The sequence below is a fragment of the Scleropages formosus genome, chromosome 14 (assembly GCF_900964775.1).
Source record: "Scleropages formosus chromosome 14, fSclFor1.1, whole genome shotgun sequence".
NCBI lineage: Eukaryota > Metazoa > Chordata > Actinopteri > Osteoglossiformes > Osteoglossidae > Scleropages > Scleropages formosus.
In genome coordinates this window covers 10034417-10106059 of record NC_041819.1, presented here as the reverse complement: position 1 = coordinate 10106059, position 71643 = coordinate 10034417, and the positions used below count along the sequence as shown (strand labels likewise).

General features: G+C 45.6%; 3 protein-coding genes across 11 annotated transcripts; 1 reads left to right on the top strand and 2 right to left on the bottom strand.

The window, feature by feature from the left end:
- Positions 1–14260: 14260 nt before the first annotated feature.
- Positions 14261–17212, bottom strand: LOC108920428 (mid1-interacting protein 1-B-like). Of its 2 annotated transcripts, none has more exons than XM_018729172.2 (2): positions 17029–17212; positions 14261–16686 (listed from the first exon to the last, which is right to left on the bottom strand). In XM_018729172.2, exon 2 carries the CDS (start codon positions 16137–16139, stop codon positions 15672–15674), a length of 468 nt encoding a protein of 155 aa, XP_018584688.1. In that variant the 5' UTR covers positions 16140–16686; positions 17029–17212; the 3' UTR covers positions 14261–15671. The 2 variants fall into 2 exon arrangements, with proteins under 2 accessions (XP_018584688.1, XP_018584690.1); XM_018729174.2 differs by having other exon boundaries at positions 14261–16673.
- Positions 17213–27180: 9968 nt separating this feature from the next.
- Positions 27181–59145, bottom strand: tspan7 (tetraspanin 7). The gene is made up of 8 exons (XM_018729466.2): positions 58995–59145; positions 35589–35777; positions 32858–32932; positions 32542–32637; positions 32266–32421; positions 31905–31988; positions 30798–30880; positions 27181–29238 (listed from the first exon to the last, which is right to left on the bottom strand). The coding sequence occupies exons 1-7, from the start codon at positions 59073–59075 to the stop codon at positions 30812–30814; spliced, it is 750 nt and encodes a 249-aa protein (XP_018584982.1). The 5' UTR covers positions 59076–59145; the 3' UTR covers positions 27181–29238; positions 30798–30811.
- A 2399-nt stretch (positions 59146–61544) lies between these two features.
- On the top strand, positions 61545–70720 carry LOC108920406 (X-linked retinitis pigmentosa GTPase regulator-like). Of its 8 annotated transcripts, none has more exons than XM_029258196.1 (14): positions 61545–61710; positions 62039–62164; positions 62612–62704; positions 63877–63939; positions 64194–64352; positions 64593–64742; positions 64859–65017; positions 65190–65345; positions 65520–65644; positions 65861–66052; positions 66302–66488; positions 66650–66735; positions 67298–67348; positions 67958–70720. In XM_029258196.1, exons 1-14 carry the CDS (start codon positions 61680–61682, stop codon positions 70667–70669), a joined length of 4290 nt encoding a protein of 1429 aa, XP_029114029.1. In that variant the 5' UTR covers positions 61545–61679; the 3' UTR covers positions 70670–70720. The 8 variants fall into 8 exon arrangements, with proteins under 8 accessions (XP_029114029.1, XP_018584658.2, XP_029114025.1 ...); XM_018729142.2 differs by having other exon boundaries at positions 67267–67348; positions 67863–70720; XM_029258192.1 differs by lacking the exon at positions 61545–61710 and having other exon boundaries at positions 61725–62164.
- The last annotated feature ends 923 nt before the right edge of the window (positions 70721–71643 follow it).

Genomic DNA, 71643 nt, shown 5'->3' with positions numbered 1-71643 from the left:
GTTGCGAGCGCGCTCGTCCCAGGGCCCTGTAAGGTGCTCCCGTTTGCCGACCGCCAGCTGGGAGAGATGCGTGCTGGTGCCGGTGACCCGCAACGCGGAGACAGCCTTCACTCCAGCAGCACAGAGAATCAGAGGTCATTGTCTTCAAGTGGCGCGAGGCAATGCTTCACGAGTGGTAAAATAGTACAAAATGCTCAGCTGCAACTCCACGGCTGACATGCTTGCGCCTCCTGGTTCACGCCATCCAATGACGGACTACAGCGTTGCTGAAACTGTTCCTGTTCCATTCTGAATATTTTATTCTAAACAAAATCAGTATTAAAAACATTCACTGCAGTGTGACTCATTCGTTCTTTATTGTTAACCATTGCAAACACAAGGGAACATACAGAGACTGCAGACTGAGGTGGATTCGAACCTACAGCCATACGCAGCATCCAGGTGCTCTGAGGCCCCTTCCTACATTCACTCAAATAGGTGTAATAAGAACAATTTAAGAGATTGTGTTGAAATTTTATGGTAGAAAGCTGCGTCCATTTAAATTCACTCACTGAGTGAAGCATGACTAAAACACACACACAGTCTGAAACCACTTGTCCCCAGTGGGGTCGTGGCAAGCCAGAGCCTAACCTGGCAACGCAGGGCGGAAGGCTGGAGGGGGAGGGGACACACCCAGGATGGGATGCCAGTCTGTCAAAAGGCACCCCAAGCAGGACTCGAACCCCAGACCCACCAGAGAGCAGGCACAGTCCAAACCTGCTGTGCCGCTGTGCCCCCGACTAAAATAAAAGCTTAATGAAGAAACATTACACAAATCCGCTTACTGCTTTTTGGGTTACAATCTGTTCCTTTTATTTATTTGTTTTAACTTTCAGGGGCAAATAAGGAGCACCTAATCCGACACCTGTGCTGGCCAAGCCAGCAGACAGGATCCCATGAGCACATGGAAAGGCATGCGTGTTTATCACAGTGACTGGACACCCCAGAGCACAGCCTGGTGGACTAGGTGCCTCCGTCTATGTCACCCCATAAAAGAATGTGGAGCACCCCCCCCAAGTGACGGGTAACCAACGGCCCCTACTGAGACCTCCACAATCCGCGGCACATCACCCTGAAGTGGACTGCGCAGATTTGCGGCCCGTGCCCACGGGGTGGCCTGGCCAACAGCGGGAAGGTGATGTTGTTAAGAGCGCGCTGCAGCCACTCTGACAGATTGGCCGACGCTCGTCCTTGATTGTCTGCCCACTGGCGCACGTATCCGTCTCAAAGGCCGAAAGCAATTTCATCAGCGGTTATGTGCACAAAGTCGTGCATCTTACCGATTCAGCAAGGGGGAAGCAGTCACAGGCGCCTTGCCAACTATCACAAAAACGCAGGGCTATGCTGCATTTTCAGGGTTACGGCAAAAAAAAAAAAAAAAAAGAAAAAAAAAAAACCAAACGGATCCAGAGGCCAGAGCTGCGGGACGCGTTTGTTTCAGCGGAGGCAACAGCGCGGACGGCAGGCACTTGGACCTCGACACCAGTAAACAGATGTTTGAGCACGACCGCGAGCGCTGCCCGACTCTGGCGGCTATTTGCTTCTAGGTCACTTGTTCTTTTATGTGCCGCACAGCAGGAAATAAGAGAACCACATAATCTCCCTCTAAGCCCGCGCCACATAAATATGAGATAAAAACAAAATAGTCCAAGAACGTGGGATATAATACCCTGAACGCATTTTGATCGCACGTACTTTATTATCCTGCCGGAAAAACACGTAGAGGGCAGCACTTATGCAAGAAATAGCACGGGCGCCGCCGTCATCCGCGAGACTCAAAGCCGCTGCGTCGGAGGGGCAGCGGTCTCGCTCGTGCGTGCCGCTCCTCCGTCGCGCTCCAGCCCCTCTCCCGCGTCTCACAGTCGAGGATGTGACTTGGCAGCTCGGTCTACAATCAGCCGGAGGACACAGCGCGGCCCGGCAGGAGGCCAGACGATCATCTTTCCTCTCCGTGCTCATTAGCGCCTCGGCTCCGCGGCGTCTCCCTTCGGTCTGCGCGTGTGGGGAGCGACAGAATTAACCCCGCATGTTCCGACTCTCCCCCGCAGGCCTGTGAGCCCGGAGCGACCGGAGGAGCCCCCCCCGAGGTCAAACGTTGCTCCACAACTACGGCGCGACGCATGACAAACTCGGACGACATTTTCGCTCCACGCCGCACCGGAACTTCTCAAACGGGCTGCCGAGCTGCGGATATTTCATATCAAACGTCACCGTACGCACGGCGTGCGTTGCTCATGTCGATCCGCCTTTGGCCCTGGGACTTGTAAACGCGCCGAGCCCGGGCGTTAGGCACGCCGCCTTTTTTGACCGCACGCTCCGAAACTGCACATACAGCAAACTACAAGCGCTATGATGTGCCTTTCCTGTGCAGTTCTTCTCGTTGTGTGAAGTTAGTGCGAAAGAAAGCATACCACACAGCCACACGTGACAGCTCAAGCTGAGCGGGGGGGGCAGCATGTGAAACAATCGGTAGTGCCGGAGCAAAGCTCATCCCGACGAATTCTCAGCGCCTGTGAACCATGTGAAGACATTTACATATATTCATTTAGCTGATGCTTTTCTCCAAAGCAGTACGGTGTAGTGGCACAGTGGGTTTGACCGGATCCTGCTCTCCAACGGGTCTGGGGTTCGAGTCCCGCTTGGGGTGCCTTGGGACGGACTGGCGTCCCGCCCTGGATGTGTCCCCTCCCCCTCCGGCCTTGTGCCCTGTGTTGCCGGGTTAGACTCCAGCTCCCCGCAACCCCGTGTGGGACAAGCGGTTCAGAAAGTGTGTGTGTGATGTTTTCTCCAAAGCCACTCACAGTGTTAATGTACTTGCAATTATTTACCCATTTATACAGTTAGGACCCCCCCGGAACAATGCAGGGGCAGTACCTTGCCGAAGGGTACTACAGCTGGAGGTGGGATTCGCACTTACAACCTTTGAGTCCGAAGACAACAGCTCTAGGTACGACACGCACATCCGAATACTGTCCCATCCGCAGCCCTCGCTGCCAACGAAGAGACTCGGGGGAGGGGGGTATGCGGACCAGAAGCGCACGGAGATCGAAGGGCGGACAGGTTTCTCCGTGCATCGTGTGCATCTTGAGCCCAGCTGCTCTGGACAAATAGGCAGAAACACAAGAAGCCCCAGGTGTCCTGAACGGACGTTCTCGGGGGCAGGCTGAGCCGAGCGCAGAGGCGCTGGCAACGAGCGAAACGCCATCAGCTTTTAAGTGGCGGAGCGCCGAGTGATCACTGGAGATTATTGAACACAAGGCAACGAAGGGCGCGTTACTAAACTTTACCCGTGATACTTTGAGTGACCGGCCATCCGTCTCCAGCCCTTCCGCTACGTCCCTTTGCGCCTCTCCTCTCCCGCAGCCGCCACTCGGGGTTCGTCGGGTTCGAGCGGTCACCTCAGCGCCCGAGGCTCTCGACAGCGGCAGACAGGGTCCATCTTGCGGAGCAGCTTGGCTCAGACCAACCGCTCTGGCCGAAGCCCCGAGCGCGTGCCAGCACCTCTCCGATGGACGCTGCGCTCCACACAGAGCTGCGTACGAAACGAGTGCCCACCATGTGCCGTTTCTGGCTCTGCGGCTAGCAGAGCCATCATGCCACGGGCACGATCACTACGGGAGACTGGAGCTGAAACAGGCCATTATTTTCTGGGGCGATTCACGCAGCTCTGGAACCCGCTGTATTCGGGGCTCGCCTCTCGCCCTGAGATGGGCTCTTATTTGTGTGTTTAAATGCTGATAGGAGCGCTACAGGAGGACACGTCACGAAAAGCAGCAACTACTACCTGATGCAAGTTAAAGTTCATTTACACCTTCATATCACCATTAAAACCATAAATCCAGAAAACAAACATTTGTGCTTACCAATGCAATGCCAAAACAAAAAAGTTTCTCACACACACACACACACACACACACACACACACACACACACACACACACACACACACTCTACAACTGCTTACCCCGAGTGGGGTCACGGCAAACCAGAGCCTAACCCGGCAACACAAGGCACAAGGCTGGAGGGGGAGGGGACACACCCAGGATGGGACGCCAGTCCATTGCAAGGTACCCCAAGCAGGACTCGAACCCAGACCTGCTAGAGAGCAGGACCCAGGCAAACCCCCCCCGAAAACAAGGTATAATAAAGGCTATATTGAAAGAATAATAACCAAAGGCCATTTAAGTCAAACCTCAAAGTATCCAAAGTGTGCCGTCAGAAGACCGGGGGACGTAAATGAACGCGAGATGAACGCAGGGTTGCAGGAGGCATCTGGGAAAGGGGACAGATAGCAACGGTGGTCAGAGTGGGGTGGCCCACCTAGTAAACCACAACAGGACGCTAGGCGAGCGTGGTACTGGACACCAACCCAACACATCCAACCCTCATGAGCCTTTACCTGGCCTTCTGGAAAACACACACATGCGTATTCCTTCTGATTTTAAGCAAGACAAACTGTGTTCATTAGGACGGTATGACTGATTCTGTTCTGCATTCTACAGACGTAGGCTTTCCCGAATAGCCAGCCAGAGCTCTGCGTGTGTGTGTGTGTGCGAGAGAGAGAGAGACATTCCCAGGAGGGTAGCTCTTGTTCCCTGGGGAGAGGAGAGGCAGTGAGCGACATCCTGCCATCTGTGCTGTTCTCTCTCTCTCTCTCTCTCTCTCTCTCTCTCTCTCTCACACACACACACACACACACACCCCACTTCCAGCATCACCACACTCCCACTACGGTACACCTGCGTTCACAACTAACACGACGCGACACGACAACACAGCAGAGGTTTCACAGCAGCTCGAGGGGAGACGTTGGCCACGGCCGGCTAGAAAAACCACACAACTCTTAAAATTGTTAAAATAGACACGTGCAAAATAAGCCCGTCCATTTTTAACCTTTTACCCTTCCGAACAGGGAATTTGAAACAAACTGTACTCTAATGATCTCTTGTGAAAATTCAGCTCGAGTCCAAACGAGTCACTTACAGTAGACGCATCCAGGGTACATTTCCTTCACGTTAACCTTCACAAACCATAAATAGTGCTGCAAGGTGACTGCGTCTATTAATCCATTTATCATGTGGGGCCGGACAGGGTTTACGGGAGGACCGCGCGACACGGCAGCAGCGCGTGACCGCTGGTGCGGCTCAGCGGGGGGTTCGGTTGCGAGGAGGTGGGCGGGCACGTCGCTGCACGGGGGGGGGGGGGGGTCTGATCAGACGCACGGGAACGGGAAGAGACATACATACGGGCCTAAAGTGCAGAGCAGCTGAGCAGCATCTCCATAATGAGAGCTCAGGGAAGGCCTGCTGGTGTTTGACTCAGCAATTATAAATAATAAAGCAATTATAGGCCCATAAAAGGGGCCCCTGCTGAGCGCGGGAGCACTTTGCGGAAGTGGGGTCGACGCTGGGTGAGAGGTGGAAGGGTCGGCGGAGAGCTGGGCCACGCAGCCGGGCCGGAGCAGGTGGGCAACCGTCCTCGGCAGCCAGAAGCCGGAGGTTGCGGGATCGTCCAGACGGTCCCCGGAGAGGCGGGCGCAGAAGGGCAGGCGGCGCAGCATCCGAGCGGCACGAGAGCCACGGTTGCCTGGCGAGGCAGATGAGTGGCCGCGCGGTAACCCTCCAACGGAGCCCCGATTCACAGGCAAAGCATGACTCCAACCACGGCTTCAAGTGTAAACAAAACAGAACAGAACTGAAGTCATTCCAAAAACCATCACACACAAAACAGATCTGAAGGATCACGCTCTTAAACACCTTCATGGGGGGGGAGTCTTCTTCCAGCATTGTATAAAGGTTGATGTAGCATTTGCTGCTTTTTAGCCATCAACATTTGTTTTACTCTCAAATCATCAGTTATCTACGGTGTAGCATTGCAGCTGGGTCGCAAAAGTGAGGTCGGCCGGCCGTCACAAACCCTGAAGAAGGTCGCAAGACAAAACCTTAGCTGCTTTCTCCGGGGGTTAAAGCCCAGGATCCTTTCCCTCCGTGAAAGTCCCGGACTTCGTAAGCGCTCATCTGCGAGCTGGGACTCGGCCCGATAGCTGTACGCGAGGAAGGCGACGGCGTGACTTCGGCGGCGTCTCAAGGGCGCTCTCTTTATCGCGGCAATCCTTCATCTCCGCGGACGAGGCGCGCCGGCGGCCCGCGGGGGACGGGCACACCTGGGCCTCGCCGAGCACTGACAAAAGGTGCCGTCCGCAGGCTCGCCGTTGCAGACAGGGCAAGGACGCGCGTGTCGGCTCGTCCGCCGCGTAGGATGGCGGAGCGCTCACACGGAGAGCACCTCCCCGCTGCACTTCAGCAATTAACGCAGCCCAAGAAAGGAACATTCATATTTTGAAAAGCTCACAGAATGCCTTTTTTTTTCTTAAAAAAGCGTCTGCATTTTGCAGAAAAACAGATTGTGCGCTCTTTAGGAGAGAAGCGTGAGCCAACCGCTCTCTCATTTCAAATTTGAGGATTAAAATAACAAAACAGACACAGCTCAAGCCAACACAGTCTAAGGAAACAAATGTGTATTTTTTCTGGATGCGCCCAGTCGACGGGAACAAAAGGATGCCACCGACACAGAGCTACGTGGAGCTCCGTCCCCGAAGCGCTGGGTGCGCGCAGAGACGGAGAGCTGCGCACGCGGGCACCGGTCCTGGCCGAGGAAGCGGCGGATTCCGCGCGGCTCCGAGACGGTCGCCGTCAGTCCTGCACTCTTACGGCAGGAGGCGAGAGCGTCGCAGGTGGGCCTCAGCGGAGCCGGTCCGACCCACCGAGGACGAGACCCTGCCCGTCTCGCTCTGTAAGGGGACACGTGAAACACACGAGAGGAACGCTACCGAGCTGTCAACGGCCCTCGACCCAGAGCCCCCTCTAGGGCGCACGCTTCTCTTCGCGCCCCATTCTACACGCGTGCTCTTCGATTTCACCGCCTTCTGCCAAAAGGAGCATAATGACTCCGCCGCGCCTTTAACAGGAAATTTGAACCGCTCGCAATTTTATTTCAATGTTTCGAACAAAACAATTTTCTGCTTAATTAGGTACAGTTAATTCCACGGGGCTGGAACAAAAGGCCTCGCATCCAGCGGACCGTCAGGGCGAGGGCCATGCCGAGCGCCACAGCTGAGGCCATGTGCGGTAAAGATCGCCGTCACGGTACAGTGTCCTCTTGCGGCGGTAATTTAGCCCGACTGGTGCGGCTTGTCTGCTATCCGTGGGGAACAGAGCAGTCTCCGGCGAGCAGAAGGTGTGACGAAGGACAAAGAAAAGAGCACGTTGGCAGGAGGAGAGGCTCCCTTTCCGCCGGGCATGGCGGCGGCAGCATGGACCGCGGAAGCCTTGGCAAACAGCGGGAGCGCGTCACCGAGTGTCGGCGCACTTGGTACGGCTCTGCACCTCACGATAAATTAATTATCGCAGTGCTCCTCATCTGCGTTGCCGTCCTTTCTCACGCACAGGCTACGTTAGCTGTTTGCATAAGGCTGGATCCACTAGCATACTGTACATTTCAAAAGAAAGTGAGAAAGTAAAGGCAACGGGGGGGGGGGGTCCTACAGGTTTGGTGTTTTTGTGTGTACTAAATGTGGCAACCCTACTGCTTGGTATTTATAATAAATTGGTGGGCTTTTTTTTTTTTTCCCCCCCCCAGGAGTCCAGCCAGTCATTTCTAAAAGAACCACTTGGGACTTTCCTTTATTTCCGCAAAGGGTACGAAAGTGCAACCCATCTCTGCACTCGGGTGCGAGTGATGCGTTGCTTACATTGAAATAAAAAGCACCAAGGTGATACTGCAGGATACGAAGCCACTGCAGCCAAAGGAAGCGGGTGTGTGTCTGGAAAGGAGACCTGGTGTGGCGGAGCGACAGTGTGCGCTTTGTGCCGAATAGGTGGTGTTACAGCGGATAGATGGAGGGACGGACAGACAGCAAGAGCACAGCCATTAAAAGGGAGCACTCACTATTTTGGCCCTGGCTGCCTGGAGCAGACATTAACATTTGTGTGTGTGTGTGTGTGTGTGTGTGTGAGTGAGTGAGAGAGAGAGATGCACTGCTGAGTGTTGAAATGGGAGCTGCTGCTTCAGGGAGCCTTTGGGAGAATTCCCACAGATCCAAGCTAAAGGGTTAATTAAAAGCTAATTAGGCAGAAAACGAGGGCTGGGGAGCGGCGGTTCCAGCTGCGCGAGTGATCCGCAGCGCCGGGTACGGACGCCGAGGAGAGCGGGCGAATCCGGCAGGAATTACAGCTGCGTTTCACACGCGGAACAATCGTACACTCTTACTCCCAGACATCCGAACTATTTCGTATGCGTCGCCTTCCTGCGGCTCAGGGTTACAAACACGCTGCACGCAGGGTATTCGCGTCTCTGCACACGGGCCATACCTGTGCAGCTCCACAGACTCCCCCGAGGTGGGGGGGGGGTCTGGAAGAAGTAGCTGAGAGCACTTTTTTAACAGGTGTAATTAACAGGGAGAGGTGCGACAGCACACATGGGGCAGCTGGGTTTAAGAGATGTGCTGCAAATGTGTAGAGGTGTTGCGGGTGGATTCTGTGGAAAATTACAGCTTTGAGTCTCAGTAAGCGTGTGTGCCTGCGCGAGAGAGAGAAGTTGCTCCGGTCCCTGTACGGCAGTGATGATTTGGGAACTGGTGGGCAGGCCAGCCCCTCCGCTGACCCAGCAAGTCCATCTTGCGAGCAAAGGTGAGAGTCTGAGGCCCCCCCGATCCAGCACCGAGGTGTCTCAGGTAACATGCTTGTGTAATCTGCTTTAGCACAGGGGTGTGAGCTTGATGTGTCCCGGGCTGCTAGGGTTGGCTGGGGATGAGATGTCACAGCACTGCCTCATGCGTCTGCAGAGGCAAGAATAAGCCCCCCCACCACCACCACCACCACCACCACCACACCCCACCGCTCCCCTCCCTTCATCTGTTCTCTGGCTCCCAGGCTTTCTGAAGCCGCCTAGTTAAACAGCGGGGATCACGGAGAAAGCACAACACGGCAGTTTTGCACGTTTCAGATCACCGGGAGGGAGGAGGCCGAGAGAAAAGGGGAGCCGTTTTAACAAGCTGAACACAATGAGCACGCAGCGTTCAACAGTGACACATGAAAGAGCTGCCTGGAACCCCTTAATGCCATCTCGCCGCACCGGAGCTGCCGGTTTTCAGCTCACACCTGGGATCTGCGTCCACACCACACCTCACTAATCACCAAAGGCACAGACCAGCAAGACAGACACACACACACACTTTGAATTTTATAGGTTTCTGCAAAAGAAAATCCTGCCTGATCAATTGAAGGGGGGGGGGGGGGGGGGGGGGGGAATCACAAATAATACAAACAGGTCACAAACATGACTTTGGCCTGCAGATGTACAGCAACAATGATTCCTTGGCATTAGAAGCTGAGCTGAATTGAGAGCTCTCATGACACACTGACCAGCCACAGCACTGTCCACGAAGTCACCTGTAACACCCCACAGGAAGAAGGTTGCACGGATTCGCAATGTCATCAGAACAACTCAAGCAAGGCTTTCAAACGGCAAAAGCCTAAATCCTCACAGAGCTCTGGGGTCTGGCGGCAGCGGTCTGTCGGCGGCACAAATCCTTGCAGATCCCTCTGTGCTTCCATCTCCTCGTGACCCTGTCCCAAAGACCTGGAAACGGTTGCCTAAGAAAGACTGGATGGATTTCACATGGACAGCCCCGCACGCCGCTAACAATCACTGAGTCACGAAGGTGCCATTCGTGGGGAATTCAGATCACAGGTAACAGAGAGTCCAAGGCGGCAAAGGCTGGGTTCTGGGGAAGAAGGGCCCAGCTCAGAGCAGGTGCAACAAACAGACAAGACAAGCAGCTCCCAATACTCCAGACGCCATAGCAGAGTCCTTCAGACTGACAATCCGTTCCATTATCCTCCTCAGTGAACCGTGCCCCAAGCACTCACCCCACATTTTCATACAAGTCCACTCTGCCCACGGAAACACAGCGTGACATGAACCTACACAACTCTCAAATGCTTTGAGACATGTACTTTAACCATCCAGCATTAAAGCTTTTCTCCGAATGCGAAATCTTCGACGAAATGCTGAAAATGGCCAAGTCCAGCCTGCGCACGCAGTTCAATTTTCCTGCATTAGCTTTTTGTGCGTCACTTATTGATCCAATCAGAAATGACCTGAAGTAAACCAGGGCCTTGCAAAGACATGGCAAACTTTTAAGGGGAGGGGGAGTTTACAATTTGCCACCTCTGCAGTCATTCTCTTGTCATCTTTTTGTAATCCTCGCAATTATTCACAGGAGATTACATGGTTGTAATCCATGCAATTTATTCAGCAAAAATATCTTGTGAAATAGCTAAATTCTCAGCCTGAACACAAATATTGTAAGGCTGCATTTCTGAGTGAGAATGCTCTAAGTATTAGCAAACCATCTACCCGTTTTCAACATGATCAATCTTGACGACTACAGGGGCAACAGGCCAAGCACGACAGACCATACTTCTTTTCCCCTGCAAGACTCTCTAGCTCCTCCTGGGATTCCCCGAACATTCCCAGGCAAGACCAGAGATGTAATCTCTTCAGCATGTTCTCGTTCTGCCCTACATGGGGAACTCCATCAAGAAGACTCATAACAAAAAGCCTCACTGTGTAAGGAGGTAAGACGCTGTATATAGGCTGCATTTTTAAAAAAAAAAAAAAAACCTCCCACAGAAGCTGCAGCTCCTTTCCTGCCAAAGTGACGACAGTCAATGTTCCAACAGCCAGTTTTCATTGCCAAGATCTAAGCCATGTAGATCTGCCTCATCATTGCCCAACAGGCATTGCACCCAACACCTACCCATCACCTTGCAGCCACTGAGTCCACCTGGCAGCTCCATGTAGTCTTTTCAGGCTGTATTGAGCTACACGAGTCAGTCAGCTGCAAGGCACTTACCTGGTCCATTCTACGACACTAATAAGGACAGAAAAAGTCTTGCTTATCAAAAAATAATGTATAGCGAGACCATTTTCACAAAAGAAACTGTGAAAAACGTCATTAACATGGGGCAATGTCACAATTAAAAAGCATGCAGAGTTATTCAGGTTTAGATCTCTGCTCTGTTAGGGTTTATGGTCTTTTTGATCAACTTTTAAAGACACCTGGGATGACAAAAGAGGAAATATCAAAAAAAGAACTATAAAACTGACAGGCTACATGAAACACAGTACGAAGAATACTGTCGGAACACTTCAAATAAATTTCATTCTTATATAACGTAATCCTTCCTGCATACTCATGGCTACCTGGTAACTTCTCACCCTCAGTTATTTTATTGATTTAGAAATAAGTAAAACCTGTTGCTTTTGGACAAATTTTTGAGGATTCGGTAAGTCTACCATGGTAGCACAGTTAATCAAGATGTAGCAGTAACAAGATACAAAAAAATGCGCCTTCCCATTGCTGTAGAAAACATGTACGGCACTGTAATGTGAAAGATATGCATCGGTGCCCTGATTCCCTGCATCCCAAAGTCTCAAATCAGGACTTTTTGTGAGGACAAACATTTTTAACTGAACTTTAATTATTCAAATTCTAATAACACAAGAGGCAAGATGTTGACAATACACAACTTTGTGGAGATAGCCCATTTTCAGTTCAAGGAATTTCACATTAATTTTGATGTATCTGAACATTAAAACTAATCCATAAACCTAACCTGCAGACAAATTGAGCCTGCATTAAGCTTTTATTGATTGGTGATTTAGCGGGTAAAGGGAGTCACTAAAAATGATTCACCAATAGATGTCTGGGTCCCCCCCCCCCCTTTTTTTTTTTTTTTTTTTTAAAAAAAAGGTGAGTAGCAAAGTGTGAAGTATTTTCTTCAAAAACACCTATTAAAAATGGTTGTTCTTCATGATGGGGGGTGCGGTGGCACAGCGGGCTGGACCGGGTCCAGCTCTCTGGTGGGTCTGGGGTTTGAATCCCGCTTAGGGTGCCTTGCGATGGACTGCCATCCCATCCCGGGTGTGGCCCGTCCCCCCTCACACCCTGTGTTGCCGGGTTAGGCTCCGGCTCCCCGCGACCCTGTATGGGACAAGCGGTTCAGATGATATATTATATATATGTGTGTGTGTGTGTTCTTCATGACTGTAAGGGGGATGGGGGATTCTTGATTTCAAACGCATCCTCTTTGAGCCCAAGTGGATTAAAATGTCCGACTACGACAGATGATCGGAAACAGAAGGAACGCGTCGGTGAAACAACGTACAGCCGAGACTCCGTACCGTACGCAGACACGTTTGGGTAAACCTGCTTCGGCAGCACTGCGGTTTAGGAAAAGGGAAAAACCACACAACTGCATTGCAACGCGAAACAGCAACACAGCCCGTACAAGGACCGAGGTTCATGTATTATTCAGAATTTACAGATAGACTATGTCTCACTTTTTCCTGCTTTGGGTGATGAACAGAAAATCCTTGAGAGATACCACCTTTTTACACACTGGAGACACTTTACCATCAGCCAGGAGGCTGAAAGCGCGTCCCTCCTGACCTCGGTTTCACAGCGTGCGCTCCATCAGCCCGACCTCAACGAAACGCTGCTCCTCCAGCTCTGGGATCAATAAGAACACGAGCGGGCGAAGGCAGCTTTCATCAGCTGGGCTCAATAATGCCGAGCGCGTGTGGAAATGGGAGGCCTCCATGTGACGTCACCCAAGCAAAGGGCGCCTTATCGCCATCGAGGCCTCCCATTTCCACACGCGCTCGGCATTATTACGGCATAACAGAGCCACACAAACACCGGTCCCTTTGTTACACTTAGAGCACAAATGACTGACAGAAAGGAGTCTTCACACAAACTCACTCGACACACGTACTTCGTGGACAACAATGAATGGCTCATCTCATCACGCCAATTCTGAGGTAATCATTGTTTGAAAATGGGCGCTGATCCCCCCCCCTCATGCACTCACTCAGTTTGACATGACAAGCGCGTTAATTAATTTGAGTAAAAGGCGGAAAAAAAAAAAAAGGTACCGCTGGTTTCCAAGTCAAGTGAAATACCCCGACATTATGATGCAGTAAACACGACGACACGGCAGCCAGCAGGGCAAAACACAGCAGCGTGTGTGTAAACACAGCAGTCATCCTTTACACAGTGACAGTCTGTTGTGCTCATCAGTTGCCGTAAGACACTGCAACTCATCAGCCACCCAGTTTACCATTGCTCCCCCAGACAGGAATGAAAACCCGCAGAAACGAGCCATATGAGCAGGCGAAGCGGCCGAGCCCATGGGCGCTGCTGCGATGACAGCAACATACAAACATGCTGACTAATACACACTGCACTGGACACCGCATTGGCCTTTATTCTCACAGCGAGTTGAAATCCAGCAACGTTCGTCATCTGTACTTACAAATCTGCAGCCGTCAGCATCTGCATTAATGAAACTGCAGCTGACAATATGCAGTTAGTAGTTTCTAACTGTAAATCAACGTTTATTAGCCACCTTTTAACAGAGAGAACGCTAACAGCGAGTTACTACGGGATGCGAAGAGGGACAAACGAGCCGCGCTGTGAAAACGCGATTCTCGAGACCGCCACGAGTGCAGCGAGGAGCAGCACTGCCTTCCGCTTTCGTGTCCGTTGTTTAATGGTGACTGCCATTTTATCTAAGAATCGTATTTTTAATCTCTCATTTTCTTGTCAGTTGCCTTATATTGCGTGTGGTAAACTGATAAAACAGAATATACTGGTACTTTACCACTTCCTCATAGCGTTGACTGCTGGTGATCCATCATGGAAAACATGTGCGTTCTGTGCTGGTCCTACTGAGGGCAATGAGTCGTTGAAGATGCTGAGAAGCTGTTGGCATCATCAAAAGTGGTCCAGCTGCACATGATGTGATCCCTTCAAGTCTGCCCCGATGAAGGAGTGTCTCTGCTTTACCTGCATTAAGGTGCTTTCGGATGCGACCGAGGCGGCTGCTTACACTTCAACTTTTCTCTCCTTTTCAGATCATTATAAGGCGAAATCAATTAATCCATCTTCTGTTTAGCTAAGAAATGACTGGTTTCCTTCTATTATTTTTAATACATTTTTCACTTATATTAACTTTGATTTATTAGTTATGCTGAACATAGTTTAATAAAAATCCAGGACAACAACTTTGGAATTAATTTTAACTTACTATTCACCAGTTTTTCCATTTATAATTCTAGATATGAACAAAATGTTTCAAGATATAATTGGTGCTGAGAAGATGTCAGGAAACACTAGAGAGCAATACCTGAACAACAGTTTTATCTGGATAGTGATAAAATTATTAATCCCACCTACAGAAAAAATGTTTTGTTGACTTTTGTAAATCTCAGTTTGACACCTTGGGCAAAGCTTGGGAGGCAAGGTCAGTATCCTTTATTTATATCTTTGACATTGTTAATTATTAACTGGTTATTACTTTTAATTTACAGCAGGGCATCACATCCTCCCATTTATTTTGTAAGAACTGCAACATTAAATCCCAAAACTCTAAGAATAATTCTGCAATTGCAAAAATAACCATTTCAAAAACTTTGCTCTAATATTCAATAACATTGTGCACTTTGGTTGAGCACAGTGCAATTGCTATCAGAGACCAAAAATAAACAGCCCTTTAAGACAAAAAATAAGACACTTTAAGCATGAAGTCAAGTATTTATGAAAACAAACATAACATATACATACACACAGTGCTGCTTGAAAGTATGTGAACCCTGTAGGGATGGCAATTAATCTTGCGTAAAATAAAGTTATAAAATCTAGATCTTAGATCCTAAAATAAACCAATAAAACATATGATTTACACACGATTCTACTTACTTACTTGGATTAACCAACAACTTGGGGTTCACTTATTTTTGCACCTGCACTACTTTCGTTTTTCTACCACACACGATTCCCTCTAAACCAAAATATTGAATTTATCATTACACACCTATTATGGCAGATGAGACAAAGGCACTCAGGCATATCTGATTAAATAATTTTGTGGTAAAACCAAGGGACAGAAGAGGCTCACCTACGTTCAAGCAGCACTGCATATAAACAATAATATGTGAAACAAATTTTTATAATATCAGTAACATCATCTTTGTCACACCATCTCATGGAATCTTTCATTATTCATTGAAATCAACAGAACTATCAGATTCCAGGTCATAGATTTTTGAAGATGTACAATTCATAAACGTTACAGTATTACTTCGGATTTCCTCAAGAGCTTTGATTACGTTAATGAGCAGTAGTATCCGCTACACAGTGACTCACTGTGATCCTGCATTGTTGCACTAGAAAAATTCAGGTTTTTGTTTTTAAGTTGTTTTGTGTGATTGCACATTTAACTGGGAACAACTGGATTTTCAATTACACAAGTCAAATATACACACACACAACCACTTTTAAATTGATGTCTTCGAATGCAAACCATGGATTCCCAGCAACACCATTATTGTGATACAGCAGAAGTAGCCTAGTGCAAATATATTAAGGGGAAGTAATTTAAGGTCAGCACAAATTAATCTCTTTTCCATGACTAATTAATTCAATAAACTGCAGCCATTAGTGCAAAAAGGTAGTTGGCCTCATTTTCTAGGTTACTTTAACTGAGCGAAGGGGGCGAGCTTTGTTAGTGTCCCCAGCCCCCAATGCCAATCTCCTGCTTGTACCTGTTAGTGAGCGTATTAGCCTTGCGTGTCAGTTTGGACAGGACTGCGTGCAGACCGCTTAAATGAAAATGAAAGAGTTTCTCCAGATCTTCATCTTCGTTTTCTGGGTCGATTCTGGAAATCTCTAGGCCAGTTATGCCGACTTTGTCCTTTCTCCTGTCGTCTGCTTGCAGGACTCCCCACTCGATGTCGTTCCTAATAGACTTCAGGAGGACGTAATAGCTGTACATGTCGCCATTGTAGAAGTACGTGGCTGACCCATTGCTGGGTGTGATGGGACTAATATTCTTATCCTCTTCCAGTGGCACATCTCTTAAGAGACTGGGAACCATCACCGTCTGATCCATGTTGTTAACAGCACCAATGAATCGGTTCATAGCGGTGAACAGAGAATTCTTCTGATTGTGGGAATCGGATAGCTGCATCATTCTGGCAAGGATATGGATTGCACAGCGGCGGGCTTGATCGTCACTCTTCTTGAAAAGTGATGCGTGCCCCAGCTAGCCGTAAGGAGGACGCAACACAGGCTGATTCCCTTTTCAAGCAGCCTAGGGCTCTACAGCTACTCAAATTCCTCTATAATCGCCTTAGTAAGCAGCTTGTAGCCCTACAGAGCCCGACGTCGGCAACTCGCGGCAGCAGCAGCGGAGCGGATTTCGGATCACGTCTACGAGCCTCGACACCATGCGCTTCTTCTAGTTACGTCCAGCCGACCTGTTCCACCGAGGACAGATCTTTTTGCTCCTGATCACAAAATCATTAATTTCTGATCACGCACGTATGGGTGTTGAGACCATACAGTTGTTGCAGTTTTGTACAACGTGTCCAGCACAGCTCCCTTTCTGTCTTTCTTCTTTGTTCCTGATCGCCGCTGTCAGGTTCTCACATCCGCTCTTCTCTTCTTGTATGTATAGAAGGGCGTTTCCACACCCTGTCAGCCAACGGTTGCTATCCACCCCAAGCTGTAAGAGGACACTAATAATAAGAAAACACACACAAAAGAAATACTTGGTTACATTTTTTTTCCCCCACTCAGTGTCACTAGTCTTTTATGTTATGTCGGGGTAACGAGACGAAGGTCATTGAGTCCGCTTGGTCTCTAAACGGGAAGGTGTGAAATGCTGTAGCTAGGCGGCTAGCCACATGTAAAATACTGCGGTGGCAGAGATAATATTGATAAAAACCGTTTTACGGAATCTTTCATCTGAAAATCTATCTTCGGTAACGGCGATGTACACGGAAAATCACGCCTGCGGTTCACGACTACATTCTGAGATGATCTCGCGCACAGAGAGACAAATAATATCATAATCTTACAACTTGGTTATGCCGGCGTCGATCGGTGATCCAGCGCAGATTTTCCAGCCACTTTATGAAGCGAAATTAGCTCGAGCTATAACGGAGAAACACGCACATCCCGTCTTCAGCAACGAAGAGCTTCAGATCCAGACACGGAACAGCGAGCAAATGCTACATATTCATGAGGAAAGGCATCAGCCCACGGCCGTACCTCCGCTTTCAGCCAATCAAAACGCTCGCAGCCTGCATTTAGGGCTATATTTGATTCTTAGCCAACCAACAGAGCTCATACAGACGGCACTGAATTAAACTCTTGCCGACCAATCACAATGAAACTACCGGCACTAGACTTGTTTCTTACCGGCTAATCAAACCGAGGCTATTCGCGCCAGACTGGATTCCTCTTAACCAATCAGACTGAGACAGCCGGCGTTGGACGTCTTTTACTGACCAATTAGGCCGCGATTACCCGGCGCTGCTTTAACCCGTGTGTGCGGAGCATAGACCATACATTAAAAAAATGCCCCCCTTTCAATAATAATTGTGACCAACAGGAAATTTCAGTGCACAAAACAATATGTTTGCATTTGTTTAGTGCCTGCAACTGGAAACATGTTCAAACTTGTATTAATTTAAATGCCAAATTTCAATTATCACAATTATTCAAATTAAACCTAATGCTCACTACTGAGAAATAAAAAAATTTCTTCAAAGCAGACCAGGACTAGGGTCTTTCTTATTGACTCATTAAGACATAGTTTATATGTCTAAGTGAAATGTCTGTAAAATATGAATAACGACAATATAAAACATATACTGACATTTTCATCTCTTGGCACACACACACACACACACACACACACACACATTTTCAGAACCGCTTGTCCCATACGGGGTCACGGGGAACCGGAGCCTAACCCGGCAACTCAGGGCGTAAGGCTGGAGGGGGAGGGGACACACCCAGGACGGGACGCCAGTCCGTCGCAAGGCACCCCAAGCGGGACTCGAACCCCAGACCTACTGGAGAGCAGGACTGTGGTCCAACCCACTGCGCCACCGCACCCCCTCAAGACAAACAACTTATCCATTTATTACTGGTGGGACCATCTATTGGTCCAAAATGATGATAGAAAAAATAATCATTGTAAAAAAAATTCCTCAATGGAAAGGTTACTTCACAGCCACTTTGATTTGGAGGAGCAGTTAATAAAGGTCATGTAATTCTTTAACCAAGCAACACCTCTCAATATGTAACTCGCTCACTGTCCATAAGTCCTTGTCCAAATCAGGATCGGACTGTTCCAGAGCCTATCCTGGAAACACAGGTCACAAGGTTGGTCAGAGTGCAGATTTCAAGTGCAGACCAGCGCTCTCCACTCCCATACATTCGGTCAGGAATGAATATCCAAACCTTTCCATAAATACTAGAAAGTGTTGCTGGAAAAAGGTAACATTTAGTCCTTTGACTCCTCTCTTTGTAAGTCTTCCCCCACCATAGGAAGGTAATGCATTTCTGAAAATCCCTGATAAGTGAATATGCATAAAGTGAAGACATAAACACCACACCCACACTTTCACAACCACTTGTCCCAGACAGGGTCGCGGGGAACCGGAGCCTACCCAGCAACACAGGGTGCAAGGCCAGAGGGGGAGGGGACACACCCAGGACAGGACGCCAGTCCATCACAAGGCACCCCAAGCGAGACTCGAACCCCAGACCCACCGGAGAGCAGGACCCGGTCCAACCCGCTGCGCCACCACACCCCCCCCACATAAACACCATTAGTTTCTTTTATATTTTTATTTGACAGCACAGCGTCACAATAACTGGTAGAGACAGTATGATGACATGATGAGGGATTGCAAATACAGTATGTCTGCCTGCATACAGTAGAACTAGGGGTCAAGGTCAAAATGTTACAATGTTTCACAGGTGTGATCATGTAGCACTTTCTAATAACTTCTGGAATGGTTAAGAATTGCCATGCAAATAAGATCCTGACATTTCCAGTGGAAGAAATTTTAACACTTCAGTCACCCACATATTTACAGAGGGTCCATAATACACACACACACACACATTATCAGAACCGCTTGTCCCTTACAGGGTCACGGGGAACCGGAGCCTACCCGGCAACACAGGGCGTAAGGCCGGAGGGGGAAGGGGACACACCCAGGACGGGACGCCAGTCCGTCGCAAGGTACCCCAAGCGGGACTTGAACCCCAGACCCACTGGACAGCAGGACTGCGGTCCAACCCACTGCACCACCGCACCCCCTGGGTCCATAATATTACAATTCATATCCTTGCCAAGTATGTAAGAATAGCCAGCCTAGATGTGACAACATCATCAAAGGAAGAATTTGCATTGTGGTTTAAGAGGAAAGCACACACACACACAAACTACTTGTCCCAGGCAAAGTTGTGGTGAACCAGAGCCTAACCTGGCAACACAGGGCTCAAGGCTGGAGGGGAGGGGATACACCCAGGACAGGACATGACACCAGTGCATCGCAAGGCACCCCAAGCAGGACTCAAACCCTAGACCCACCAGAGAGTGGGACCTGGCCAAGCTTGCTGCGCTACTGTGTCCCCCATAACAGGAATGCAGATGGAGGGAAATCAAACTTTTTCTGAAATGTTTTTAACCATTATTTTCAATGGTAAAACTTTTTATTAATTCCTGAGCTCCAAAACGGTAACCCTTTGATACTAAAATATCATTAAATCTCATTAAAATAGACACAATTACTTCAATAGTTAGCAGTAATTAAATATCACAACATAAGTCATTTTCCCTTCATTTATTGTTCTATAAGAGTGCGTGACTGTCCACTTGTGGTCATTCACCTCTTCCATACTAATTAACTTCTGCACACTTAACAAAGCATCGGTTTCCTCCAGTGCCCTGATTTCCTCCCATAGTCCAAAGATATGTGTTTCAGGTGAAATGGTGGCTCTAAATTGCCCTGAGTGTGTGTCTGTTACATTGTGCCACTGCATAAATGGGTAAATGATTTTAGGTAAGCTATAAGGGCAGCTGGTAGCGTAGCGGTTGAAGCTACTGTTGCCTTTGGACCCAGAGGCTGTAGGTCTGAATCCCAACTACGGTACCCTTGAGTGAGGTACTCACCCTAAGTTGCTCTAGTGAAATTCCCCAGCTGTATACATGGGTAAATAATTGCTAGTTGCTTTGGAGAAAACAATCAGCTAAATGTAGTTTAGTGTAGTCTGTCTAGCACTGTAGGCCATCTTGGAAAAAGGTGTCAGCTAAATGCTAGTTAGTAATCATTATACAGAGGGTCCCCAGTTGACGAACTTTGAGCAATAAACTTTTCGCCATTTCAAATGTTTTTGAAAACAACTTCCTATGTTTTTTTTTTCATAAAGAGACCTGCCATACAATTCAGATCTCATCCAAAGGTTTACCTGATTCGCCAACAGATAGCGATCACAAACAGTTAGTGTTGCCTGAAGTTTTTCAACACCCTGCTCTAGCCCTGACCGTGGTCCTTTACTGTGCTTTCTTATTGACAATCTGTAATAAGTACCCCTGCCAGGGGACTCAGAACGCATGGATGCTGTCACATAGCTGCCATTTTGCTGCCATTTACATTGTGTATTCAGTAGTCGGGGATCAGACTTGTGGTTGGCGACCGGCGAATGGTCAGTTAATCGACAAGCAGAATGGGAGCAAGGAGCTGAAGTTGTGGAACAAGGCAAACGGTCAATTACCAGAGGGTCGTGCAGGAGGGCTGGGGAACAAGACACGGGATGCATAAAGCAAGATAAGTTGGCACGCACAAAGAAGCCAGTTGTCTCAAGAGAGATTCCATGACTGGGAACTGGTCGAGTGGTGGTTTGTATAGCCAAGTGTTCCGGTTGAGGTCAGGTGCTTTAACTGAAGCCAGGTGCTGCTGGTTGAGGTGCGGGCATGGTCGTAACAACAGGGATGTTAAATGCAACTATTCATAAATTCAAACTGTTGTAACTCAAGTAGACATATCATGGGAGGTGACTGTACTGTGGTAGAGATTCCCTACTGAAGGAATAGCATGAACTTATTCAGCAAAGAGAAGCATTATTTATCAGCAGGGGAGATCATGCGGAAAAATAATGCTTATAAAAGTACCCTAACAGAAGTTCCAACAGAACTGCTGAATCAGTTCAAAAGTCTCATTCTAATTAAGGCAGCAAGGGTGAGACGCAAGTTACTGTTGCTATGGCAACCCCTTACCGGTGGGTGAGGCTAGTCAAGACCCTTGCACAACAGGGTGTATGCTTTTCTGAGTCACTCTACTGTTAAATGGAAATCTTTCCAGCACAAGAGCCAGGAGTGACACATCTGTCGCTGTTATCGCCCTGCTTCTCTCTAAAAACTGCTGGTTATTTCAATGCCCCAGTCACTTGCTGTATCACGTTGGCATTTCTTGTCTTTTCCACGCTACAAAGACCGAGCGTGGAAAAGGCAAGTGTTGGGTTTGATGTCACAGAGCAGCACTGATTATTTCTGTTCACATTGTAGATTGTATGCCATATTCTGTCAGTCAGTGAGTTTTTTAAAATGCGTGAATATGGCTTCCCTGTTGCTTCAGCACTAAGCTACGGAGCACCCTACACTGGTTATTTGTGTATGAACTGCTGCTTGTATCACACACAAGTCACAAACTGGACCATGTTTACCAGGATGGGTGAGATTCTGTCCACACTGCTGACCACAGTGGACCACGGCGGTATACTGTGTGTTTTTAGTCATTTACCATTGATTAATTTGTTTTTCACTTAAGAATAAGGGTGTGGAAACTTCTGACCAGCTGTATATTATATGCAATATGCTCAACACTTAATACGGGCAGAAATGTTTCCTAAATAAGATTAAGGTATCTAACTAGAAGTTTGCAGGTTCATGTTCCAACACTTGCCCTAGTGATTTTCTTCTCAGCTTGGTAATAAAGGTAAACACTGGGCTACAGAAAAGGTTGAAATGAATGAAAAATGTGTGTGTTAAAATAAAAATGTCCTCTAGGCAAAGAAAGAACTTAATCATAATGAAGAATTTTCTCATCACACCAAGACAATGATATGAAATTTATAATAACCTCAAATATTTGCTTTTGAATTTGCCAACTGTTCAGTGCTCTGCAACTGAAGGAAAAACTTCAGCATCTCATAAAACCTTATATAGGTCTAGATGGGTTTAAAAAAATATATAGTTTATTTTTTGCAATCACTTTTTAATTAAATGAAATGAAAACACTGCTCTTGCAGGATTATTTCGGTGCGGTCTGTTGCTCGTATGACGATAAACAGACGTAATCTAAAATTATAACTGAAGAATGTAAGAAAGGCCACTCTGTTCATTTCTTGAGGTCAAATCTGGTCATAGCTGAAGAGATGTCAGCAAAAAGCCTTCTCACTGTGGCCCAGGCCAATTTGCTGCAATTAGCAGTATTATTTTCGAACCCGGCACTTCTACAGGATCACCTCTGCTCTTGGAAGACAACACTGAAAACCGCGGGCCTGGAAAGTAATCTGAGCTTTGTAACGACACCATTCCCACAACGGCTAACAGTAGAGCAGGGTAAATATTTCACACCCCGATAAGAAAGCAGCCGTGAGGAAAACCCTAACCCTCCGATCGCGCTCCTTCTGGAAAATCTTGCCTACGTTTATTGTCTGAGGTAATCAGCAATTACGCAACTGTTCATCAGGGAGTCTTCATCCGAACAAAGACCGCTACATTAAGTCCAAATTCATATCTATATAGCCCACAATGACCCAGCCTAATTGCAATTTAAAGTTTTATCTTGGATTTAACTGCAAGAGCAGCTGATGAAGTGAAGTGCTGCTCTCCTGTCGCCCATGGCGTTAATACCAGGTCGGCCTCAGCAGGTCTACACAGGTGGAACAGAAGCGCGTTTTTATTTTTTACCTTACTCTCCAACATTCACCCTATTATTCATATAACAATAAATCATCTTCAGAGACCCTCAAGCCATTAAATATAGGTCCACTTGTTCTTGAGGGGTTGCAGCATTACCTAAGCGCAGTCCAGGCCTTTGAACTGCTGGACCTATAGAGCATGCCACAGGGCCATGAGCCAACATTAAAGTACTACTACTCTTTTCTCTGAAGTGTTGTCAACGGTGACTTGTAAGTATGACACAGACTGAGCTCAGTATGTTCTGTCACCAACTTCTGTCCTCACTGGTGGGCAGTTCCTACACCTTTCAACCCATAGCCATCCTTTCAAGAAAATCCATGTCCGTATGATGTTTCTTAAAAAATGGTAGACTCAGTCTCATCATTTTTTTTGCTTCCAGTGAGAGATCTGGCTTGATTTGACCCAACATCCTTCTGTTATTCATTCCTGCCTCTCCCTGGATTTCCAGACTCTCCTCCGATTCTAAGGTACCGTATACATGCATTTCCTGTCCCGTAGATTTCGTATGTGTACACCTTGTAATACAGGCCCACATTTGGCACTTAACTAGAAAGCAAACAACAAAGACACACTGGGGACAGGTTCATAGAGAGACAGACACAGAAGGCCTCCATAAGACCGGATGAGGGGGCAGCTGTTGGTGTAGTGGTCAGTACTGTTGCTTTTGGACCCACATGCTGCTGGTTCAAATCCCACTTCCAGCTGTAGTACCCTTGAGCAATGTACTTACCCTAAATTGCTCTGGTGAAATTACCCAGCTGTATGAATGGGTGAATAATTGTAAGTCGCTTTGGAGAAAAGCATCAGCTAAGTATGTAAATGTGCGGTGTTCTGATGTCCTGGTGACACTCACTGTTGCTCGTGGCGAGTTCTGACAAGGTGGAGAATGCAAATGTCACAGTGTCTCCACACGTGTGCAGTTTCTGAAAAACAAAATTAGTATGCTAAACTGAATATGCCATCTAGTTCAGCAGTGGTTTTAATTATTAAATCCGTTTTTTAATGAGACTCGCATGCACTTTTATGTGTCCCCCCCACCGCGGTGTTCTACCTGGTTTCCCACAGACCGAGCCCACTGGGACCAGAGAGGGCCACTGTACCGGGCAGAGCTCTGACTACAGTAGCCCTACCCGGGCTGGCATCGAGCACGAGCACGCGCGATGGGTACGAGCACGTACGACCGCGCGGCGTCTCACAGCGACAGCTGACAACAGAGCTTCTGCATTACTCCTTCAAAATGTACTGTAGGCCTACTGGGATTAGCATTTCGTAGCCATTTTAGACAACAAAATGAAACAAAGTCTGTAGCCTAACAAGCTTCTTTTCCAAAACTAATGTCAATGTTCCGCAATATGAATAATGACGTGGATTGTACGGCCTGGAGGTTACAGGTTCAACTCCCATACTTCCCGTAAATACGGTACTTATCCTGAATTCGTCCCGCTAAATATCAACCTGTATAAACTAGAAAGGACTGTCCGCTAAGTAATGTAACGACACGCTCAATTATTAACATTTACATTCATGTAGCAGACGCTTTTCTCCAAAGTGACGTACTCTCAGTCTCATAGAATATTATTTGCGCGTTACCTTCGGAGAAAGAGACATAGTTGCAGACGTGTGATTCTTAAGTACAGTTAGTTTGTTTCTTTCCACCATATGGACCAATGTTCTTCACACAAGTAGCTGCAATGATTCCTGACCACCTTCCTACTAATTTTTTTTTTTTCTGTTTTACTTCAATACACAAACATTTACGTACATTACAGGAGTAGCTGCATAAAGGCTTATCCGGGTATGATCGTAAAGTTACGGTGCATGAACATTTACACCTTACACGAATTTTGAGTCTGGAAATGGCGAGTTTCGAGAGCTTTTTTCAGTGTGGACAGAAAGAAATCGAGCAGTTCTGAGTGAGAGGGGGGACGTCATTCCACCACAACGGAGCCAGAACCGAGACAGCGCCTAACAAACAGCCCTTTATTTGCTCGGGCGCTGCAGCGGACGACTCCGCGCGTCTCGTTACGGCTACGGGTTCCGTTTTCCACCGTGGCTTCAGCGCCATCTGGTGGCGGAAGGAAGATCTGCTAAAAGAAGCCCGCAGAGCTGCGCTTCCGGTTTCGGGTAGCCGAACCTGCCGGGTCTTCGATTCCGATGAGCGATACACGTTCTTTGATATGCATCCTTTACGAAAACGCCATACTTTACCGTGTAATAACAGCCCATGTATGGGTGAATAGATTAAAGTACACTAATAAACATGTAAGGGTTGCTAAATGAAGACAAAGCACAATCCTTCGCCAAGGAAAGAGAGAGAAAGCGGTTCCGATACGCCGGGATGCGAGAAGAGATCTTTGAGCTCAGTTTACGTGGTATCAATAATACATGATGAAGTGTAAGGAGCCCAGCTCGCAGGGTGCTGCCGAATTACATGACAAGAACACCGACAACCAGGTGGTGCGGTGGCGCAGCGGGTTTCATCGGTCCCGCTCTCCGGTGGGCCTGGGGTTCGAGTCCCGCATGGGGTGCCTTGCGATGGACTGGCGTCCCGTCCTGGGTGTGTCCCCTGTGCTGCCATGACCCCGCTTGGGACAAGCAGTTTCAGACCCTGTGCGTGTGAACACCGACAACCTGCCTGAGTGGCAGAAAAGGGACTCATCGCAACGAATACATGGAATATATAGGCCTATAAATGTCCACGCAGCAGGGAAATAAATTATTTCACAGGAAAGAAAATGCAGCTCTTAATATTGTGAGCTCTCTCAGCATTTTGGGAATTTTTTGAGAGCCGTTGCATTTCTTTTTGATTTGGGAGGCAAGTTCTTCCTCTTATTTCTGGCACTAAGCGCACATATAATACGCATAGTAAATAATAATAATACCTTTATTAAGAATAGTTTATAATAATACCTCCAGGTTCTTTCACATCACCTGTGAAATATTAGTATGATTTTGTGCCTGTGGACATCCTACAGGTATGTTAACCTGCAGTCTCTGACAGCCCACCTGGGAAGCTGCTGGAACACAAGGTCTCACTGGATATTCGCTTAAAAAGTGGGTTTGTGCTCGAGTCTCAGAGGATGACCCAACACACAGCTCTGCCGCACCCTCTGAACGTTGTGTACTGATAGATCCTGCTATACCTTGATCCACAGATGTGAATTCCTCCTTCACCGTGCCCATGTCTCATGTGGGAGACGCCGACCTGGCACCACCCCGTCTCCCAGACTGACTGCGGCACCAACGTGAGAAAATTCAAAAATTGAAATTTCCAACTCCGCATCACTCCAACAAAGTCCACATTTGGAACAGAAGGAAGAACAATGCATTTTATTTTTATTTAATCATAGTTCACATTTAATTTTCTTTTCCCTAAATTATAAATAAATTCAGAAATTAAAGCTTTTTTTATAGTTGCATATTTTTAAAGGTTTTCTGGGTCTGTGTGGTAACAGTGAGCCATTTGCACGAATGGTCAATATGAAGAGGCCAGTGTATATAAAATCAGTTTATAGAATTTATAATGATTTAGTAAAGTAAATGGATAGTGTGTGGACTGGCTTGAGGAAGTTGCAGGCTACATGTCCCACCTAAATAAGTGAATAAATAGACAACTCAAGCACAGTGATGCATAACAATGGATTCAAACAGGTGATTATGCAGGGGAATCTTTAATCTTTATATGTTTCACTGAAGGAGAGTGTTACACAAGATTTGCTAGCATGTTTGTTTTAGGGAAATCTGTGCTAAAATTACTAATTAACAAAACACCACTTGTGTCAAAATTTGATTCTCATACTCAGAAGGCCTTTGGATTCTCTGAGGTGTCTGTTGGCAGGATTCTACCCTTGGTCCTCAACAATCTGAATGTTCATAGTTTAGATCTCACTCCTATTGTGTTGCACTTGCTCAAGGTACTTACTCTGAACTAATGTAGTAAAAATACCCTGCAGTATAGTGGCAAATCACACTTGACTGAAGTTGAAAGTTGCCTTGAACAAAGAAGTCAGCTATAAATAACGACTAATAATGCTGAGACATAGAGCACGTAGAAACCAACGAGGAAAGTTGTGATGACCATTTAATATTACAGAGATCACAAATGTTTACAATATCAACATACTTTGTTGGCATGCTAGCTGGTGCTTAGTTTTAAAAAGTTTAATTTGTTCAGATTTGTACAAAGTTAATTTATTTGTTCAGCTTTGGATCGTTTGATTTGTCACCTTTACACTGTGTTTTTCTAGACCGACTTCTAATATTGATCCAGCTACATACATGGGGCAGCGGCGACTGCCATAACAACGTCAAAACAAGGCAATAAACACATACACAAAGATACAAAGGGTCGCTTGATGAGCCTCAAGGCCCGAGTTACTCACATCACATGTTTGTAAATAATTTACGCCGTCAGTGACTTCGGTGTTCTCTCCACTTCCTCCCCAGGTCTCAAAAGCCACATGGCTACCCTACAGGCTCAGTAGTATTGCTCCTAGTGTCAGGTCTTTTGTTGCTATGTACTGTATAAATATTCAATAAGACACCAGCCAAACAGGATACTCATTTTTTAATTTTTCACAGTTTTAGGGGTCCGTATGCCCGTATGTATTCCATGTCATGTAGCGGGTAAATCTGTTCAACTACATTAAACCAGTTTCTTGATCCACCCTATCAGTTAAATATAAGATTTTTTCATAAGTTCACACTAGTGGTTGATATGGTACAGTGCCTAGTCTAAGCTCCCTGTAGTTCTCCCCTTTTCTATATGTCTTCAGATGAATACTTATTAACATAATGGAGCAATAAATGTCACAGCAGCCATTGTAAACTCCTCTTGATGGTCAGCCTGGCACTTGTATACATCACTTCCCTTGAAGGGCATGAAACAAAGTTGCGTATCCAGAACACAGGCTAAATGCACAGGGAAAAATGGAGACAGCTCTCACTGTCTAGGGGTGTTTTGGGGTGTTTCAGGGTGTTTCCTGTCTGCCCAGCTCCTGCTGAGCTAAAACTTGCATCATTTGAAGGACTCAGACAAGTTGAACAAAATTCCAGAGCTTTTTTACTTTGCAGTGGAATTCTTGGCATACGTACATTTTATTAAAGCATTGAAAATGTTGATGGCTTTAATACGCCACCTTTTCGTCTTTATTAAAAGTGACATAAGTTCTCTCTCACGTCAAATCCACGCCTTAGCAACAGAGTTCTGGCAATGACACTGTAGCACTGACTGTCACCTCCATAAGGCTCCTGTCACTTGAGAAACATGATGAAGTAGAGAGCGAGGGCACTCTTTGTTGCCATCATCAATAAGCACTTCTCGGGTGATCAACCCGGGCATGCCGTGATAATGTACAGGCAGTTTACGGTCTCACACTTTGGTGAAACAGAGTGAAATTGGGTACAAGTTCTGTCTCACTCCAGATCTGAACTGCAGTTTGGCAGTCAGGCTGCACTTGTGTACAAATGTGTGTACAAACCCAACATTTGCAATTTTCATCCTACCTAAGCCACATTTAAAGAAAGAAAATCGTAGGAAATATTTGAAGGCACTGGGGTGGAGTGGCAGAGAACACCAAGTACAGACCCATGTGAACAAAGACAACTCCCAGTTAAAAAAACAGCAACACAAACACATCAACAGAAAGCAACTTGCACCAGTTCATATTAAGCAAGATTAAGTTTTTTAACAGGATACTGAATTGTACTCCTTATAGCAGCAAAAAGCAGATGCAATATATGTCAATAAGAAAAAAGGCTGTAGATTACCATCCAGGATTATGAAGCTCTTCAAATATTGGTTCTTTAAAATGGAGTTCATCCTTTCAATTTTCAAGTATATCAATATATCATCACATTAATTTCTATTTCGGGCTGCAAAATTTAGTGGATGGAAAATATCTGTGTGTGACACATATTGTTTTCCATTTTAATAGAAATACACTTAATACTTTACAGAGGATCAGGCAGACTCTAGCAGTCCCTGTTCTACATGCATTCGGCAATGGAGAAAGTGGGACCAGACCTTGTAGTGAGTTCAGCAGGAGCACTAGGAGTGCTTAACTAGAGTTACAGCCCTGAAAAAAGCTCGGGTTTTTATGGCACAACTTGCAAGTTAAGGAATGATACACATGAGTAAGTTACTGAGACGAGAGAGAGAGAGAGAGAGAGAGAAAGAAAAGGAACAGGTAAAAAGTACAGGGAATCAAGAATGGAGTGTGCTAGCATTCCGGGGCTGTCTCCCCCGACGTCTCAAGGTGACATTTGCCGTCTCTTTCGCCTTCTGAAAAAGAACAATAAACAGGATGATGGCGTAGAAGTACACGGCGTCCCCTATGATGTCGGAGGGCTCGCCGCTTGTCGTTACTCACACAAACACCGTACCCAGGCAGCGTGCGCTCAGCGGATTGTGCCACCTTACACTCTGAGACAAAGTCCGGGTCTCCTGCGTGCAGAATCGAAACCACGCGCCTGGAGTGGCTCCAACACGGCCAGCTTCTACTGCACCTTTGCAGCAGCTGCATTTTACTTTTATCTTTAAACTACTGTCAAGGTCAAATTGTAGTTTTTTTTTTCCATACTTGAGAGTGAAGTCTGAAATATGGGCATTATTCTAGGATGCAGAAGCATCTCTTCACATCCTTCTCCGTCAAATAATCACGTGGTGTACGTCTACGTGAGGGCTACCTTCATGACGTTCACCCGCAGCGCTCCTCTCCCATTTGACGCCCCCCCAACCCCACCCCACCCCACTTCAAGCCATTTTAACTGGGGAGGCTGGGAGGAGGTGGGATGGGGAGCGCGGAAGGACGCTTTCAAGCATTATCTGGCCAAGCAGCCGGCGCCGACAGAACAGAATAAATGGAAGAGTTAATTGAGAAGCTGGCAGTTTCATTCATAATCCCGAACAGCGCCATCGGGGCTGGGTAATTAGACGGGCCGGAAGGAAGGTGTTAACATGTGATAAGTGCGCAATTGTGAGCAATCTATGTTTGTGCTTCTCTGTGTGTGCGTGTGTATTTTTATCTGTCAGTCCTGAGATGCTGGACCCCAAGAAGCAATCTCCCCCATCACCCCGAGGCGGTATCGCTCCTAAGAAGCAAAGACCCATCCAACACACACACGCAGATGCAAACCCTCTGTGCCTTGCAGACAGCTCGAGGTTGCTCTAACGAATTCCCTGTCTGATGGTATTTCCCTCTCTCGTCATCATGAGTCCAATCTCCACATCAGAGGAGCGTGCGCTGGCTCTGCTCTCCCTCTCTCTGCTCGCCCCCTTCACTCTCAATTCAGCTCAACAGCAACCACTTGATTAGCACGGTGAAACCACACGTTTCAGACCGCGTACGCGACGCAGGGAAAAGACAGTTATAAAACATTTAATGTCAGTGATGAATTATTTTACATTATTAGTGTCTTCTGAGCTCTTCATCTGCCCCGTAGGTGAATGCGAGATCCCAGGCTGTGTTTCCTCTCTCCGTCTCTCTTGCTTTTCCATTTCCCTGATTGCAGATGCTTCCTGTCTGTCGAGACCTTGCTACTTTCCCGGACTCAAAACAGGTCTCCTACTCTACGAACCCATAAGGCCTCCTGACGAATATTCTACAAACCCGTGTAGGTGCAGGACGTGAGGAATTTATGCTCACGAGCTGCATACAGACTGGGTGCTCAAAAGAGTCACGTGGGAGTCTTGTGAAAGCCGGCTACATGCGGTCCCATGGCATGCGGTCAAAAAATGTGTGGTGCTGGGGGAATGTGTGCGAGCCTCCACCCATCTGCATCAGACTGTCAGTGAAACCATCAGAATTAACGCCTAACAAAGAGAGGAAATGTGAGACTCACCTGCGCCTTCGCTGCTACACCATTTCATACTGATTAGCAGTGATAAACCGAGACAGACAGCAGGCGAGCAGCATGCCGATCAGCTGTGGGGAAGGACGGCATGAGAGAGATATGATGAGGGACAGAGAAACACGAAGCGAGGGAGAGGAAGGCAAAACGGCCATTATTTGACCAACACAGGGGCACAGACTGCAATACAAGCTTTCGCAACCCCACACGCGTCACCTTGCAGGCCACAAAAAGGCAGCACCTGGCATTAACAGCAATCTGTTGAGTCAAACTCTGTACATGAAACAAACCAGAGATCTTTGGAACTATTAGAAAACGCAGCGTTGCACGTTTCCTGGTTACAGACACCTCCCTCAGTCGCAAGAAAATTACATTTGTCCACCCTAATTAAGGCAACTGTACTTCTGACCTTTGCGGCTTTAGAAACCCCTTCAGTGCGTCATTAGCGGAAGAGAAGCGGAGGGCAACTTTAATTCCTTTGACATTCTTTTTAATTGCAGCAGCGACCTCTGTCCCAGCAGAGCAGCTCGACAGCACTCGCAAGAGGGGATTTGGCACGTTAGGACAAGTGTCATTGATCTCGCTACCCTCCTTTTCCCCAGTAACGTTACCTGCTCCACATCTGCTGGCAGGCTGTCAAATGAATCAGGCATTTTGCACCTAGAGCCGCGACAGGGACGTGGGGGGAGGGCGCGCTCCGTGTACCGAGAGTGAGCGATGGACACTCTGAGGGCACGAGACCAGCTTGCTACTGGGGACGACCAGCAAGTGGTCAACAGATCACAAGGAGGAGGGACAAAGGAAAGAGCAGCTTCACTCGTGAGTCCTGTATGACCTGAGAAGGATTTCTTTTAATACTCAGTAGCCACTGATGATTTACATTACTCCACATTATTCGAAGCTATATTAGAGATGTATTTTTCATGTATATTTTTTCAACAAAAGGCTTCATTCCATGAACAAATGTTGCTACGCTTTACTTGTACCACACTAATTCTCAGAATGCCACCGGACTACTATCATATACTGTCTTCTGCAGGATCCCTCATGTGTTCTTGCCGGTCTGCCTTCCTTGGGCACCTGGCACAAGTGGCGTACCTGTGAGAATGCGATGCCGAATGCCACTCCTGCGATGATGCCCATATTGGTTTCAATGAAGGAGGTCACCAGCTCATAGCAACCCTGAAGAAAGAGGTTTGGGACCTGATATTTTTCTACAGGTATGCCACGTGAGGGGATTTTACCAATGTTAAGAACAGACTTTAAATACATACGTACATACACACAAATGGCAATAATCCAAGGTTACAGAGGGTTTTCAACATCAAAAAGGTTTTGCCTTTGGCATTTCATTTATTATTTATAATGAATATCAAACATCTTTTGCAGACTTTACAATCCTGAAGATTGAAAGAGCTTTTGTGTTTTAGGTAAAGCATGGGATACTCCTGTAACAGACCTGTTGATACACCTTGCTGGGGGCGATGGTGGCGTTGCGGAGGTCCTGGGGACTGCAGTCGGAGAGGTTGGCGCAGCAGCTGGGTGGGATGCCGTTGGCCGGGTAGTAAACGCTGGTGAACCAGCTGGTGTAGTTCAGCACTCCGCAGCACCGCAGCTGGGTGAGGGCAAACAGTGCATGTGTGGGTGTGAGGGCAAATCCAGTCATTCACATGCACTGTTCAGGATCACACTGCTGTGCACTGAACTCCCATTACATGTCCCACAGGAGACTCACACTGCGCTGCACATTGTCGACTGCCTGGCTCCTCTCGTCCTCGGTGTTATAGTTCTGCACCGCATCGGTGTACGTCCGCAGGAAGGTTCCTTTTATCTACGGAAAGAGAGTTGCAGGGCTGGGGCTTCACCACACAAGGCACTTCGAACCCACACCCAAGCACTACATCTGCGCCCCTAGAGTGAGCGGTTTGCCTTTGTTGGTCTACCTCTGTTCCAGAAGCTTCGTGAGCCACTGCTGTGAGCAGAGGATGTGTGGTAAGACCCACAGTCATGTTTCTGTCTGCGTTACTGCCACATGATGCAAAGGTACTCACTTCATGACGAAAAACAAAGCCGGAGATGCCTGCCACCAGCTCTGCGAGGAAGACCAGCGACAGAAACATGGCGTACTGTGGACAGGGACAAAGGGAGAGCATGTTACACCCGTGAGTCTCTTACACTACATACCATTGATGGAACCATAAAACACTTCTAATTCACCCATAAAGTTACCTCTACGTTTACAGTACAATAGCTATCAAAAGTTTGAGTACACTTGTTGGAAAACAGCTAATATGTCTTGCATTTATTTATTTAGCTGACACTTTTCTCCAAAGCAACTTACAATGTTAAGGTTACACTTATTTACCCATTTACACAGGTGGGTAATTTTACTGGAACAATTTAGAGTAAGAACCTTGCTCAAGGGTACTACAGCTGGAGGTAAGGCTCAAACCTGCAACCTTGGGGTCCAAAGGCATTTGCTCTAACCACTACACTACCAGATGTCTTCATACTGTCACGTCCATGCCTGCACCTCAGTCGACAGCAGCTGACTCCAGTCAAGCACCTGACTCACCATTTAAAAGACCCTCCTCAGCTCCCATACCTTTGCAGAATCTCGTTAGAGACACCCGTCCTCCTTCGCGACGTCCAGTCCACACACAACCCTTGTTCCCAGTTTCCATCCTCCGGTTTTCGACCCCTTGCTTCGTTCCCCGACCACGTCCACGGATCTTTGCTCCAACTTTGACCGCCGATCGGCTGACCCTTCGCTTCGTCCCCTGACCACGCCCATGGATCCTCGCTCTGACTCCGACCGCTGATCGACCGACCCTCCGCCCATCCCCGACACCGAGACCTTGCCTGAGCCCTCGAGTCCAGACGAACGACCCCGCACTTGGGTCCAACCGTTCCGGCTCCCTCGGTTCTGCGTGACACATAGCTCCTATGCAGCAGTTCTCAGAGATATAGGATACGTGTGGGCAGCTGATAGAATAGTGATTAGAGCTGCTGCCTTTGGATCCATAGATCGCAGATTTAAATCTCACTTCCAGCTGTAGTACCCTTGAGCAAGGTACTCACCTTAAATTCCTCCAGTAAAATTTCCTGGCTATAAAAATGGGCAAATAAATGTAAATAGATTAACACTGTAAGTTGCTTTGGAGAAAAGTGTCCAGTAAATGTAAATGTGGGTTCCTTAGCTTTCACTCTTCCGTTCGGTTTGTCCCATACAGCTATTGCCCATGTGCAGTCAACTTTCTTCTGGTACTGCACCTCTACTCCTGCTCCACGGTGTGTCTTTTACAATGGGAACAGACTTCACAGCTGCCTGTACCAAAGCTTCTTTTGTAGAACGGTCCCTCTAACTCCTTATTTGGTCTGTGCTTTGTACGAGTATGCGTGTATATGTCGAAGGCGCTGGAGAGCGCACTGCTGTAGCAGAGTGTGATGAGTAAGGACCTGAGCTTAATGACTATTTATTTTCATTTCATTGCCACCTGCTACTTCTCTGTTGAATATTTGAAAAACAGGACAGTCTACTTACATAAAGAGCCGGGAGGGAGGGAAAAGAGAGTAAAACAAACATAAGAGCGAGAGAAAGGCAGTAATGAGAGGAATATGTTTAGGAGACATCAGAGAAAGAGTGAGAGGGACGCAGAGAGAGGGAAAATCTGACTGTGCTGATAATCTCAGGTGTTGCCTGCAAAGGATCGTGAAGGACCATTCCGGTTCACTCTACTGGGCCCTACTGCCCTTTGCCCCCCCCCCCCCGCGGTGGAGAACCGGGATGGCCCTTGCAGCAGCATTGCGTGTGATGTCCTAATGGCACCGTGAAAAATTCTGAGCTGTCTCCTCCTCTTGAACAGAGGAGATGCGGTATCGCAGCACCGCTCTGTCGAGGTAATGGTGTCAGCGTTGCCCGGCTCGGCCCCATTTACCGTAAGACCGAAGGCCAATGCAGGCCAGCGCTGCAGTGTGAAGGTCAGCAGAGGCAGTGGAGCGTGTCCTGAGCACCAGCTGCTGGAGGACACACGCACTTCCGAATGGGTGTATCTATTTTCTGAATGCTCTTTTCATTTTATTATTCTTAAAGCATTTGTGAAATTATTGACTAGCTATTGCAAGTGGTACATTCATTTTTTCATTCATTACCAGTAACTGCCAGTTCAGCGCAGGGTTGTGGTGCTTTTCTTGAAAGCAAAGGGCGTGAGGCGGCGTACGCTTTCGATCCATACCAGTCCATCACTCGCCCACCTCTCACACGCGCGCACACATGCGCACGCACACACACTCAATTCAGAATCAGTGATTCACCTGAAAGATCTTTGGAATGTGGGAGGAAACTGGAGCACCCAGAGGAAATCCACGTGAACAATGTGGTGAACATGCAGATTGATCTGGATTCAAACCCACACGTGGCAGCACAGCCCAAGAGCTTGAGGCATCAGTGCCACCTGCTCTGCCACTGTACTGCCCATAGTACAGCCATGTAAACTCTACTATGAGTCAAGGCTATCCAATGACAGCTGGCTACTTCTTTGCGTTATGGAGAGGCCTCCATCCTAACTCATGCGCAGGGCTGCATCACGTGGGTGGAACATCACAGTGGAAAGACAGAGAAAACACTATGATGAGTACATAACTCATAACCAGAACAGTGTGAGTGCAGACATTTGGCAGGAAATGGATGTTATCTTGAGAAAAAGTTGTTTATTTGGACCAGCGGAGCCAACTAGGCAGTAGATGGTTTGCTTACGTGTCACCCTCCCCCGTGTCACTCACCAGCTTGAGCATCCATGGGCTCCCGCGGCAGGTGGCAAAGCAGCCGAACAGGCCGAAGACGATGATGGTGGTGCCGGTGCCGATAAGCACGTACGGGGCGTTGGTGGAGTTGTCAGCGATGAGGGAGATGTATGGTCCGAGCATCAGCTTTCCCCATACTCCCACAGCGAGGAGGATGGCCCCAGTGATCTGCAGACAGATAAGAAAGAGAGGCGTGAGCACCGCTGCTCCTCCCGCAACCCGAAGCATCAGGGGACTCTGGTCCGAACACCACGTACCCGGTTCTCATGGACTCGACCGGCAATACGACGACTTTGCTCTAACTTGTTAGCACAGTGACCAGGCGCTGTGGAAAGCGTTATAAAAGTAAGTATGTAAAGGGCTGGATTTCCACAGCAGCAGCACAGCGTAAAGGACGTGGACTCATATCTTCAGTTCAGCCTGGCCCAAAGCCTCACGAGCTGAGAGCGGCACTTACAGTGGCTTATGGTATACCGGAAGCCTTACAGTTCCATATAGTGAAGAACAGCGGCACAAAGAAGAGTACGCCGCCATCCTGTTCGCTGTCGACTGTGCGAGACGAGTTGCCGTGTTCTCCGGACGCAGCAGTTGATCCTTTAACGCCCTCCGGTGGACAACGAATGACACTTCAGGAAAACGTCAACATGCCCAGTGAATTATTTAAAATAGACAGCAAGTGAGCACAGTGTTTAAAAAAACAGCACTTAATGGCACACTTCAAATACCTTTGCACGTGTACGTGCTTCTATTTTAAATCGATATGCTTATAATAACGAGTAGGAGCCATGAGGTGTGATGTGCGTACTTTCGTGTGCTGACAGCATTGCAGTGATGTGACCAGAGCGCTGTCACTTACAGTATGTCCGCTACTACGAACGTGTTCCTCTGGGAAGCAAAGAGCACGGTAAACAGAGAAAACAAGGGCCATGCCCGTGTTTTCGGCTGTACGGGAGAAAAAAAAAATGACGTAGCGTTTATCCCGATGTAAGCCTGCATTACATAACCACTCCAGAGCATCCCCCCGTTTTCCAGCGAATGGTTTGTCCTCTCGCTGCCAGGGTTCCATTCACCCGGTTGCCTTACTAATTGCCTGAGAGGTGGGGCTGGGCGTAATGTAATGGCGCTCGTGCGGAATGCGGTAAAGATACAGGGTGAAATGCCCGACTACCCTAAAGCCGTGAGAATCGGATCTCTTATAATACAAATATTATGATGTTTTCGCTGCAGGCTGATTTCAGTAATTCTGGGTAGTGTAATAAACTGCCACGTCTTTGAACACAGAAAATGCGGGATTCTTCTTCATGTACGATGACACCCGGCCCTGGCCGTACCCCTTTACCCCGGTCGGGTAAGCTTGTCTCTGAATATGAAAACTGTGGCTGAAAGCCACTACAGCCAACAGGGGGCAGCATGGCCTGCATGAGAACAAATACCGATGCCAACCGGAGCCAAGAAGACATCGGGTAGATGCAGCGGGCTGCCTGCTGCCTCCGGAGCAATAACTATTGGAGAAAAGGAGTGATTGTCACTTGTACCGATAACGTAGGATCCTTTAAAAACCAGTTTCCCGACAGTTACTCCCCCCGCTGCTCCTGTGCCTGTGATCTGTAACCGATCCATAATCCGTAGCGCAAATCTGTGATCTTAAACACTTGCTGCTGTCATTCCAGTGAGATAGCCAGGGTTGTCGGTACGACTCTATTATCGCGTAAGCCTTTCAGTGGCAGAGCCGAACAGCTTTTCGGTGCTGGACGGGAGGCCCTGCCCCCACTCGTGATTTACGTCCACATTAGAACGAGGCTTTTCACCTGCCAATCGCGAGTCATCCGTCACGCGCCGACAAACAGGCGTACGGACCGTACGGTCCCGACCGCACTTTGCTGTCGCTCGCTGAGCTGTGGTGGTCACGTTGCCGTTACTAACTTGAACGGGGTCGCGTGCAGCGCTCTGAGTGTAGCGGCTAGCTCTGCCTTACTTCGCTGAATGCTGGGATTTTAATTTCAAAGGAGATTAGGCCTGAAATCCCTTACTGTGCAGAAAGAACTAATTCTACGGCTGTCATTAAGAAGCTTTTTGTCTTCCGAGACCTCTACTTGGCGGAGTGTGCCGCCATTAATGGCTACCATGCTGGTTATTAGAATTACAGCAGGCACCATTAGTACCCCATTAAGCTTTGTAGCAGCACCCGCAAAACCATTTTACAGCTCATTTAAATGTAAAACAATAAATATTATTGACCGCAAATTCAAATGTTAACATCTTGCCGCGAATGGAATCACAGAGCCGATGTGGATGGGTGGAGTGACGGCCACCGGGCCGCGCCCCTATAACTGTGCCGAGCGGTGCCACGGCCATACCCTTGGACGTGCGCAAAGGCCAGAGCGCTACACGACCTGCTCGGCCCCTAGGCCGACGCAGTCAACGCGTGGGGTTGGAGGGAGCGTCCTCGCATATGCCCCTTCCGCATCCAGTCGCCATGACCCGCTGACACATCTTCTCACGGTCTGACACAGGAGGCCCTTAGTGCGGCACAGCGGCAGGCCACCATAATTCTCTCCTTGTTAAGACAATGCATGATCACACATCTCCATCACTCCCAATATATATACATACACACACACTTTCTGAACCGCTTATCCCATACGGGGTCGCGGGGAACCGGAGCCTACCCGGCAACACAGGTCGTAAGGCCGGAGGGGGAGGGGACACACCCAGGACGGGACGCCAGTCCGCCGCAAGGCACCCCAAGCAGGATTCGAACCCCAGACCCACCAGAGAGCAGGACTGTGGTCCAAACCACTGCGCCACCGCACCCCTTTACTCCCAATACATTTACATTTATTTATTTAGCAGATGCATAGCAACTTAAAATGATTTATCCCACGGAAGTGCCATGAAGTCTAACCTGACTCATGCACTCCGCTACCTAATCTCCCTGCTTTACTTGGGAGCCCACGGACTTCCACAGAGAAGGACAGCAGGACATGGGGTCTCGGCAGAGGGAGACTGTGGATCTTCTCCTGCAGCCATTTTCTGAGCCTTCAAACAAACATGTATTGCGTGTCACCCTTCTGGTGCAGATATCCCCTTACAAAATGGAATGCACATTTTTGCATCAGGGTGTTGAATGTAATAGGCTACGGAAGATTTTTTAAAACACCCCATGAAAGCTTAACTCCCAATCTACGATTCACAGAACTGGCAAAAGAAGGTAGGGAAGTTCACGCGACGACCCTGCTGGGGGTCTGTCATTAGAGGAAAGCGCATCATAAGCGACGGTTGCCACGACTGACTCCCACATAGCACAGATGGAGCGTACCGCAGATCAGTGGTGGGCTGGTTTGAAACCCTCAAAGCACAAACACAAAGAGGAGCAACACACAGGCTCCCTCATACATTATTCACCAAGCTGCAGGACGTTTTCAAATGGCCGTCAGCTGCCCTGCTGCTCTCACCAGCCACGGGTGAGAACCAAGCGCTTCTCTGAGCGCAGGCTTGTCCCGCGTGTGTTCTCCGACTCGCTGGACTGTGGGACGCCGGGGCAGAGCAGACGACCGCAGCACCGATGCAGCCGGAAAATCATTTGGGACGAGGGATTGTGTCAAAGCAGTAAACAAAGGCTGCTCTGTGCTGCCTGTTAGGGCTTGTACTACATTTCAGGGAGAATTCACCCAAAATCTGCTCTGTTGGCTGCGATCCTGGTATGCAGAAGCTCTTAGGTCCTGTTCTCTTCTACCCTGTCAGCTGGTTACCAGCTTGCGCGCTGCATGAAAGCACCTCTCAGCATGGCTAGCAGCGAGCCGTATGACGGAGGAGAAGGAGGGCGGGACCAGAGTGGCGTGCCACGCGTTGGTCACCGGGGATCGGCCAGCAGGCCAGCACAAGCACAAGAACAAACAGGAGAGCTGGCGGCACCTTCATTGTGCTCTAAGGGGGCTGTCACGCTATCCACATCCACACAACCGGGAACACCTGCGTCGGATCATGAGGCGCGCGGATAAAAAGGGAGCTCAAAGCGTGATAGGACGCGGAACCTTAGCTCAGCGTACCTGTCCTCAGCGTCAGTATTAGCTCTCTCCCATCCTTCATCCTTCGCCCGTGATCCCTTGTTCCTTGTCCCTCGTTCCCTTCCCGTCCTCGTTCTTCTCTTCGTCTCCTCGTTATCTTTGATCTTCGACCTGTCTCTCGGATTACGACTTCGGATTCTCCCCAGTACTACGTCTGCGCCTTGATGACCCCTTGCCAGTCCTTTTGACCACGTCCTCGGATTCTCTCTGAAGAAACCAGCCAGCGCACCGCAACTGGGTCCGGTGCCTCCACCCGAGTGGAAACCATGACAGGGGCTGCTTCTCCCCCTGTGAGCAGCGGGCTCCGGGACGGGGGGCACATGCCTCTGAATCACAAGTGAGAAGTAGCAAAGGTGCACTAAAAGGCTCTATTAGCTCACCTTTCTCTGATATCATCCAGGTGAGCCTTAAGGTACCACAACAGCACTTCTGCTGTATACATGTAGGGTCTCAAGCATGTTCCTGGGGACTACACACAAAATTAAAGTCCTGATGTGAATCCAATTCAGATGTTGTGGCAAGAGCTGAAAGTAGCTTTTTATGTTCTTTATGCTCAAAAACATAGAAATGCTGCAGGGCTAAAGCAATTCTACATGGTGGGGTGAACCAAAATTTCTCCACAGTAATGTGAGACTCTGGTCAACCGGCGCAGGAAGTACTTAGTTGCGGTCATTGCAGCTAAAGGTGCGACAATCGGTTACTGAGTGAGAACAGGTAATTACTTTTTCACAGATATGATTGCGCATTTAATTATTTTCCACACCAAGGGAACGACATAAAACAGTGGAGTTACTTTTTCTCTCTTAGGCTCCATTCATATGCTGCTAGAAGGGACAAAAATATCTCATCAAAGTAAATGTCAAAAAGCTGCAAAAATGCAGAAGATTGGACATCGGTTGAATACTTTTTCACAGCATTGCATTTGGAGGTTTTAACTCCAAACGCCTGCAATTATGTTGTTAAAGTTTATTTGCCCTGCTTTGCATTCAAGCTATAAATTACACTTAAAAAGCAACACTATATTCTATATACAGTATGCTGAGAAATACCTTATTTTTGCATATAAACTTTTCAAGGGTAGACTGAGACTTGGATTTATTTCAGGCAATTAACAAATGAGTGGAGCAATTAAGTGAGGAAAGGGGTTGGAATAAAACTTTTCAAGGGTAGACTGAGACTTGGATTTATTTCAGGCAATTAACAAATGAGTGGAGCAATTAAGTGAGGAAAGGGGTTGGAATAAAGAGCTGAAGGCACTAGGCACTCTGCAGTATGAATGGTGGACACCTGTTCTCGGTGCTCTTTAACTGCTCGCTGTCCTTGTGATGGAAAGCTACATGTGTGCTCAGATGGGCTGCTCTTGTTCTTCTTACTGCATGTGCATTACTAAAGAACTCTCCTGAGAGAACATGTTGAAGAAATGATATGCTGAGAGACTCATCCAGACCAAGGAGGCCAGCTGTGGTCATGGAAGTTCACAGTGTTAGCTGTTTACACTCTTTAGTACTGAATAACTAAAAAAGATGGACAGGATGTACCCTGACTTGCGGACCATGTTTCAGGGATGGACTCTTGCCCACTGCAACCCTACACTGGACAAGCAGTGATTGATAATGGATGGATGGAGGTTATTATTTGAGTACTAACTATTCACCTGTTGTTTCAGGTGCAGATGACCACAATAAAAATAAAAACGTTTTCTATAAACCTACCAAAATGTGGCTTGTCACCCTAGTAGAGAGTCTGGCCTTCAGTGAATTATTAATTAGTCAACTGAGCTTTACAGGGCAGAGAGTTGAGTAATTAACATGTAATTTAAGTAAATACAGGGCTGAATATTGACCTGTGATGGAAGAACAGATGCAAGTGAGGGACCCACTATGTTAAACGGTAGGTGATTTCATTTTGTCTTCAAAATGAGTTTTATGAAAGGTGTCCGAAGTGCAGGAGTTAAACAGTCATATGGTTCATCTCATTGATTCCACATTCAGGCCCTCATCGCTGTGTCTGTTAGACAGAGACAAGCTATTAATATGCATCATGATACTGTGGGTATCAAAAGATACACGGTTGTTGAGAAAGGTAACATTCTTCTGTTAATAACTGGAATCATGTCAAGGAAACTGACATGTTTATTATTTATTTGAGTGATATTTAATGAAGTCATCCATCACCTTGACAAATGAATTAACCACCTTATGGTTGCATGAAAACACTGAGCTCTGTACAGAAAACTAGATATACAAGATGCTTCCTTGACATTAAACCATCTAAAAGCCATTTGTGTAGGTTCATTTACTTCTTTTGCTATTTAACACATCCAAAATGACTTATTACATTTACACAGCTAAATATTTCACTGGAAATATTCAGGGTAAGTACCTTGTTCAGTGATACTGCAGCAACGTAATTACAGATTACAAGTCCGTCGTAATAGGAGAAACAGATCAACATCTTATGGGGAGAAGAAATAAAGGCAGATTGGAAAATGTGAAATAAAACACTTGTAAAAACACATTGACTTACACCCACAATAACAGACAGGTGGCCTTTAGGCAGCCAGTTAAGAAGTGGCCTTCTCGGTGTAACATCCACACGTCAACAGCAAGTGGATCACAGCCCGCTGCATGAAATTCTGTCACATTTGTCAACGGACTGTTGTGTCTCAAGAACGTCTGTCTTTCTCAGTCTAAACATTGACATAAAACAGTCCACACCAATAAGGAAAGAGCAAATGTACATATAAATTCATAAAACTGCATAATTTCATAAGATCAGGATTAAGATGTTCCTCTTCTGTATTTCTTGTATGTCGCTGGTGTCACAGAGTGAAAAGGAGTTTTTTTGCAGCAGGCAGCATAACACTTGAAGTTGTAACCTTGCGATCAAAGCACCCGACTTTGAATGTCTGCTCCTGCTGAAGTTCCCTTGGGCAAGGTACTTTGAACTGCTCCACTTAAAATTACCCAGCTCTACTAATGGGTAAATCACTGTAAGACAGCATACTAATCTAACGCTCTAAGTCATCTTAGACAAAGTCATCAGCCACATAAGAGTAATGACAAATGACCAAAGAGATGATACACTGTATGGATTCACATTTGTTGTGTCCATATTATACGTAGAAAATTCTAATCTTTGACAGCATAGCTAAATCACGTAGTGGAAGGTGACTTACATCAGGAGCATTGCCAAACACTACTCAGTACAAAAGAACAAACTGTGCTTTCCATCGGATGAAGAAACAATGCAGACCTGATACCAGATTCAATATGGGGTGAAGAATTTGCATAACTGATTTTTTGGTGGGGTGGTGCCCAGAGTATGTACATTTGGGAAAGGAAACAAGCAGACATATTAGATAAAGAAGTGATGCAGGTGGGGGACACGCATCTCGGCACGTATGTAAAGAGGGTGATGAAAACAAAGAGTGATGTCATGTGAAAGACTCACATGTTATCTGCAAGGCTGAGGTTGCCTATAGAGGCTTCTATAAAATTAGCTTAAAGTTTCACCCATGTATTCATGATACTACTGGAATGATTCAGTTTAAGTACCTCTGTCAAACATAAAACAGCAGGTTCCAGCCCAGGATTTGAACCAGCAACCTTCAGTTTAAAAGTAGAAGGTAAGGAGGTCCAGTGGAAAGTTCCTGGCTGCAAACTCTACCTCTCCAACTGTTACCCTTCTTCTTCTTCAAAAAAATCACACCTATATGTAGACATCAGCTAAAAACTCTCAAACTGGGGGACAACAGGTAGTGCTGCACCCCTGCACTCAAAGGACCAAGGCTGAAATCTCACCTCCTGTGGCTGTACCCTTGAGCTAGGTATTTATCCTAAATTGATACAGTATAAATGGGTAAATCATTGCAAATAATGTTGGTCACTAGTAACTTAAAAAAGCAAATGTACACACAGACAGGAAAGTAACAGTAGACACACGAAGTCCATGACCGTTTATCCCAAGCAGGGTCACGATGGACTGGAGCCTAGCCTGGCAATGCAGGGCATGAGGCTGGGGCCACACCCAGGATGGGATGCTAGTCCACTGCAAGGCACCCCAAGCAAGACTTGAACCCAGACCCACCACATACCAGGCCCTATCCAAACTTGCTGAGCCACCACATCCCCCCACATACTGTACATAACCCTCAGAATGCAGTAGTGCATTATAAACATACCCACTCACTCAAAGTAGGTTTGTTTACACTGGCAGTGCTTGTGGTGAGGGTAATATGGTTAGCATTACTGCCTTGAACTCCACAGACCTAGATTGAAGCCCCTCCTAGTGATTTAGTACCTTTGTACTACATTTACTAAACCTTTGTACTGTATTCAGGTACATAGCCTGAATTTACACTGCAAAACTTACCCACCTAAACAAATGGGTAAAATCAGTGCAAGTTGCTTAACACTGTAAGTCACTTTGGAGTGAAGCATCAGCTAAATAAGTAAATTTAATGTGAGGAGACTGAATGTGCGGAGGATGCGGTGGCACAGCGGGTTTGGCCTGTGCTTGCCCTCTGGTGGGTCTGGGGTTTGAGTCCTGCTTGAGGTGCCTTGTGATGGACTGGTGTCCCATCCTGGGTGTGTTCCTCTCCCCACGCTAGCCTTGCGCCCTGTGTTGCTGGGTCAGGCTCCAGCTCGCCACCACCCTTCTTGGAACAAGCGGTTTCAGACTGTGTGTGTGGAGTCTGAATGTATGGGGTCTTTATACACACTTTGACTATGTGTGATGTCTGTTCATGGGCTGTCTGAAAGCAGTGTGGTGAGCTTTTCCTCACTGCGGCCGCAGAGCTGGAGACACATTATCTGCTTTATGGTGCTTCGTCAAGAGACACGCAGCCCCAGGCTGCCACCAGACCCATCAGCCAAAGCACATTCATTACAGCTCCTAGCGCTGACTGCCAATTGAATAGGAATTCGGAAAAATATAAATGTTTCACACATGTGGAGGAGACAACAGGGAGAAGATTGATAAAGTGAGTAGATAACACACACAAGAGGACCCACTGTCACACCCTGAAATCTGGCAGGAAAGACTGAGATCATACTGCACCTGATCATTTCACAAATCAGAATTCTCTACAAATAGGTGAACACTTGTACTTTTTTCCAATAAGACTGCTGTTGTGCAGCCAGTGCAATGTAGAAATGTGCTTTAAATGCAGTTTGTGGATTATAATCCTTTCATTCTGACTGTACAGCAGATACAACAAACCAGACGCTGTCTGTCAAATGCAGGCTGTGAACGAGGGAGCCCATCGTGCTTTGGACACGGCATGAGAGGCGCGTATTCTTTTGAAAAGACTGCAATGCTTGGAAGATGGGGAAAAGGAAGACGAGAGCCAGCGACCAGACGGATGGACCGAACAGTAACGACCGTGGACACATCCCTTTCAACCCAAAAAGGAAAAAAGGCCATTTCTAAGCGCCAAGAGTCAACATCAACTTGGCGGCACAGACAACAACATGAGTGGGACTCAGGAAGGCTTTCCACTAGCAATGCAAAGCAAACAGTCTGGTAAGGTGACACACTTCAAATACCGCAGAGCTCAACAGTGAGCGTGACACTTAATTCAGGCTCTGTCCGCTGAGGATGATTAAAAACCTCACACATTTCATGCTGGTGTCTGATGACCATCTGCAGAGCTACACAAGTGGCGCAGATTAGAGGTGGTGTGACAACACGGTGGCATTTGGTGGCATGCGGCTGCTTTCCCTACGGCAGCCGACGTGATTGGGAAAGCTGGTTCTGCACGTTCATCGGGATTGTTCCTGCAGAGATACACATTTAATATGGCCGAGGAGATCGGCGTAGATAAGCAAGCCACTTTGGGCAAAATTAGTCTACTACGTAAAGTGAACTAATAAACACTAATTGCCTCTTCGGAGAATCCACTCAGATACCGTAATCACACCAGCCAGACAAATGTTTTTCTTTAATAAAACATGACAGTCTTTTCAGAGGGAAGCATACAGACAAGATTGGCAACTAAATGTAGACATGAGGGGGTGAACATGAATAAAGCCTGTTTCCATAACAACAGCACAATCCACACTCCTTCAGTGGATGTGCAGGTACCTTCCCAGCATCCTCAGTACACTCGCTCCTCTACAGTGGTTAGCTTTACTGCTTCACTAGTTTTGTGTCAGTGCCGCACCTTCCTGCTTCTGTACCGTTTCCACGGGTCGCTTGTGACTTCCATCAGATGTCAGCGGTGCAGGCAGCTGCTGTTCTCTCCCCAGAGGGACAGATGTAGAAAGCATTCCTGGCAAATGAGATTTATTGTACCTACCCTGCAGGTGCCGCTGGCCAGCTCTATGACTGCTCCTATTGGACTGGAGCTCAGAGCTAAATGAACTAAGTGTGTGAATTAAGCAAAAATGAGACATAAGAAGTGATGAGATCAATGCATTCCCTCCTTCCTTGGTAACTCCCATGACAATCAATTCAAGTCCCTCAGTAAATAAGTGCACAATGGGCCTCGAAGGTCTAGGCTTTCTTGACTTGGTCCTCTTTCAAGATTGTGGCTATTATCGTGTGATATTGTGGCATTACTGCACACATAACACACGCTGTGCTAAAGCACAGTCCATAGTCTAGAACAATAATTCTGCGGAAACAATTAGTCGCAAACCGGTCAGGGTAATGAGATTATGGTTTGATCCAGAAAATACACCAGGCCAGGACTCAACGAAAGCCATTACCCAGTGGACTCTTTCTAATTACACACCTGGTCCCGAAGCTCCAGCAGGCGAGCGAAAGTGCGGCACAAAGCAAGAGCCGACATTCGCATCAGGTGTCTTGTTCCTACTGGCAAAGGAACAGAAGTGAACATTACCTTGTTTGATATGGCTGCACACTGAAGCCTGGTCAAGCACAGGTAGCAGTAGATGGTGGAATGGCACTTTAATTTTGTTTATTCAGGTCTCATTGGATGGCCCTGCTCTACTACTAAGGTAGAACTAGGAACTGAACCTTGCCCCAGCGAAACTGCAAGTTGTATCATTTTGATATATATATATATATATATATATATATATGTGTGCGTGTCCCCGTCCCCCTTCGGCCTTGCGTCCTGTGTTGCTGGGTTAGGCTCCGGCGTACCACGACCCCACTCGGGACCAGCAGTTGTTGATAATGGACGGATGGAGGGATGTTACCTTCCCTCCTGGTTTTCTTAGTTTTGAGAAACTGTAAACAGGGTGAGTCAGGTGAGTGGTTGAAACGATGGTTTCATAAGAGAACCTTGCTGATATTTTGTTCCTGGCCAAGTCCCTCCACCGCTGGTGGGGGGTGGTCGGTCCATTTACCTTTGCGGTTCCTCTAAAGTTAATCAAAGTTTCCCACGACTGGAACTGTTCTGATGGGGCCTTTCAGACTGCACTGTCACACAAGCATATTTATTTAAAAAAATAATAAAATGCGGCGTGGGGGGGGTGTGGTGGCGCAGTGGGTTGCACCGGCTCCTGTTCTCTGGTGGGTCTGGGGTTCGAGTCCCACTTGGGGTGCCTTGCGATGGACTGGCATCCCATCCTGGGTGTGTCCCCTCCCCTCCAGCCTTACACCGAGTTGTCGGGTTAGGCTCTGGTTCCCCGCAACCCCATATGGGACAAGCGGTTCTGAAAACGTGTGTGTGTGTGTGTGTGTGTGTGTGTGTGTGTGTCACATTTCAGCAGGTTTGGAGTAGCGATCATCAGACCCAATGTTAACTAAACTAGAGCAGCATTTAGGAGAACCCCCAACTTTCAGCATTCCCACATTTCATCACTACTGGCAATGAGCTGGATAATGAGATGGCAATTTCTCCTCCAACATGAGTCACTCATTAATCAAAGCACCAAGAAAGCGAATAGCACCAAGAGCACGCTGCCAAATGAGCCCCCCACACAGCGAATGCCAATGAGGTTCAGAGATGGAGTTTCTCCACAACAGCCAAAAAGGACTGTTTGTTCTACTAACTTTCTCATAACTAATTATTCTGAACTAATCATTCTTATCACATATGCTGACAGCACGGCTCATTTCTGAAAAATAAGAAAAGTGTGTTCGGGCTGCTATTAGGTCCGATTAAACATCAGAGAGGGTTGAAAAGAAATTTTTCATATATTTATGTGCAAAAGGTAAGGAGGTACAGTGGAAAGAGAAAGAATGACAGGGTGGAACTCAATTTCAATGAAACACTTAATTGTATTTGAAGGAACCCAATGTGGGGGGCGCGGTGGCACAGTGGGTTTGGGTGGGTCCAGCTCTGCGGTGGGTCTGGGGTTCAAGTCCCGCTGGAGGTGCCTTGCGATGGAGTGGCATCCCATCCTGGGCATGTCCCCTTCCCCTCCCCCTCTAGCCTTGCGCCCTATGTTGCCAGGTTAGGCTCCAGCTCTCCGTGACCCTGTATGGGACAAGCGGTTTATGATGATGATGGTGTGTGTGTGGAACCCAATGCAGAGGACCTGTTACTACAAAATACCACAGGGCATGTACAAAACAAAGCTCCTCTTTATTCAGCAAAACATATGAATTTAATTTGAACTGTTTCTTTTTGTGTTCATTTTTTCATTTTGTATTTCTCCGATGCCAGCTCCTACTTGAACCAAGTGCCTTACACAACACAAGAAAGTATTGTCCAGCAGCAAGTGAATTATGAGTTTTAATCAAAAGTTACCACTGTGAGCTCCACAGTCCTTTGTTGCTTTTTTTTAAACAAATGCAGTGAAGGCTGGAACAGAACAGAATCTATCTTCAGAGGTCAATTATTAATTTTTTCCTGCAGCAACACAGGCACATATATTTGGCACTCAAAAGAGAGGAAAGGCCATTTTTCACTGATGAACCTTGTGCTTTCTTCTGCTTACAAGACACAAAACTGTGTGGATTTTAAATCACTGCAGTGGCCACAGATATGATGATATATCCAATTCTCTCACACACACACACACACACACACACACACACACTACCTGAAACCACTTGTCCCAAGCGGGGTCACAGCAACCCGGAGCCTAACCCAGCAACACAGGGTGTAAGGCCGGAGGGAGAGGGGACACACCCAGGACGGGACACCAGTCTGTTGCAAGGCACCCCAAGCGGGACTTGAATCCCAGACCCACCGGAGAGCAGGCATAGGCCAAACCGGCTGCGCCACCACAATCCCCACGCATCCAATTCACTCGCTGGACAATGTCCACCTCTCAGACAGATCAAAAAAAATTACCGCAGTCCAGAATTTTTTTTCCCCATGGTGTCTAATTATAGAGTGGCTTTCATTTCCAAACCCCGTGTAAACTGGTCACCACGACAACTGATGGACTCATTCCCCTCTGATCCCGCTTGGACGTCATGAGCTCCAACTGAATGGCCTGCTTTTCAGCCACATTAAAATTCCATGGTCAGTAAGTACATAACTGCATGTATTGCTCACCTTACCCTGTCTCTGCAACATTTCTCCAGGGAAAAAGGTGTAAATTAGTCCAGAAATCAGCTAGTGGAAGAACTCAGTCCAGTGTTCAAACATTGTTACCCTTTAGGAAACTGTAAGGCAGCGATGTCAACTGAATTTTAAAGATCTTCCTGTAATGGTTTCATATCTGATGCTCAGCTGAGACAGCATCATCATCACAGACCTAAATTCTGTTAACAGAAAGTCACTGTGTTTATCTACAGCTTGTACTCAGTCTGATCTGCAGCTCTCACTGTCAGCAAACACCCTTGCTGAATGCCAAAGTAATGCTCCGCATGATGTTCCACTCAAACGCTCCCACCTTTAGCCTCAAACCAGTGGTGAGATCACATTCGAGAACCTTCATTCATCCGGGCTCTGCGACACCAAAGTGAATCCTGCTACCGTGGAAGCTTTCATGAAAATATCTCCTTCGCTGCTCCGAGAAATGTAGTGCTTTATGAAAAAGTTTCCCTGCCAATTTCATACATTTTTCAGAGCACCAGTCAATTTGCTACCAAAGAAAATTTTAACAGTGCCTGTAGAAACAGGACTGAAACCATTTTGTCTTCTCCTGCTCACTGAAGACTATCAGCAACGTAACAAAGTCCTGAACGCAGATTTAGTTGCGGATGTTTATTCAGTGTCACTTGGTCAAAAATAACAGCTCAGCTGCATACACAATTATGTACAGTATGGGCAAAGAGGACTTCAGCTGAGATTTATTTTAACAGTATTTCTCAGCAGATACATTTATTTAAAGCATCTTACATTTTTCTCATTTACTATGCAGCTGGATGGTTTACTCACTTCAGCAAGTCCCTTGTTTAAGAGTACTACAGCAGGGCCCATGATGGGGATCAACAATCTTCAGGTTACTGTTGATTAATTTAAGTGTAGTTTACTTGTTCTACATTGTCACTACTAGTGTTTTTAAGCAAGCCACATCCACACTGAGTCAGGAAGGGTGTGTGTTCATCAACACACGACCTGCTCTAATGTTCTTTGCTCTAAGTGATCCTCTCCGCTCGCTCCTGCAAATAGTGGGCTTAGTCTCTCCGTTCGGCTAATCTGCACTTTACCTAAATGAGAATGTCCTGTCAGAGGTGCGCCCACCTGCCACCATTCCCATTTACGGTAGTTTCAGACACAATCTTATCTCAGAGGAACACACTCCTTATGGGAATTAGCGGGATACAAAGACAAATCAAGGACTGTGGCTGGAGGCTACAGTTATCATGTAACTCAATCACAGCAGAAGCAGCCCCAACACCATTTTGCCATACCAGCTGGATGAACTATTTGGCTCAATGGAAAACGCTCAATCACAAAGTCCAGCTGCTGCTTTCTTCTCTTTCTTTCGCTCGACTGTGGAATTTGAGGGACGTGGTTAGAGCACCAACTACACGTCGCATTCATTATTGTTACCAAGCCATCCAAAAGCCCCCTTGTAGAGATACATTCACGTGTTAAACACAGTCTCCTTGCTCTTAACAATGGCATCTTGCTGCTCAAGACAGCGGAGTGCCAAACATGATCATTAGGCTCTCAGGCCCGCACGGCTGCCTCTTCTTCCTTGTTTACAACAACAGACTTTAAACACCACAGCTTCACATGGGAATGAAGGAGATGAAAGACAGGCCTAAGCAGAACCCTATGGGCTGACCAAGTCCCCACAGAGTGGTGGAAGGACAACAAAAATTGAGCAAGGCTGCACACTTCACTAATCCATAAATTACATGTAATTTGCTATCCTTGATTGAGGACACAGAGCAGACAAAAGAATGTGCAAAAGCTGTTTAAGTTATATTTGAGTAAAAGAACATTTACTAGTTTATGATCTGAAATCTTAACCAAAAGGTTTCTGGTGCAGGTCACAAGGACCCGATAAAATATATTTATTTTAACATTTGCAAATGACTGGATACTTTACATAAGCCATTCAGTAATGTGGGAATAAGCAGAAGAGATGCAGGAGGAGAGGAATCACAGCTTTCATATGCATCCCCAGGGTGAACACATACAGGTCCTATCTGAATGGTGACAGAACACCTTATTAGGGCTGCAAACAGGCCACCTACCCTCTGCCAGAGTATGGCAGCTTGTGACTGTTTCTCATCATCGCCGTGGTATATGAGACTTGAGTGACGGCTTTGTGAGGATAACCCATACAACCACAAAACAAAACTTCATGGCTAGAACCAACAATTCAACATGCTTTTATTGTACATGCCTTTATATGAAGACAATTCTGATCATTTAGAAGCCTATAAAGCTCTGAATCCAAGCTTAAATGTTGAAAATACTGGGATGAATGAAGAGCCACACCCAAAGTGTAGGCCATTGTACCCCTCCATTAACAATAAAGTGATGATAAAGCTCATCGCCCACTATGAAAAGTAACTGTGGCTCTCGGAGTGCAGCAGACAGATTTAAGCGCATTAGACTCCCAAAAGCACAAAGCGACCATGCTGTGACTTTTGGGTGCTTCGGCGGCCTACCCAATATCCTCGGCTGCATGCTGAGCCACTGGATCATCTGTCTGCTTGTTCCCGATCTCTACAACAGGATTTACAAAACCACGTGGCGCACCATTCTCCAAGTGAGTCTTGTGTGGCACGCTGTGCAACTCCCAGCCCTCTACATGGAGGAGATTTGCAAAACACGTTCTGCTGCAGCACTAACAGTCAGCTGGGCTTACCAAGGCATTCACTTCATTTCTGAAGATGCAGAGCCCCTCCCCTGTATGTGGAACTAAGGCTTTGCTTTTCTTAAAAACACATTTTCTACACAGGTCTAAATGTATAGCAGAACATACTTACCAAGAAGAACCAAACTGGATCAAGCACTTTGAGGATCTCACCTTTAACAATTGTAATGTATAACTCCCCTACTTTTGTTCAGCACATTCATGCTCACACAGCTGTAGAATCCAGAAGACTTGCCCCCAGAGGTGTTTCTTTGCATTTAACAAGCAGGCTGTGGGCTGCCAGTGCCAGCGGTGGCCTGACATCATGGAGATGCAGATGAACGTTCAGCACAGTGTGCCAGACCTCTCCTCCCCCGGCATTCTCTGTCTGACAGCTCACCTCAGGTCTTCTATGAATTCAGAGATCCAGTTTAGTTCATAATGAAGTCTTCTCAGCAGCAGTTTCAGCAAGGCTCATTTTCATTGCACTCTCTCAGGTCTCTTCATTTAAATTACACTGGATAAAATGCAGACTTACACAGATTATTTCAGATGTAATAGATATAACAGATTGTAAAAACTACTGATATCATCACATATACTAAATTATATATACAATTTGACATTGGGAAGCACCCACCACTTTGGGCATGTCAACTAGTTGGATTAATGCATGCAATTAAAGAAATACTATATATGTAATGCATTGACTGAAAAATGAAACTGAAAGAGCTAAAGAAGAAGTGTTATTAAAAAACATGGTGATGTTACACAGTGGTAAACACTGGACTATCGCAACTTTTTTGAAATGTGTTGTAGGCACCAGTTTCAGAATAAATGTGTATCTTCAAAAAACAACGCAGCTGATCAGGCAAAACATGAAATACCTTGTCTTTATGCTGTTTTTGTTTGAATACAAGTCAAAGTAAATTTACAGATCACTCCTTTTTGTTTTTATTAGCATTTTCTATACTGTCCCACCTTTTTTTGGAATTGGGGTTGTAAAATGCCCACAGCTCAATGGCAGAAAAAGAGACAACAAAATGTTTACCGAATTCGTATATCTTTTACAGGAAAGACCAGTTGCCTTGTACATCATTTATGCAAAGGCCTGAATGTTCACTGAGTCACAGCATAAGAAAGACAGTCTGATCAACTAATGATACAATACTAACATTGCTGTACATTTATATTAATTCTCAAATATTACAGGACACAGTCCATCCCTAGCATTTAAAAATCATCCCTTAGAAGCTCACAAAAGAATACAGATGGAAAGCCCAAATTTTACATGCCAGAATGTCTCAGTAATATTATTCAATGTAAGAGTTTATACATTCGTATGGGCCCCAGTATTGAAATGAGCCCGCTGCACTAGCCGCATCTTCAAGACCTTCCACTGACACAAGCAGCAGCAGTACACTCTAGCATAAATTAAACACAGATATTATGAAATATTTCTTGAAACAGTCAGTCAAAACTGGTTTGCTACTACCAGCCAGTTATCCTTACAAGGTGATGACCTCACTCCCAGTGGTGCAGCAGTAAAACATCTGGCTCTATAGTACTGAGAGTGAGAGATAGTTTGAGGAACTAGATGGTATCCAATACAATTCAATACCTGAGGATCAGTCAGGACCATCTATCTGCTGACATGACATTTGTCATCAAAAGGACTGTTGTCGGTTCACACAGCACCTGCATCTACAAATTTACTAAGAAACACCTTTGAATGTCTGAGTCAAATTTCTCCAAGGGCCAGCCTCTGAGACTGCAGTGCACATCAACTCCATGTCAAAGAGTCAGTGATAGAACTTAACAGTGTAAAACATCACAGAAAATTAAGGAGCTCATTAAGTAAGTTCCATTATTTACTTACATTAACCAGCGTGCAACGATCAACAAGAAAACAATGATTTTTTGGTTTCACATGTCCCAGACATTATACAGTATTATATTGTAAGCAAGACAGACTGAAACCGCTTGTCCTGAGCGGGGTTGCGGCAAACTGGAGCCTAACCTGGCAACACAGGGCACAAGGGCACAAGGCTGGAGGGGGAGGGGACACGCCCAGGACGGGACGTCAGTCCGTCGCAAGGCACCCAAAGCAGGACTCAAACCCACCAGAGAGCAGGCCCCAGCCAAACCTGTTGTGCCACCGCACCCCCCAAGATGGCTTAGTCTGGCGCTATTAAAATTTTAATTATCTCAAAGTTTCAATACAGTTGCACTATTCAGTTGCTTGAATGTGACTATTAATTTTAATAAATTATAGCATGTCACATTTTTTATGGTGTACCCATACATACAATTCACTGAAGCGATTTAGATGTAATACTAGCTGAAGAATACAACAGCAGAGCATCTCGTTCCCAGGTAACGTTTTGTACAAAAGTCTCATCTGTAATACTGAAAAAGAAATGTACATGAACAAAGACATATTTAAACATCAATGCAAGAAAACTAAAATCTGCAGTGATTGCTCTGTTGTAGACTGACTTTCAGAATGGGTGCATACAGCTGGGTTATGCTCGTGCTGTTCTTTGCCTTCAGTGAACATGCTGACAAGAGCTACCTGTGGGCCAAGACCAGGGCATGACATGAACTACCCTTCTTCTGTCACACTGCGGGCTTAAGTACCGCACACTTGTGGTGGGAAATTATGGCCCTCTCACCAGTGCTATGGACACATTCCATTCCAGCCATAGATTTATCACGGGCTCAAGTTTCTCTGACTGCACAAAGTCGTCGTGTCCTTGACTGTGCTCAGTGACAGCAAGACATGTGAGCTACACACTGGAGCTCCATGGAGAGCTGGAAATAACATGGTCAATTATCTTACAGCCTAATGAGTTTATTCACCATAAGAGAGAAGCCAGAAAATCGTACTTAAACGGCATGAATAAGGAAGTCTACATGGTATTCTTCAAAACATAAGCAGCTTGTATATTCAAGACTACTTTAAACGGTGAGTATAAACTGAAAGAAGCACAAGAACAGTTTAGTAGACCAAATACACCCAAGTACACCCTTACCAAATACTGTATAATCCAGCAAAACCCAGCTGCAATCTCAGTGTTCAGAAACAAAGACTACATCATACTTATAACAGTAAGTTTCAGATCTGTAAAACACTGAGAGATGTAAATGCCAAAAGCTGAACCCTGAAGGGTGTCTTTGACGAGAAATCATCTGCACCCACTCTGAGATATGGAGGGAAGATCATTCTTACAAATGAGCAATATATGGGCAATAGAATGACTCCATCTCTGGTTCCTCCCATTAGCAGTTTATTGCTGTTTACCAGTTTATTACCATTGCCTCATTTCCCTAAAAGATATCTTATTAGTGCAGTATGAGAGGATGGTCTAAATTCCATTTCCCACCGATACCAACAAAGACTTCAAACAGAATGGTTTCATAAAATGTTGGATATGTTGTTTGTAAAAGCACTTCCACTAGGCAGCCAAAATGCTCAGCCTAAAACCAAAAACAGTGAAAAGTCATCCACATTTGTGGGCATTGTTCCATTGCTGAAATATCAAGACATTAGGGCACATGATGAATGGTGACCACGGCTAAGCGCTTCATTTTAAAAATGGCTCTACACTGGTGATCTGATAAATCCGTTCACAGAGTTAATTTACATTCTGATAAGTTAGGAGCATGCATCATCTTCAATGCCTCTACAGTAACTTCAGCTGACTAAAATGACAATGAAAGCCTTGTTAAATAAATAAACCTTGGTTTTAAATGTCTCCTAAAAAGTCCATGACAAATTTTAAAGCTTCCATTGTCTGTGAAGAAAAATGTAAAAGAGCTGAAGGTATTAATGAAAGTTCACAGGATAACCATGTCAGATATCAGAGCATTTTCATTATTGGTGGGGCCAGATCTCCCATCTCATCACGGAGGAGGACAGCTGCACTGAGTGTGGATTGCGAGCAATGCAAGGATAAAACCGTAAAACCGTACAATCTGGAAAAAGAACGCGCATAAAAGAAAGTGCAGAGACAGAGCTCCACAGGAGCAAGTACAGAACTGATCCACAGACCAAGAACCAGCAGATACCTAGGACTTTTTTCTGGGAAAAAATTTAAATTCACTGTATATTAGGACACTAGATTTGGCACAGGCAGAGAGTCTGAGAGCTTAGCTTTGCTTCGGCTGTCCCAATTACAGAGAAAATGCACGAGGGAGCGAGGGGCAGAAGCAGAGCTACTTACAATTCTGAATACTGCCTTCTGTCTACAGAAGACACCACACCAAAGCTTTGAATCCTCTACCTAGAGCCTTTTTGGAGTTCCCTGGCGTTAATACCAGCATTTACAAAAGAAAAACTTATTTCTGTGAAACTATATGGTATTGTTATGACTATACAAGACTTGAGAACGCAAATGGTTTAGCATGCATCCCAAACGAATGAAGAAGAAGCTAATATGTGTTTTAAATTAAAAAACCTTTCATTAGAAATTTTGAGTAATGAATTCATAATGAATACCGGAAACAAAATTTAAGGACAAAGCAATCGTCAGCCAATTTTAGCTAAGAAATCAAAGAGATGATAACCCAAGATACCAGCCATACATGTATCCCCAGAAGATTGTACAGCGTGTATCACTGCATGAACAGATTTCCCAGACGACTGGTGTGGAGAGCTGGCAAGGAAAACACATGCTCTTTCCCTGAGATCATATTGCAGTCAGAAGGACACAAAGGCATGAGGACAGAGTGAAAGACGACAGATGACCTCCCAGGAACCGGGAAACAGAATGCCGGCAACCTGCAGCCCTAATGCAGACATCTTACTTACACCCCGTGCCCGAAATACCTCGGCGGCGGAGAAGCGGGATCGGTTTCGGAGAAGAAAGTGAAAACAGAGGCCGTGCAAATGCGAGAGCCATATGCGTCAGGGACAAATTACACAGCACTTGCGAAGGGTGCTAAGGTGCATTTGCAGGGACGTTTTAGGACTTGTGTCAGACCCGTCTCTGCGAAACTTGGCCGCTTGCTGCCCGAGAGCTATAAAACCTCCGGTGAGAGAAAGTGTCCATCTGATGTCGGGATATGTGGTCCTGGCTGTAGCGCCGTCAAAGGACGCTGACAGACACAGCAGTCTGGCTGCACACAGCGGCTCTACTCAGCATACTAAGTGCCACACCAGAGCTGTCACAACTAAATATACTCCGCCCGCTACCTCCAACAAGCCTGGGAAGAAGGAAAAAAAAATATATATATAATATATACAGGAAGGGCGTGGGAACGCGGTTCTGAATTCACAAAGCCGGCTCGTCCCACGTTTTTACACAAGATTGAGGGATATTTCATTTCTGCTGCAGTGTGCCAACTTGTCAGGTGCTGAGGAGAAACAAAACAAAACACACACACACACACACACACACGGTGATACTGAATGGACACCCAAGGGACCCCCCCCCCCCCAACCCCGTTACACCCTACGCGTTTCTCTCTCACTCACTGCTATGTTTTGTTAGGTTGCGGGATCGTATGTCATCAAAACACATATTTCACCTTGTCAACAGGCCTGAGGCATCGCCCAGAACCTTCCAGTGAATTTTTTTTTTTTTTTTTTACATAACCAGAACGAAACAGGCGTCTGTGTTGTTAGATAACGGTTCGTAGGATGTCTGCGTTTAGTCACGGCGGGGTCACACTCCTCTTGGAGACGCTGACAGCATCCGTGTCTCCGCATTCTCACATAATATAATATTATCGAAGTGAAATCAGTGTTCCGCGCGCCTCTTCTCTGCGTTCCTTTGAACGACGTCTCGCGGCAAAACGGGACCACCTCGCTTTTTTTTTTTTTGCGAGCGTCACAGCCCTTGCCTTGGTGTCTGCGTGTGCACTCGGACATTGATTCCAGTTATTATTATTTATTATAGTTATATAATTATGATATGGTTATTATTAACTCGAACGCGCGCTCCTCCGCCCCGGTGCTCGCGCTCCGGACGTTCTGCTGTCCGCACGCGCGAGGCTCAACGTCGCCTAGTTTAATAGCGTATATTTTGGCCAGTTGTTGTTGGCGGGCTTCTTTCTCAATCATCCATTACTGTGATCCTCTACTGTAATGCAGCGAGTCAGTGACATCCAAGCTCAGTAGCAGCACGGTGCTCACAAGCCAAGGTGTAACGGTCAATTTTCTTCTTTTGGGAGAAGCAAATATCATTGATTGTACTCAAGTCTAGTTATATAAATAGTTGGGTACTTGTCCCAGTGGGACTGGGACACGTCCCCCACACGACCCCAGATTTTTGCAAGCCTGTGGTTTCAAGTATAGGAAGCAGACAGCGGTATATGTGCCACTAACGAGAGTATAACTGGCTTTGGGGGGATAGAGGAAGGGCCCCTGTCGTCATTACCCACGAGCAAATGAATTAATGGCGCTTTCAATTGCCGTCGGATACCGTTAAATACACTGACTGACTGTGTGTGTGTGTGTCCACTACCGGAGTGTACGTGTTAGTGTAGTGCATAATATAAGCGGGTCGCTTACTCACTGCTTCATTGATCTCCCAGCGATTTTGGAAAGGTTAAAGACTCAAGTCGAGGATCGAATCATAACACAGAAAAATCTGTAGGCTACGGAATGAATATTCGGGTCCCCCTCCCATAGAATTCCGTGAGAGTGAGTGTACGCGCCGCGCTTGCTTGCCTTCTGGCTCCTCCTGTCCTGTCCTCGAAATAAACAACGGTTTTGCTTCTTCTGTGAAGCAAAGTCAAGGTCAGCGACAGAGCACAAAGCACAAGTACACCGAAACGCGACACTTTACTCATGACAAACCACACAGTCAGTGCTGAAAGTCAGAAATGTGTAGAGATGCCGCCGGCGGTGTGGACAGACAGACTAGAGAGTACATGGCTGCCATGTGAGCCGATTTGTCAGGAATAATACTACGGACAGTGTTTGAAATCGTTAGAAATCTTTCTCTTATGAACAACTGATAAATTAACCGTTTGTAAATTTTGCAGCAACGACATATTGACAGAAATCTGCGTTTCCAGTGCTCCAGTCGGACACCAGCACCACCAGTCACTAACACTCACTTTCACACAGCAGCTCGTCGCCAAGCCTAATCAATGATGTATAATTTACAAATGCCATCTATTTCACACGTATTAGAAGAGCATTCACCGTGATCCGCGCCTCTGTGGCGTCCACTTACCCAGAAAACAAAGGAGTAAACGATGAGGAGCGTTTTGAGGCATGTTATCACTGGTTTGGTCTCCATTCTCCTGGATGCCATACTACGGTATAACGGAGTACAGGGCTTTTTTTTTCCCCACGGCGTTGTGATGCTGTGATCGTCCACTGGGCTCCGCTATGGCGATCCACCGCAGTCTCTCAGGGCGCAGGCGCAAATGATCAGCTGGCCAATCAGAGCACGACTTTTAGCAAGAACCGCCTTTTCTGTGGTGCTCCGACTGAACGCGCAGCGCATGCGCAAGTAAAGACTTCACCGGCATTCAGCAGGTGTATTTCTTCAACGCAGGTGGTGTTTGCGTTACAGCGAATTAAACAGAAAAAGCGTACGTTTCCAGAAACGTTACAACCATTATTTTTCTTCTTAAGCTCTGAAATTTGCTGTACTATCTAAAAAAAAACGAGGCACTGGTAAATATAATGTTTCTGAAAAAAACCTTGTTTCAAGGTATTTAAAACAAGATGTGTTCCGCTAAAAAATTTAGAGAGATCCAGCCATAAAAACCGTGGAAATGACGTAAAAACAAAAAAAAGAGAGATTAAGCGGAGACTAGGCGTGTAGCAAAGCGGCGATAATTAGGAGTAAATGGATAAATATTGAAACGAAGAATTTTTGAAAAAGTGCTATTTCTACATTACTTTCGAGCACGTTTCTTTCAAGAGCCAAAATTTTTGTCTCGTTTAATAATTTAGTCAATTAATTACAATACATCTCTAAATGTGGGAAATTCAAAGGATAGTATGGCTTCTCTGCTCCCACATTTATCACATTTAACTGACCTGAACACAAAAACTGAGTAAGCGGAAGAGACGCCAAGGTTTCCGAAGCATTTTGAATAATTTTCATTTTAAAACGCTCCAGTTTACTAAACCATGTGTTAAAATTGCAACTGGCTTCACTTTTTATATTTTGTTTATTAATTATGTTGAGGAATCATTCCACACGACTGAGGATACATGATAATGGTTCTTCCAAGAGCTGACGTGACCCAGAAGTATAATTGTAAATGTATTAGAGATTAAAATGTTCTGTATAGACTGAAGTCAGCCATGATGATGGCCTGTTTTCTGATTTTATGTCACAGGAAATTATGTGCTGTAAAGTGTATCAAAGGTTTGTGCCTTGCTCTTTGAAATGCCATTCAATTCAATGCCACAGATGAAGATAGTTGTGCCTTTGAAGATTAACTAGAGCTCTCCTCACATGGACATAACTGTCTCAGTGCATGTGGAATGAGCCACTTTCCCATCCTGAACTGGGTAAAAAAATCTCTCTTCTTCAAAATTTGCCTGTCTGTGTCGCATATTAGAGCTGTATAATTTATAAATTATTGCGAAACAAGAGGGGGTAGGGTCTGTGTTTGAAGAGAAGTTACTGCAAGTATTTCTGGCCTTGACTGCTCCAAGAGAGATGTAAAGGGTTAGTTTATTGCTCCCAGCTATAGCTGTATGCATGGAATGACAAGACCTGCACACACCACACTGCTTCTACAGCTGATTTTGGGTCTCAAGCCCCGAGGCTTATAGTTCTGTCAGTCTCCACAGTCTCTTCAGAGAGTTACAGGCAAACTGGCGATGTGAAACCGCCTGGGTGACAAAAAAGGTAAAAAAAAAAATAAAAAATAAAGATCCAACATTTTTTTTTTTTGAGTTGTCTTTGACAATTTTGTTTATGTACCAGTAAGCCCACAAGGTCTATGTGCAATAAATAATATTTTCACTATTCAATCCAGAAATCTTGGGGGTTTCCAGGAAATTTTTTTTTTTTTTTTTTTTTAACAGACCTTTATATTGTACTGGTAGACCCATGCGATCAGAAACAGTAGTACAGACACACAGCCAGCCAATTCCATTCTTATGCTATGGAGTGTTTTAATTTATTATCCTTACTGGAAGTTGTTTACCAAGTCAGAAACCCCTGGAAATTCACGACCAGTACTGATTATGAAGTTGTTCTCATGCTACAAACGAAACACACCCATCTGTACTGATTCATTTGTTAACTCCTGCCGTTAATACCGTCTATGGAGGATGCTTGGTGAATAATCTGCACACACAGCCTATGCAGCGCACCGCAGATAAACGCCTTTCGAGGATTTGCTCATTCATTATTAATTAACCGATAATTCGTTTAGATAGTGTTCACTACGGTGGCCGAGGGAGGACAATATATATTTTTTCTTTTTTAGATTTGTGAGCTGGTAAAAGAAAATGAAAAGCACAAATAAGTTACCTTAAGATAACAGAAATTTGGTGTTTGTCAGTGAAATACTAAATCACGTACTTGCATGAGAATGTACACGGATGAAACACTAGTTTATCTTTAATGCATTTGAAGACGATAGTAGTGAATGGAGCCTAGCTGAATTCGTCATAAAGCTGTTAATTTGTGTATTAGTACAACTGTGTAAATCATAAAGCAGAGAAGGTATACGAGGACAGAGTGTTACTAGTATTTCAATCGTGCCAACGGGCGTCCAGTAGAAATGGAAGTGGTTTTAGACGTCTTGACGCAATCGACCGTCTTGGAACCCGTGGGCAGTGACGCCACCCCCCCCCCGCCGAAGTGTACGGGACCGGTTTATTATCGTCTTTCTCGCCTCGACCACACAGGCACGTCAGAGCTCCTTTCTTTATCATCTCTAAAATGGCAGGGGAGACCGAAGACGACATCCCTGGTGAGTACAGGTTTTCCTGCAGCACTTTAGTATTATAGGCGTGTGTATGATAAAACAGGCGCGCGGTGTTTTGTAAACAGCCCGTCAGCTGTAGTAGCACGTGACTTTTCACTACTACTGCGCCGTCGCCTCAGAGTAAATAGTACATCTACGTAACTTGCATTCGCGCTTTCTTCTGGGCTCTGTCCTAATCTTCCTCGGTGGAAAGTAAAATCCCGGTTTTTAGCAAAATTTGCTTGATAAATCACAGCTGAATATCCATCATGCATGCGAGAATATGTTAAAAGATGCTGTGTAATTGTTCTCTGCATCCATTCCCTCTCAACAGAATCCGGAGCCGTTTTCACGTTTGGAAAGAGCAAGTTTTCCGACAATGTCCCCACCAAATTTTGGTTCAAACATGACAAACCTCTAGGGATATGCTGTGGAGATGAACATACGGCCCTGATTACAGGTCACGGTTACATCTCTGTGTTTACTCCCATGGCATTATTGTTCATGCACAAAACCAGTAGACTACTAGTCTTCTCCAGCTGTACTTCTGCAAGCAACTGAATTTGACACAGCAATAAGAGAATGAATCAAGAAAATATATATATATATATATTATATATATATATAATATTTTTGCTGCGCTATTACCAACAGAGCGTGATTTAGGATACTCTGTCGACAGTGGACGTTGAAGTCAGATGATCTAGAAGATGTAGCAAAGAGTTAGATGTAACACCATCCAGTGTTGAGAACACTTAATGTTCTGGCTGTTTTACCGCATTCATACTTTTTTGGTTCTAGTTTTTTCAGCTCTTACACCATCCACTATGCGGTTGGTTTACTTTGGGCCCGGTGTACCGATGCAGTATCTCGTTGAAGGATACTTTCCAATGTTCTTTCCCAGCAGACAGTGGAAAGCTGTTTATGTTTGGCAGTAATAACTGGGGACAGCTGGGCCTGGGGACAAAGTGCACTGTGAACAAGCCAACTTGTGTGAAAGGTTAGTCAAACTACATCTGTACTTTAATTTCCCCTGCAGGAAGTTCTGCAATGCACCACCTTCCTAAAATGGACAATTTGTGTGTGTTTTTAGATGATGTTCTTTAGTAGGTAAAGATGTTCGGTTTCCTCCATTATTATTGTACAATCCGTGTTCGTTTATGATTTTGCTGATTGTATTCCATATGCCAGGGTGTGTAGTGTTGCTGATGAACAGGTAAGATAAAGACACAGGCTCAGATTTATCACTGTGGTACAATCTATAATCCCAATCTGGAGTGGTCCATAATCTTGTATAATCTTCAGAAAGGTCACAAAACGCAGACAGAAAAGGCTAATGCTGCAGCCGTCTAGTCTATTAACGTGTGTATGTGGCAGTTTTTTTTTACCCCAGAGCCATGTACATTAGATCACAGTCAGTTTACAGTGAATTCAATGACAAGATCTCACATGGACAGATTTGGCTATATGAGAAATAGGATAGATGTATATTGAAGTATATGCTCTTTTTTATCACATGCTACTATATTTCAGATAATGGCATAATTAGTGAAATGTGTACAGTACAATGGCCTTTGAAGGAAATTGTCCAAAAAGAAGAGCATCTAAAGTGGAGTATAGTAAAGTGGGAGCAACCCATGTAAATGGACAATTGTTTTTAGACTGATTTGCAATTAAATGTACACATTTTATATAATTGCCAAAGTCCTGAATTGTACTTCATACTGTACATATGTTTAAAAAATTAAATTGCAAGAAACATAAAAAGGAAAGAGAAATATAAACATTTCCATGTGTGAGAAAATTGATTTGATTTCATTGAAGTCATGTTATCTTGAATTCCTTCTTACATGTTGCCTAAGGTGTAATATTCCATATAGCTTTTCATGTCATTTGGAGAAAAGACAGCATTTTTAATCTAGAGAAAAGATAACTTTATCGTACAGTAATGCCTTATTTTGCAACTGTGTCCCAAAAATATATTTAATTAAGATCCGTGAAAGTTCTGTGACTGTTGTGAATTATGTAATATTTGAAAAACAGAAATTTATATTTGAAATCAAGTAACCGTATTAATATTAAACATTCACAGACAGACTACGATCTTTATTTTTTATAGTATTTGTCTAAATAAATGCAATTACCATATCAGAAGTATAATTGTTTTCTAAGCTTTGAAGCCTGAAAAAGTGAAACTTGCCACTTGTGGACAAAATCACACGCTTGTATACACAAGTAAGTTTACTGTCCCTTTATTATTTTACTACTAGAACCAATTAAACATGATTTGCACAGCTCAGTTTACATATGATTTTGTGTGCATAGTGTTAATATTAAGAAAATCGAAAGTCCTATAGAATTTTAAGTATTATTGGAGACATGTAATAGTGCATGTAACATGTAAGAGTGCAGATGGTGACTTCAGTGCTGTGAGTCAGAGGCTAATGTTGGAGGATGGGTATACTGGAGGATAATAGCTACTCTTTCAGCACAGGGGAACCTCTATGCTGCTGGGGGAAATAGCGAAGGCCAGCTGGGTCTGGGGGATTGCAGGGAGAGAGTGTCCTTTCACCTTGTTCACTTCTTCAGAGGAAAAGGCCAGATCAAAATGCTGGCAGCCGGTTCCAACACATCTGCAGCCCTCACTGGTAAGACCTCTGCCGTCGCTCGCTGCTTTTACTGGAACTGATAATATTGCTCTGTAGAGCTGAATTGGGTTAGAGCAGCAGTGTGGCTAGCATGCAATGTAGCTCATAATTCACATTTAAGGTAAAAATTTCACTTCCTGGTAAAAGGGAATTCTTTGAAGTTAGTATTCTGTACGATGGAGTGCAGTTGTATACTATGTTTGTTTAGACACTAAGTTTTTTGCACTTCTGTGATTGTAGAAGATGGCAGGCTTTTCATGTGGGGGAGCAATAAAGAGGGGCAGATTGGCCTTGGCAGTGACAGTCACTCTCTGGAACCCCGCGAGGTGGCAGTTGGGAGGCCGGTGTCTTGGGTGTCCTGCGGGTACTACCACTCAGCCTTTGTAACTGGTATGAGGCCATGAACCACTGTGTCCTTCAAGGCTTTGATGGTTTTGAGAAAACACACTGAGTTAACATACACAGTTTTGTCTTCATGAAACTTCCCATGTCCCATTGTGTCACAGATGATGGGGACCTTTACACATTTGGCGAGTGTGACGGTGGCAAGCTGGGTTTGCCTCCTGAGCAGTGGGATAACCACAGGACCCCTCAGCTGGTGCTCGGTATTCCTGACAGGGTCACCCAGGTAGCTTGTGGCGGAGGGCACACAGTGGCCCTCACAGGTAGGAGTCCAGTGCCACATTTAACCCTCTCACAACTGGAGCCTGCAGGAGCCAATTGGTTGCAGCACCTGCTTTGGTTGTGTTTTTCTGCTGGGAAATTGTGAAGCTCTTAAAACAACCAAACTTGCTAAATGCAGACATCAGAGGGACTCTCAATCTTTTGTTTGCTCAGCGGATGATGTGTACACTTTCGGAATGGGCCAGTTTGGGCAGCTGGGCCATGGGACATTCATCTTTGAGGCTCAACTTCCTAAGCTTGTAGATCACTTTCAAAAGGGACGAGTGAGTCAAGTGATGTGTGGAGAAAACCATACTGCTGTCATTACAGGTAATTAGTCCATATACTGCAATTTGTCTGTGATCGTACTGGTTAACATGTGCATTGAATTTCTCCTCAAATTAGCTGTTCAAAATTATAATTATTAGGAATGCATGAAGCAAGACATTGATCAAACATTGCTTGTCTGTAAAATCAGAAATACATTTGTTTTCCTGGTTCCAGACAGTGGCCTGCTCTACACATTTGGAGATGGACGACATGGGAAGCTTGGTCTAGGAGTGGAGAACTTCACCAATCAGTTCAAACCAACACTCTGTCCTCGCTTCCTGAAGTACTATGTAATGTCTGTAAGTCTCGTCTCATGTTTCACTGCTTCCAGTGATGCTCGTTGCTTTTGTATGGGTTTTGTTAAACTGGACATATTCTATATAACAAAGTGATGTTTGTACAATTATCAGTAGCTATGTTGCATACATCATGCTAATGCAAATGTCTAGTAGTCAGTAGCCAAGCGCAAGTGTATGTTGTATAAAGTTTATGGAGCTGATATTTATGTAACTCAGGTTACCTGTGGAGGTTGCCACATGCTGGTGTTGGCCCGACCCCGGTCAGAGGACTCTGGGGAGGTGTCACTGGAAGAGGATGACGTTACAGAGGACTACCTGGAGAAGTCTTGCAGTGATCTTCTAAGGGGACGTTCTACCTACCACCTTCTCCACAGGAGCCTATCTGCCCGGGTCAGACGTAGAGAGAGGGTAGGCATTACTGAGGAAGACATGTCTCTGATGACCGCCAACTGTAATCAGTGGTGAATGCAGGGAACATTAATAAAGCTCAGCAGGTATGTTCCTGTTGCTGATAGAAATGTAATGTTGGTGAACTACAACATAAAACATGGATGTAAACATCATAATTTTAGTAAACCCTTTGTCTAAGAGATGCTACAAAAAATATCAGGATTCGGTTTCTATTGACATATGCAGTTATATCTGTATTCTGTTTAGGAGCAATCTCCAGAACAATATGGGCTGATGGTCCGAACTCTGCCACATGGGATATCTGGTTGCTTTAACATGTCCCTCCCCCTGGCCAGCTACACCTTTCCTCCAAGGCCACCCGCTAAGGAAGCATCTGATAGGGAGAGGCAGAGTGGCTTACACAACCTGAGGAAGAAAGCCTCTCCTAAATCTGGTGTTGTCAGCTTTATCGTCTTTTGGTTTCTTGTAAAAAAAATTGCTCTTAGAGTAGAGGTTGTGCTGTATTGTTGTGGTTCTGTTGTGTGAGGTAACACATTGAGAAAATTCCCTTTTGTTTGGATAATGCTAAGCACCTGTCTTTCCTCTAAATTATAGAAAATGAGTCACAACAGGACCCAGAAAATGTAGAAGATGATGAGAGCATGAAAGATCTAGGAGGCACCACTGATCGAGTGAAATTAGTAAGTGTGACAAACTTTTTTTCATTTTGTTTAATTTTATTCTTCATTTAGGTGCACATTTTATCAGTAGATCTTATTAATTTGGTAAAGTAGTTACTTTCTGAAGGAGCTGTGATTTCATATTCTTCATGCGGCTAATGGGAATGCAAGTATGGTGCAACGTATGAAAGGATTCCAATCAGACTCTTGGGTAGGAAGAAAACTGAATGCATCCTATTATTGTTTGATACAAACTGAATACATCTCATTATTGATGACATTCAGGGTGTTAAATTATTCCTGTGATAATTTATGTCACAACCTTTTTTAGTTTCACTTTTTAGAAGACTGAACAATAATGTTGTTTCTTTGTCCTTAATGAAAAAGTAATTAAAAATTCATAAAGCGTGCTTGTATTAAAAATACAGTTATGTTTGTTTTTCTGATGCATTTATTATATGTTCAATATAGATATTTATAAATATTTGTATATTCATGAATTAATAATTAATACATATTGTAACGCATTAACGTATTAACATGCTCAAAAAGCCTCCATTATGTCCATACTCACGCAATGAAGATGAACGTTGCAGACAAGACCCTGACGTTATCTCTAGGTCAGAAAAAGAAGGTAGGCTAATGATTTATCTTCACTGCCTATACAGGGACATGTTTCTGAATCTGTTACCCTAGATTGAGCACTACAGTTGTATTGTAAATGTGGGCACATGAATATTTCTTTTGATTGGCCCCAGGAAATAAAACTGGCTTGAAAACTTGGAGTGGTTTCTAGCATATATTTTGTTACAGCAGTTTGTGGATGTGTATGACAGCATAGGTTGTCACATGCTCTGTTGAACTGTAAAAACAAAATACTGCTTTTTACAGAGTGACATGCTAGAGCATTTTCATAATGATAAGGAGAAGGCAGATAATTTTGGCAGCTTGAGATATCTGCCACCTGAGTTCCAATTTTGTTTGCTGTCTGCCATTTTACACTACTTCAAATTACAGACTGTCAACTAATATTGGACAAAGGCTGTTTTATTTTTATGGCAAGGGCTCCTGGTATTTGTTGTCAGTCCCTGTGTCTTTAACTGACTCCCCTGTTAACACTGACTGCAATCTCTCTGTTTGTTTTTCAGCCTTGAGCTCAGCGCTCTGCCTGCTCAGCATGTTCACTCATTTCTCTAATGCTTTCCCTCTTTTTGTCCTCTGCTTTCCTATGGTGGGATGGAAGAATGTTAGGGTTGTGAACAAGCATGATAAAGCAGAGGAGAGATACGTCAGGCCCCCTGGGCGCAGGCGGGCGCGCCCAGACAAGAGGGCCGATGATACCATTCGACAGCCCCTGCCCACAGAGCTACCTCAAGGCTCCAAACCCAAATCCTCACCACATGAGGCACAGCATAGAATGAGCTCTGAACACAGCACGTTCTGGAAGGGTGGCAGCAGCCAAGAGAATATCACCACTACCGTCAAACACTCGCAGCCTCTTAGAAAGGCAGGTACCAGAGACATAAATATAAATACCCAGACCACGAACTCTGAAGACACTAGTATGGTGCTGTCTAAACCAGTTAAGCCAAAAGAGGTGGAAAACAAACAGATGAAAGAGCAGAGAACCTATACAGACAGAGGAAAGCAACCAGCAGAACAAAGCAATGCTCCTGATGTTAAGAGCATATCTGTGAAGTTAAAAAGTAAACCCACAGTCCAAAGCAAACTTATAGAAGTCAAAAGCAAAAGTGAAAAAGCTAAAAGTAAAGATCTGAATGTGAACCAAACTGTTGCCAAAATTAAAAACAAACCTAAGGAGGTGAAGAGCAAACCAGCAGGGATTAAAAACATCTGCACAAAAGAAAATGCATTAAAAGGACTAAAGGAAAAACTAATTGAGGTGGAAAGTAAGGAGTCTAAAAGTGCTGGGGTGAAAAATGTACCTATAAAAGTTAAAAGCAAAGTTACAGAGGTGCAAAATGAACCTACACAGGTTTTTCATGAACTAAAAAGAAAGCTGACTGCTAATACTGAAGGTGAAAATGACAAAAGGCATTCATTAATTTCCCCTATACCAAAGAGAAAATCCCCCAACCGTGTCAAGTTAACACTGGAGACGTCTGGAAATGTTTCTGAGGTTAGGCCACTGGCGGAAAGGGAGGCAAAAGGTGATGAGAAAAGAACCACAAAATTTAAGATGAAAGAACCAATTGTTGTCTCTGAAGCTGTACCAGTAGGAACAAAGACAGTAAGAGGACCAGGGCAAGATATATCCAGGGGAGCTGTCTCCTTTCTCCCAGATGCTGGAATTGAGAGTCCAGTGCATTTGCTGACTGAAATGTCGACTACACTAATGCAATCAAGAATGGAGACTGAAAAAGTTCAAATTTCCACTCAGAAACTTAGTAGGCCTGATCGTCTCACAAAACAAAGGGCCTTTGAAGACTCCTTCCAGAGCCAGTCACTGGAGTCAGTCATCTCCAAGTCTGGGAAGAGGACAGCTGTCAGTATAAATATTTTTCCTGAAGCAAGGTGTTCTGAACATGAGGAAGAGGAAAGTGGGTCAGAACAAGACCACAGCAGGACAGAAGATTCTCCTGAGACTGATGGATCAGAACAGTCTGAAACCAGGGAGTATGGTGTGCTGTCACTCAAAGGTCCATCAACTGAGGAGGAGAACAGCAAGAGTGAAAGAGGTGAACAGAAAGAAGGTGCAGATGATGAAGATGAGTATGAAACTGAGACCAAGAGCAGCAATGGGGAAGATTTAGGAGATGATCAGAAGGAAGCGGGAGCCAGTGGGGTAGCAATGAGTACCAGTGACCAAGAGGACAGCAAGGAGATAACAGATAGAGAGGAAAGTAATGAAGAGTGTAGTGTTACAGAAGGACAAGAGGAACAAGACAGTGAGAGTCAGGCAGAAGGAATAGTAGAGGACAGTGAAAGGAAAGGGAACAGCGAGGAGAGTGAGGATGATGAGGGAGAAGATGAAGAAGAAAGTGAAGCAATTGAAGCTGAAGAGCAGGAGAGTGGAGAGGAATCACAGAGTGAGACTGAGAAGAAGGAAGATGAGTCAGAAGAGGTGTCTGAAGATGAAGAGGAAGAGGTGGCTGAAAGTGAAAATGAAGGAGAAGAAAAGGAAGATGAAAGCGGTGTTGAAGAGGGAGAAGAAGATGAAGAACAAGACAGTGTTGCTGAAGAGGAGGAGAGAGATGAACGAGATGAGGAACAAGAAGGTGGGTTTGAAGATGAGGAAGCAGCTGAGGAGGAAAGTGATGTTGGTCAAGAAGCAGGAGGTGAAGAAGATGACAAAGAAGAGAGTGGTGTTGAAGAAGATGGAGGTGAAGAAGATGATAAAGAGGAAAGTGGTGCTGACGAGGAGGAGGTAGAGGAAGAAGATGAAGAAAGTGCAGAGGAGCACAAAGGGGAAGATGAAAAAGATGAAGAATTAGGAGAGGGTGGAGAGGAGCGAGAAAGTGATGAAGAACAGGAGGAAGAGGATATCAATGAAGCAGAGGGAGAAGGTGAAGAAGAACAGGAAGAAGAGGATGACACTGTGGGGGAGGAAGAGGGGGAGGAAGAACAGGAAGAAGAAGAAGAAAGAGAGGATGGTAGTGAAGTGCTAGAAGAAGAAGAGGAAGTGAAAGGGAAGGAGGAGGAGGAGGAGGAGGAGGAAGAAGAAGGTAATCAGAATGAGACCAGCAAAGAAGGAGAAAAAGAAGAAGAAGAAGAAGAAGAAGAAGAAGAAGAAGAACACAAGGCAAAGTCAATAATGAAGAAAAACCAAAGAAAACAGGCTCAGAAATCCAAAGCAGCAGTCCCAAGCAAAAAAAGTGAGACAAAGAGGAGCAGGTCTCATGCCAAAGGAGGACTGGGCAGTAGTGACAGCGGATCTCAGGAATCCCAGCAGTTCTGGAACAATATTCTGCCACAGTACCTCAATCTGAAATGACCTGGTTCCATTGCAGCCTGTAGTGCATCTGCAGAGTTCACAATACATTTTCCACACATGGACTTGAGTATGCTGTTTTTCACTGAACAGGTTTTAATATGTTTTTTTAATTTGTTCTCTTTACATGTTCTTGATACTACTTTTTTATGGTTCTGTAAAGTTTTATAAAGCTATACATTTTTTAGTTTGGCTAAATTTGATCTATTTTGTGTTTTTTTTTAAACAAAACAATATGCTTTAAAATATATGAAAGTACTGTATATAAGATATATATTTTAAGGCATGTGAATGTTGTAAATATAGTTTGTGATGAATTATACAGAAAATTTTAAAGAAAGGTATACAGTGGAACCTCGGAACTCAATCTTAATTTGTTGAAGAAGGGCATTCGAGTTCTGAATCAATTTTTCCCATAAGAAATGATGTAAATTGGATTAATCCGTTCCAGACCCCCAAATGATTGCCTATTTATATTCATACATACCTGATGCTAAAACCATGTATAAAAAGTGTAAAACCCAGTGCAACTCGTAGATTTAGGCATTTCATACTGTGCAGCCAGATCAACCACGCGAACACCTCCATCTATCGTGTTTTTCAGTTATTTCCCTTTTAACCTCTATCGTGGCTCTCACTATTTTCCTTTTTGGCTGATTGCTTTCACTAGTAACCTTCTTAGGACCCATGATGGCTTATTTAATATAAGATATAAAAAAAACACATGGAAATTCACAGCACGATTCGGGGAGATGTTCACTCCGCAAGTTTTCAGGCAAGACTGACTCATACCGAGTCATAATGCACCCTTTGTTTTACGGGAAAAAAGATGCGTCACGTGTCCGACAGGTTTTAGCCTGAAAGGTTCATCGGTTTGAGTTCCGAAATTTCGTTCGAGTTCTGAGACATTTTTTTCTCAAACAACTTGCTCGAGTTCCAAATTGTTCGAGTTCAGAAGCGTTCGAGTTCCGAGGTTC

Bases quoted from the DNA above. Each gene is read 5' to 3' on its own strand.
- LOC108920428 (XM_018729172.2), bottom strand. From the start codon at position 16,139: ATGATGCAGCTATCCGATTCCCACAATCAGAAGAATTCTCTGTTCACC.
- tspan7 (XM_018729466.2), bottom strand. From the start codon at position 59,075: ATGGCATCCAGGAGAATGGAGACCAAACCAGTGATAACATGCCTCAAA. The intron at 35,778-58,994 runs GTAAGTGGACGC...ATCTGTCTGCAG, and splicing joins TTTACTCCTTTGTTTTCTGG to ATCACTGGGGCCATCCTCCT. The intron at 32,933-35,588 runs GTGAGTGACACG...CCCTGTCCACAG, and splicing joins GCCCATGGATGCTCAAGCTG to TACGCCATGTTTCTGTCGCT.
- LOC108920406 (XM_029258190.1), top strand. From the start codon at position 61,978: ATGCGAGAATATGTTAAAAGATGCTGTGTAATTGTTCTCTGCATCCAT. The intron at 66,053-66,301 runs GTAGGCATTACT...TATTCTGTTTAG, and splicing joins GGGTCAGACGTAGAGAGAGG to GAGCAATCTCCAGAACAATA. The intron at 67,349-67,862 runs GTAGGCTAATGA...TTTGTTTTTCAG, and splicing joins CTCTAGGTCAGAAAAAGAAG to CCTTGAGCTCAGCGCTCTGC.